The 55,093-nt window shown below is 47.8% G+C and overlaps 1 protein-coding gene across 1 annotated transcript; it reads right to left on the minus strand.

The window, feature by feature from the left end:
* Positions 1 to 1,792: 1,792 nt before the first annotated feature.
* ABCA5 (ATP binding cassette subfamily A member 5) lies at positions 1,793 to 33,564 on the minus strand. The gene is made up of 38 exons (XM_062506095.1): positions 33,460 to 33,564; positions 31,782 to 31,986; positions 31,176 to 31,334; positions 30,860 to 30,957; positions 28,856 to 29,085; positions 27,676 to 27,817; positions 26,805 to 26,993; positions 26,385 to 26,532; positions 25,514 to 25,682; positions 23,987 to 24,045; positions 22,451 to 22,561; positions 22,012 to 22,187; positions 21,515 to 21,634; positions 20,629 to 20,767; positions 20,349 to 20,439; positions 18,294 to 18,433; positions 15,522 to 15,641; positions 13,709 to 13,910; positions 13,297 to 13,466; positions 12,640 to 12,773; positions 11,643 to 11,780; positions 10,916 to 11,029; positions 10,507 to 10,677; positions 9,393 to 9,506; positions 8,995 to 9,132; positions 8,164 to 8,238; positions 7,598 to 7,689; positions 7,033 to 7,159; positions 6,829 to 6,946; positions 6,632 to 6,723; positions 6,285 to 6,460; positions 5,661 to 5,736; positions 5,487 to 5,581; positions 4,599 to 4,718; positions 4,264 to 4,413; positions 3,282 to 3,361; positions 3,017 to 3,072; positions 1,793 to 2,043 (listed from the first exon to the last, which is right to left on the minus strand). The coding sequence occupies exons 1-38, from the start codon at positions 33,562 to 33,564 to the stop codon at positions 1,936 to 1,938; spliced, it is 4,947 nt and encodes a 1,648-aa protein (XP_062362079.1). The 3' UTR covers positions 1,793 to 1,935.
* Between the last annotated feature and the right edge of the window lie 21,529 nt (positions 33,565 to 55,093).

Consider the following 55,093-nt stretch of genomic DNA (forward strand, 5'->3'; position numbering starts at 1 on the left):
GCTGGATTGATGGGCAGGTGACACTTGGCTGAAAAACCATTGGCAAAAAGAGACCAAAGAAATGTGGGATTTGGGAAAAATGCACTCAACTTGTAAACACCTGCATGGGAAAGTGCCAAGAGAAATCTGAGTCCCAAATTGCTCCAAATAAAAGTTCAGAGCTCCCAGACAGCAGCAGAGCTGGGGCTAAATTAATAAAAAAAACTGTTTTTTGGGTTTTTTTGGTTTTTTTGGTTTTTTTTCCCCCTTTCTGACAGGGAAGTTTCTCCCCTGTCAGGCAGAGCTGCAGTTTGCTTTAATCCTGAACTTTTAATCCCTCATTTCCAGGGTTCCCTGGGGAGGCAAGTGGGATGTCCAGGGCTTTCTGTAGGGCTTGGGCTCAAATTTGAACTACAAACCCAAAGCTGTGCATTTCTATGCAACCTATGGGTACAAAAGAGGAAGTAAAATTCTGAATAAGGAGTTCACATCCATATATAAGAAACTAATGGAAACAGATTTTGGCTGAACACACTGATAAACCATTATCAGACATACCACACACATTATTGCCTGATAATCACTAACAGCAGGGACACATGACGCCAACTTTATCCATTTTTTTGAGTTTTCTCAAGAAAAACAAAGGTATTTTCAATCTTTAAAGTGAAGATACATAAATGGTATGACTTATGAAGCCAATGTCTCAATAGAAACACATTTCTGTATCTGTTCATTGCAGAGCAAAATGAGCTGGGAGCAATCTTTAATTTCCCCTTATAAAACTAAAAATGTGATGATAGCTTTGTGTAGAAAAAACCAAAAAAATAATATATTTTCAACATACATCTGTCATATCTCAGACTAAAGGACCACAGATTCTACTCTTCTTAGTGCTTCTGTGCAAACCAAAGGCACCTTTCTTATGGATGAGGCTGTGAACTGGGACAATTTTATTTGGGGTTTTACATAGGGGGGTGACAAACTGCCAGGCTGGGCCCTGTGTTACAGACTGCGACCACAACAACGAGGGACTGGGAAACACTGGAGCTCATGAATGCACTGGCAAGGAAAATGCAAACATCTCCAAAGCACTGTGTGTGAGAGCAGCTGGCTGGACACACGTTGTCACACCCAGGGAAAGAATCAGACTGCTCTGAACGGAGACAAGGCAGAGCCACCAGAATCTCTGCAAACCCCACGGCGACACAGCGGTGGCTTTGTCCTTTAAACCAGGCAGGGGAAGGAAGGAGCACATCCACTCTGTCCACCCCGCGTCCCCCAGCATGCAGGACACCCCCAGAGCAGCACAGGCTGCCAGGCTGCGGGGCAGAGGGCAGGGAGTGCCAGCTAGTGCCACTCTGGTCTGCAAATGGACAGTTCCAGGCTGGTGGGATGCCCAGCCAAGCTGGCGGTGCCCTGCAGGACCCCCCTTGCAGCAGGACGGTGACTCTGCAGTGGTCTTCCCCCTCTTGTAAGCAGGTGCATCTTCAAAGCAGAAGCAGGGAAGGCTCAGCTGGAGGAGGGGCAGGGATGGGTGTCCAGGACAGGCAGCAGTGCCCAGCCAAGGGCACGACCAGACCCTGCAAACCAGCAAACCAGCCCTTGGGGTACGGTGCTCCAGCAGAGCTGGCTCTGCCCAGACACTGGATTTTCCAAAGGGAGGCCCAACCTCTGGCCCAGCAGAGCCAAGGGAAGGCAGGTGGGAGCTCCTGCACCAGGCACCAGCAGCAGCAGGCTGTGCCCTCCTGCCCAGCACAAACCAGGAGCGGCGAGGGCAGGGAGGATTTGGGCTCAGCCAGAGGAGCGGCGGGATGCTCACGGCTCCTGTGGTGTTATTCCCCAGGCCAGGATGGTGGGGCACGCTCAGGGCTTCCAAACCCAGCTGTCCTTGCCCAGCCCGGCTGCAGGAGCAGAGACAGGATCGGCGCTGGCACCGACAGGAGCGCGGGGAGCTCAGAAAATGACTCTGTCCTCCTGTGTCCTCTCCCACCACAGGCTGCTGTTCAGGGTGCCAAAGCTGCTGTCCTCCTCCTCTTGCTCTTTAGCCAGCTCCACAAACACCTGCAAAACATGGAAAAGACCCCATGCTCCTTGTAGGAACCTCCTTGGTCACAAATACAACTCATGCTAAAATCCTCATGAGTACTCAATGTGTTGCTTCATCTCTGAGTAAGAAATTTTTAGTATTTTGAGGTTTTTCTCCTTACTCCTACCCTCCAACCCCTTTTCTCCAAGAGCACAATAGAAAGGAAGTTCAACACTGAAGGACATTAATTGTCAGCAATAATTAACCCACAATAAGCAATGACAAGTCTCAGCTACATCCTCCTTCCAGCTACAAACAGCAAATGCCTGTTCTTGGAATAAATCAGAGCAGCTTTTCCATTAATATCACACATTTGCTTTCTTCCAGTTACTGCAGCTGGCATCTTATTTTTAGAGGGGAAAACAGGAATAAAGAGGAGCTGGAGAGCTGGCAAATGTGATTCACTTTGCAAAAAGGGAGTTTACTTTCCCAAAAATGCCCCAACAGGCATCAGCAAAGCAGCCCCAGCAGCCTGAGAGCAGAGTCTGGGGGATGAGCTGCCTGCACAGGGCTCATCATCAGAGGGTCATGGAATGCTCTGGGTTGGAAGGGAGCTTAAAGCTGATCCCATCCCATCCCATCCCATCCCATCCCATCCCATCCCATCCCATCCCATCCCATCCCATCCCATCCCAAACCATCCCATCCCATCCCATCCCATCCCATCCCATCCCATCCCATCCCATCCCATCCCATCCCATCCCATCCCATCCCATCCCATCCCATCCCATCCCAGGGACACCTTCCACAGTCCCAGGCTGCTCCAAGCCCCATCCAACCCAGCCTTGGACACTTCCAGGGATCTAGGGGCAGCCACAGATGCTCTGGGAAATCCATCCCATCCCTCCCCTTCACAGGGAGGAATTCCTTCCAAATATCCCATCCATCCCTGCCTTCTGACACCTTCACCTGGCAGGGTTTACACTCACAAAACAGAGTTTAGCACACCTGTTCCAGTGTTGCTTGGGAAAAGCTGTAGTCCTCGATGTTGAAGGCGTGTTTTACTGGTTGAAAGAATCAGTAAGAGCAGATTTAGAGACACTTTCCTTACTCTTGATTTCACAAGAAATGGAGTTGGGGACAACATCAATAAAAGAAAATTAAATTAAATAAACTTGGAACAGAAACGGAGGAGCAACATCACATGGCAGAAGTGTCAGTAATGGGAGACAAAAGGATTTGTGTGTGTGATGTATGGCAAGTGCTTCATTACCTTCCTCCAGCTTGGAAAAAGAATGTGAAAGCGACTGTACATCTTCTTTAGGAATTTTATATGCCAAGATAGAAGCAAAACTGGAACAAAGAAGCAAAACAAATTTAGCTTCAAGCAAAATCACTCAAAAACATTAATGCCCCATGGAATGGAGTTAAACTCCTTTTCTGAAGGTGAATGCAGGCATTCTGACTGTCAGTATCACACAGGAGGAGGGGAATGATGCAGGTCCAGGTGCATCAGCTGAAACCTCCCGAGACTGTTGTAAGTTCACGCTCTTCCACTCACATCCAGTAATTTCTATTCTGCTTACTCATGGCAGATTTGCCTCCTGGAGCTCCCAGAGTCCCGAGGTTTTGGATTTCAGCTGAGCTGGGAGGTGCCAGCACGCCCTGGAAGTTTGCACGGGGAGCTGCTCTGCCCTGCACACCTGCAAGTGGACAGGGAACTCCCCTCCCTCCCATCTCCCAGCGGTGAGCAAGGGTCACAGCCATGATCCCTCAAGGATCACACTCCTCTGGATGCCTGCACTGCCCTTTGTGGAGTCTCTGCAGTCACTGAGCCAAACCCTTGGGTCCCTCCAGCACAAACTCAGAGCTGCTGCTGGAACAGCAGCCAGCCCACCCTCAGACTGAGACCCCAGAGAGCTCAGGCATTTCCAGGTAAGGGCAGTGAGTCAGAGACTCGGATTTCAGCCCTTTCCCGGGCCCTGACCCAGGAGGAAGCTGTCAGGCAGCAGCCATGCAGAAATCCAGTTCTGCTTCCTCCGTGCCAAACATCTGTGTGGGCTCCCGGGCCCTGCCCTGCCATCCCAGGCTCTGCTGCCTTCCACATCCCTTCCTTTTTTTTTTTTTTTCGTTCTTCATCTTTTTAAAGCTGTGTGTAAATATTACATTCATTCCTTCCCCAGTGCCGAGGATTTGCTGTGAAATCAGAGGGTTTTATTAACATCAGTATTTCCTGGGTGTGTGTCAAACCTCACCTTTCCTGGCGGTTGGCATTGGGGAAGATGTGCAAAATCTGGCTCTGCAGATACTCCACCTGCTGCACATCTGCTGCTTCCCTTAATTTCATTTCCAAGAAGTACCCTCTGCCAAACTTGCTCTTCAGGTGTTGGACAGTACCTATACACCTACAAATTACAGACGGAAAACACAAGTTGTACTCAAGAACAGCCTAACCTCCAACACATCCTTTTTGCTGGTAAGGATTCATTTCACTCCAAATTTAAGGTACCAAACTGATCTGTATTTTCAGAGAAATATCTCCCAGGTGCCAGCTGCCTGTGCCCCCTGTCCCAGGGGGCTCTGGTGGTACCTGAGCTGTCCTGACACCAGGATGGCCACACGGTCACAGACAGCATCTGCCTCCTCCATGTAGTGCGTGGTGAGGATTGCTGCTCTCTCCTTGTTCTTAAAGGCTGCTCGGATTGCCCGCCTGCAAAGCACAACCCAAACCACCCCTGAACAAAAGCATTTGGCAGGAAACAGCAAATCCTGCCTTAACAGGGAAGGAGGGCTGTGGTGGACCCTCTTATTTATGGATTACTGCTACTCCCACAGCAACAATTAACACCTGCATTTCCCAAAGACAGCTCAAATCTGTATTCCTTATATGAATTTAAGGATTTCTTTCAACTTTCAAGCCTGTAATTCCCAAGTTGTTCTGGGAGAGGACACAGCTGCGCTGCACCTGGCATGCAGGTTGGGCTGATACTCCTTTTCTTGTGAGACCCCACCTGCAGTCCTGTGTCCAGCTCTGGGGCTCCCAGCACAGAAGGAGCTGCTGGAGGGAGTCCAGAGGAGGCCACAGAGATGCTCCAAGTGCTGGAGCACTTCTGCTATGGATGCAGGCTGAGTGTTGGGGGTGTTCAATCCAAACAGGAGAGACCTCAGGGCCCCCTTCCAGTGCCTGAAGGGGCTCCAGGAGAGCTGGAGAGGGACTTGGGACAAGGGATGGAGGGACAGGACACAGGGAATGGCTTCCCACTGCCAGAGGGCAGGGCTGGATGGGATATGAAGCAGAATTCTTTCTGCTTTAGTGGAAGCTAACCCTGCCCACGGCAGAGGGGTGGGACTGGACGATCTGGTCCCTTCCAAGCCAACCCACTCTGTTATTCCCTGTCTGGGGCCCTCCCTGGTGTCAGCAGGGATAACTCAGCCCCCAGAGCAGGCTGATCCCCTGGAGCCCGTGGCCAGCACTCACCACATGTGCTGCTTGGCTTTGGGATCCATGCCGGTGGAGGGCTCGTCCAGCAGCGTGACCCGCGGGTTGCCCAGCATGCTGAGGGCAAAGCAGAGCTGGGGGAAGGCAGAGGGGCAGGGTGAGGACAGGCAGGGTGCTGGGGACCCCCAGAGTGACCCCTGAGCCCCCCCATACCTTGCGTTTCAGCCCCATTCCCAACTTCTTTGTCGTCTTCTGCAGGTGGTCCTTTAGATCCAGCACACTGGTGATGCTGGGGAGGGAAGGACCAGGTGGGAAAGGCTGGGAGGGGGCTGGTTTGGCTTCCCCCTCACCAGTTCCTTTTGGAGAGCTCAGTTACAAATATTTGTGTATCAAGTATAAAAAAGGCAGAGCAAAAAGCAGAATTGGAGCTTCCATACAAAACCACCTGTCCTGGAGGAACCTTGGTGACAACACAGAAACAGCTCCAAGGTCAGGACTGCCCATCCTTGCAGCTTCTACAAAGGTCACCGTTAGTACTCCAGGACCTTGAAAAAATAACTTTAAAAAGCATATATCAAATTTAAAAATCCCAATTGAATTTTGTGTGGGTGAACCTTCATCTCCTCACCTGCGAATTCACAACTGCAGAATTTCAACCAAGCTCAAAACCAAACTTCAATGGAAACAAAAACAGCAATACGAAAGGTGAGAAGGGAAAAATAACCCAGAGGGAAAAAAAAAAAAAAAGTCAAAATCCCTCCAGCAATAAGTCTGAAGATAAAAAAAGCTAAGGCAACTTCAGTTCAAGCACAAAGATTTCTGTAATGAACTACTCACCGCTTGATGACTTCTTTAACATCAGACTGGCTCATGCCTTTGATAGCACCATAAATCTCAAAGTGTTCCTGCAATGTGATATCTGGCCAGAGAGGATTTGTTTGAGGACAGTACCCCACGAATTTCACAGAGTCATCCTCACTGGTCAGCCCCAAGGAATCATCTCCCATCAGAACCTGCAAGGAAATTGCCCAGACTGTAATCCAGAATATTACAAATTTCCAAACTTTGTTGGTGTTTTTTCTTGCATGGTTTTAGCAAGATGCCCTCAGGAGTACTTGCAATAACAACAATAAAATTGAAATATGAGTTGAATTTTTTTGGTGTAACTGTAGGATGGAACATACCTGCCCACTGGTTGGCTCAATCTCTCCAACAAGCATGTTAATTAATGTGCTTTTCCCAGCTCCATTGGGCCCCAACAAACCCAGGATTTCTCCTGAAAAAAGGACAACACAAACATTGCCCACGAGATCAGATCAATGGTTCCAAGAGTTGTTTTTATAAATGAAACAGCTCAACAGCAAAGCAGCTCAACTCCAACCTTTCTTCACACAGAGGGAAACATGTTTGGTTGCCACTTTCTTTATTTTTCTCCCCAGAAGAAATTCCTTCCTTTCATCAAACTCCTTGTGCAGGCTGCTGACCAGGATTGCTGGCATCTGGCAGGGAAGAGGGAAAAGAGGCTGCAGATGCCAGGAGCTCTGGGAGCCTCCAGATGTGGGGGTTTGGGCACTCAAGGCTTTACCTCCTCACTCCTGGGGCTGCTCAGGATCTCTTTGACACGCAGCCTCTCTGCCTTCACATCCTCGTCCTCGTTCTCCTCGTGAGGCACATCTGGGAACTTCCAGGGCTTGGCTTTGCTAAAACATTTCCTAAAAGGGAGGGAAACAGCACGAGGCCTCTGCTCAGCTCTCAGCTGAGGTTGGCTCAGGGATTTGGGGCTCAAAGCCATTGGCAGATTCCTGCAGCTCAGCCTGGAGGTGCTCAGGGACTGTCACTGTGTCACCTCCCTGCTGAGGAGTGGGGCCACAGAATCTCTGTATGCAATGGGAATGGCAATTCCCTTGTTTTCACATAGGGAACATCCTTTTAAAATCCCTGACTTTGCAGTGATGTAACTTGAAAGGAAATAAACCTCCCCCCCCCCCCCCCCCCCCCATTTCTGCACCTCAGCGACAACTTCAGATGGGATGTAATGAAAGGTATTTTATTTCTTCCACTGCACACCCCAGTTTAACCACCAGAAGCACCTTCAAAGCCAGCTTCTTCGGACAAGGTGTTGGGGAAAAAAAACCATTCAAGAGACACACCTGAAGAAGGGATCTTCTCTCACCGTCCTCCCTCCGTTCTTCAGCTCGAAGCAGCGCAGCAGGAACAGCCACACCACACACTGCAGATAGGGCTGGGGCACACAAAAAGCACCCTGGTCACCAGCCAGGCTGGGGACCCTGGGGGAGACCCCACCAGAGTGATGAGGGACAAGGAGCTCCAGCTCTGCACCACCACACAAGAGTTGGTGTTGCCAAGAATATTAAATATATCATTAAGTGCTGCTCAGCGGGTCTGAGGATGCACAACCAAAGTGGGTTCAGATTTAAAAGCAATTATTTGGGGTTTTTGTCTCTGCTCTGGAGTTATTTCTCTGTCAGCAGGGTTTCTCATAATAATCAGAATTAGTACTGGCAGTGTTAAGCAGGCCACAGGGGCAGCAGATGTTGAGCTGGGGGGCACAGCAGCTTTCCTGACTCTGCATCAGAGCAAACCCTTCCTGACAGAGATGATGGGCAGAAGGGGATCCCAGCAGGCACCCCAGTTCTCTACAGAAAATCAGGAGTTTTCCTATTTATAAAATCAGAGAACCCAAAGCCATGCTCACAGCCAGAACTGCCACCAGCAGCCGGTCCCAGGGGTCGTGGTGTCCCCCACTCTCACTCTTGCCTTTCCATGAGACCTGGGAATCCAGGGAAAAGCATGGTCAGTCAATAATCACCCACCAGACACTCCATCTTCTGCACTGTGCTTTCATCTCATTCAGGATGAGGTGCTTAAGCACTTCCTGAGCTCTGCAGAGACTCTCCAAAAAAAAAAAATAAAAAATCCAACAACTCCATCCAAACCCTGCGGCTGCTCCTGCTTTCAAGCCACCCCCTCCCAGTTGATCCAGGTGCCATCACTGGGTTGGCTCACTGAGTGGTGGTCCTTGGAGTATCACAGAATCATGGAATGGTTTGGATTGGAAGAGACCTCAAAGCCCATCTCACTCCATCCCCTGTTGCTCCAAGCCCTGTCCAGCCTGGCCTTGGACACTTCCAGGGATCCAGGGACAGCCACAGCTTCTCTGGGTACCCTGTGCCAGGACCTGCCCAGCCTCCTATCCAGGAATTCCTTCCCAAAATCCAATCTAACCCTACTCTCTATCAGCTTGGGAGCCATCCCCCCTTGTCCTGTCACTCCATCCCTTGTCAGAAGTCCCTCTCCACCTTTCCTGTAGGCTTCCTCCACTCAGAGAAAGGCAATTTCATGGAAAACCTGCTGCTTTCCCCATTTTAAAACCAAGCCACTTTGCCTAATAGGAACAAGGTGATTTTTTTCCCCTAGCAGTTGTTATTCTTGAGGTGTTAAGTGGCTGCAGAGGACACACTAAAGACACCCACCCAACCCCAGCCATCTCCAAGGGCTCTGGAAAGGATCCCTGGAGTGCCCTTACCTTTATAAAACAGATCAGGCAGCCAATAAGGGGATAAATAGGAATGAAGATAGAGAAGACATAATGCAGGACGGTGGTTACCAGGTAATGGTCCAGGAAAAAGGACACTTCAGTGACAACTGTGCAGAGCAAGGCTGTCTGTACCAAAGAAAAGGGGGGGAAAAAAGTCCATTTTCATCCCCTTCAGACTCTCTAAGCATAAGTTAATGAATTTAAGGCACTTTTTCTTAAAGCTTTTATCACTCGGGATATGGCAGTGAGTGAGACATTGGTAAAAGTTTCCCATTTCCTGTGCAGTAGGGGACACACAGTTCAAACAAATAACTGGGATTTTTTTGCTGTAGCTTTGGAGATCCCCAGTCTTCCCACTCATCCCAGCTCCAGGCCAAGTCACTCACCACTGAAAATATAAATGACCAAAATTCCTTCGTGTTCTGGACTTTTTTGAAGGTGAAGGAGACCACGTAGGTGAAGAGCACGACTGAGGGGACATAACCAATCAGGCAAAAAATCTGCAGGGACAGGAAAGGTTTCTCAGGAAATTTGCAGCAGAATTTTTTTTTGCATTAAGGATCAACTGGAATTACCTCAGTCTGATACAGAACTCTGGATTCATCTTTGTCACTTCATTTAATGTATTTTGCTGCCTTGGTGCATAGAGAATATATTATTAAAGACACAAATTAAAGAATGTGTGGAGAGGCAAAAACTCTCCCCCTACAGTGTCCTTTAAATTATTTTCCTTTTTTTTTTTTTTTTTTTTTTTTTAATAACACAGGCTCCCATAAATGCTGACTTCAAGATTCTGGCAAATACTCAGAATTCCACCATAGCATTTTTGTAGAAATTCAACCAAGGGTAGAAACCCAGCCCTGCAGCCACATCCCAAACTTGATTAACTCTGGAAAAGCAGCTGGGAATTCCTCTCAATTCCAGCCAGTATCACAGGGAAGCCTGCTCTGAATATCAAAGACTTGTGGTGTCCTCCATGCAATCCCATCTGCAATTCCCTGCAGAGATGGGCTCTGCTCAAAGTCACTGTGCCCTTGGCACAGCAGCATGTTGGAGCAAACAGCAATTCTCAATCTCAGCACAGAGCATAAAGCAGGCTGAGACAGCAGGGAGAAAGGAGAATTGCCTTGGAAAATCCTGGTGTTTGAGGTGTGAGTCCACCCCGTGACCGAGCAGACCGTGGCACCAAGGGCCACTCCTTCAACACCTCCAGGGACAGACTCCAGCACCTCCCTGGGCAGCCCCTTCCAGTGCCAGCCACCCTTTCTGTGAATAAATTCCTCCTGTGCCCAACCTTAACCTCCCCTGGCGCTGCTTTATTTCGTTCCAGTCCTGAATGAAACTCCCAACTTTGAGCCATTTTCCCCATGAAAAATACTCTTTGTGCCAGCAGCGTTTTCCCTGTGCATCCATGGGAAAAATTCAGCTGAATCAAGTAAGGAAAATGGAAGACTTGTAAGAAAACAAGGTAACCCTCCTGTGACCCCAGCCCAGACTCACCACAGCCAGGAACTTGCCCACGTAGAAATAAACTCCGTAGTGGAAGGCGAAGAGGCTGCCGATCATCAGGGTGAGGATGAAGAAGAACAGAGGCAGATCCACCACAGCCTGGCCAGTCCAGTAAGCTGAGGGATAGAGCCCTGCAATCTTCAGCTGGGTGTAAGCCTTGATCTGCAACAGGGCAAGGGAACACAGCGTTAATCACATTTGAATTCAAATTAACCTTATGCGAATCCGCGCCTGCGTTAGGCTGTTATTGCCAAGCTTAGCTTTGCACAGAAAAGCTTTTCCCAAACCTGCTTCACCCCAGTGCTGCCCACATCATTGTTTAAACCCCTCTTGGGATCTTCCCCCACATCCCAGGATTTTTAACCCCCTGTGCATCTCTGCACGGACACCTGGGTGTTACCTTGTGGTTCTCTGCGTTGTCCATGGCGAAGTAGGGTGGCATTCCAGTGATGATGATCCCCAGTAACACGGCTTCAAAATAGATCTCCAGCCTGAAAATTGTGTCTGGAAGATCCTGGGATAGAAATCACATTTATTCAATGCCAGGTTGTGACCAAAAGAATGCTGCATTAGGAGTTGGAACACGGCTGTGAATGCTGAAATAAAAAGTCTGTGGATGTCAAGATCACCTGAGCTGCAGCAGGAAGAAAAACACCTGTGGATGTTGTGGGAGTATTTATATGAGGAATAAATAATAACTGAAGAACTTTCGGAGTATTTATCTCCTGCAGCAGGTCCTCTCCTCTCCCAAAGGCCCCTCCAGACCAAACACTGCAGGCAACCTCCAACAAACTTAAAATGAATTACTTCACAGGATCATGGAATGGCTTGGGCTGGAAAGAACCGTAGGGATCATCTCATTCCAACCCCCAACTCCTTCCCGGGGTTGCTCCAAGCCCCACCCAACCTTAAATTCCTGACACAAGATCCTCTTTCCAAGCCCCTTCCTTCCTCCCCTTCCACAATCTGCAGAGCAAAACGAACCTTTCACATCTCCTAAACCCCACAGAGAGTCCCAAGCAGCTTTTCCCTTGATTTGTGGAGTGTTTCTGCACTGCCCCTCCCTCCCAGGGATGCTTTGCCCTCCCCCCCCAGTGTCCCAGGGTGATTTTTTGGGAGCTGCTCACCTGAATCAAGGGGTTGCTCCAGATCTGGATGCTCTCAGTCACGTTCAAACTGCGCAGGAGGAGGTTGCTGACAATATTCATCAAAACTGGCAGGGAATGCACCATGGTGCTGTTGAATATGATGTTGAAAACATAATTCTAGGAAGAAAAATACGTGCTGAATTAATCCTTCTGCCCTGAGAGGGCTCTCCTTAATTCAACCTGAACACTGGGATAAATCTTTGCATAACCAAGTGCTCTGCAGGAAGCTCTGGGCTGCTCAGGGTGCTCGTCACACACAGCCTGATTCAGGAAAACTCCTGCTCTCAGAGGAGAAGTTCCTGGGAATAAATTCCCAGCATGTTTCACAGAGCAGTGACACTCTGACAAATGGCACTCCAGACAATTACAGTCTGGGAAACAAAACACACAAGGAGCTGCTCTGGGATGATCCTGCTAATGGATTTCAAAGCAGACAGGCAAAGATGTGCAGCAGCTGAGGGCTGCACTGTCACACTGATGGCAGAGTGTCAGGGAATGAAAATGGGAACAAGAGCTTAGAGCTGGCACACTGTAAAGCAGTTCCCTTGCTGGGGATTAAATATGATCCCAAAGTTCAGCTCTTCCTGTTACTGTAAACACCTACAGCCCAGGAAACTGATTTTTCTTTACACATGAGAGAACCATGGAATTATACTTCTGTCAAACTGCAATTCAGTCAGTACAAATTAAAAAAAAAAAAACAACATAAAAATTTCCTCTGCCAGGTGTCCTGTGAAGTAGAATATTTCTCCTGGCTTTCTGTGTCGTTGTGGGGAAGAAAAGGGGATGGAATTTTGATTGGCTTACTGTAATAATAATTATGCTATCAATTATTGCTAATATTCCCACTCTGCCCTCTTTTCAGCATCTGGTATAAGCATTATTATACGATATTATTTGATAATAATCTTTTCAGGTGGGAATTCCACAAGCCAGCCCCAGCAGCTGGGCACAGCCCAGGCAGTGTGTGCCTTACCTGCCTGGACTCAAGGGCAAACACGTTCAGAGCTGCACTGTGAGGTGCCACTGAGACATAATCACTGTCATTGAACATCTCCCAGAGGATGTTCATGCTCCCCAGGGAGTGCACAATGTCACTGATATCCGACTCTGGGGACAGAAAACAACACGGAATCATTTAAGCTGTGAAAGACCTTCAGGATCAGCAAATCCAGCCACTCCCTGCCCCTAAGGCATGTCCCTGAGTGCCACATCTCCCTGTCCTTCAAACCCCTCCTCAGCAGCAGCCTGGAGGATTTTATATAGAATTATCAATGCACAGCTCAAACAGGTGCTGGTTTCTACTGCCTGGGTTCCTGCTGGGCACTTTAAAAGCATCCTCAGTTGAAAGAAAAAGGAAATTTCCCAGATGTTTTACAGCAGGATTTTAATGTTGATTTATCTCAATGTTTGTGGCCACTTCTTTCACCTGAATCATCTTCTGACACAGCAAGAACAAAATCATGGAGGTAGGAGAAGGATCTCCAAACCAAACTCCGTGGCACTAACTGACAATTTACCACCCCTGGGCACTTGGAAACTCTTCATCTGGGTTAATTCCAAGGAAAAAGTTCATTCCCAAGCCCAAGAATGGGGAGGAGGAGAGAAGTGGAGACAGGAGCTGCTGCCCTACCTGTGGAGTTCTGCAGCAGGAGCCGACTCCTGTACTTGTGATAGTTCTCCCCAGGCTTCAGCAAGTACAGATCTGGGGAGAGCCTGATAGCAGCTACAGCATTTTTGATGATGTGGTGTATGAAAAACAACAAAATCTGAACTACAAGGAAAATGAGGAAAAGCAACAACCTGAAAGAAATAAAAGATTGAGGTTTATTACAATTCAGTGAAAGACAACCCCATTTTCTCTGCACGCTGTTAAAAAAACCAAACACCTCCCTCACCCCCCAAAAACCTATTTATTAACAGAAATTACAGCTCCACACTTGCTAGTTAAAAAATGCAACTATGGGGAAAAATGAAGGACAGGATGTGCTTTCTCTGGGGTCACTCAGACAGGGTTGGGGACTCTCAGAAGCCCCAGGACTCACATAACTCTGACACATTTGTTCTCCCGTTTCAGACTGAGGAAGTGCACTTTGGCTATGGTGGAAACCTGCTTCTTCCACAGGGCTGAGCTGCTCATGGCTGGTGCCTTGGCCTCAGACAGCACCAGCAGGCTCTGCTCCATGTCATCCAGGGATTTGGTATCCATCTCATCCTGCGCTTGCTGCGAGTGGAACACGCTGTAATCTGAGAGAGGGCAGAGAGAACACCAGGGATTGGTGCTCTGACAGAGCTGGGGGCTGGGAAGGGGAGAGCAGGTGGAGCCAGGGGCCAGAGACTCCTTGATCTTCCTGTTGTAGAGGTCACCTCACCATCCCATCCCATCCCATCCCATCCCATCCCATCCCATCCCATCCCATCCCATCCCATCCCATCCCATCCCATCCCATCCCATCCCATCCCATCCCATCCCATTATCCCATCCCATCCCATTATCCCATCCCATCCCATTATCCCATCCCAATCCCTCAGTTTAACCCCAAGGTCAGTGACACTGATCCAGCCCAACCACACACGTGGCAGATAATTAAAGCTGAGACAGCAGAAATAAAGGAGCATTTCCTTGGGAAATCCTGGTGTTTGAAATCACAGATCCAACTAGGCTGGAAAAGAGCTTTGAGTCCAGTCTGTGACCATGGCACCAAGGGCCACCTCCATTCCATGAACACCTCCAGGGACAGAGACTCCAGCACCTCCCTGGGCAGCCCCTTCCAGTCCCAATCACCCTGGGCATCGATGATCCAAAAGTTTGCCACCAAAAGGTGCAGGCTTGCCCCAGCTTCATACCCTTGGCCTATGAGTGCATCTGCATTACTCAGCACCTGCAGATTCTGCTCTTAAATCCTCTTAAACCGACACAGGAACCCTGTGCAGCAGGGCAGTCAGTCTCACTAGGGAGTAATCTCCATAATGTCACTACAGAGTCCATACATCTACTCCTACTAATAATTCTGGATCACACAGAAAGCTCTAGAACAATTAAAACAGCTCAAACCATTCAAAACTGACATTAAAAAAAACCCAAACAACTAACTCATTCTGGAGTAGCATTAAGCAGTCCCAGCTTTTCATTTGGACTGAAAGTTAATTTAAAGTGAGACAAGCTGAGCTGTTTCAGCCCTAAGTGCAGCTACTGTTCACACAAAAGGCTGAAAATTAATTTTATCCCACACATTTATAATTTCTTGAAATCAAACTCCATTAGGAAAGTAAAGGGCATTTTAAAAGGCAAGTAAACTGTAAAGCAAAGCTGGCTGGATGAAAAATTAATAAGTTAAAAAGCTTTGTCCCTGGATGCTCCCAGAATCACTCCCCACCCAATTCACTGCCTTCTCCTGGTTTCCAGGCTGAATTTTAACATCCTGGAATGTTGTGAGAACCCAAGGGTCCCCAGATTCTGGAGCAGGACCCTGTGAGGGACATTTTTCTTGTTCCCTCCTCCTGGCAGTGACAATTCCACAGGAACTGAGACCAAACCAAAGCTGAGGGGTGGTGGAAACCTGGTCACTGAGAATTTTTTTACTTTCTTTTTGGGTTAAAAGTAAAAATAATTTTGGTGGCTTTTCTTAATTGGACAGTTGGTCCTTAAAAGGCCTCGTAGAAGAGAGAGAGATGTCTCCATTTTTAACTTGTTAGCTTGAAGTACTGCAGAACTCCCAGTCTGTGGGACTGTAATATAGATAAGAATTAATAAACAAGAAATACCATCCTGAGCTTTTAATCCTGACCCTGGCAGAAAAAATGAAGATTAAAACACAACACAGAGGAGCCAAGGGAACCAGCCCTGGTCCTTCCCACCTGCTTGATCAATCTCTGCCTCCACCTCCAGCTTCAGGTACACGTCCTCCAGCGTGGTCATGGACACACCATAGGTGATGACCCCCAGGTGGGAATGGGTGTCCAGGTCAGAGAACAAACCTAGGGACAGAGGCAGCTCTGAAACTCTGCTCCAGCACTGCCAAGAACCCTTCAGGCACATCACATACATCCCCAAAAACCTTCCTGCTTGGTGGCAACAAGCAGGGATGTGGGAATAGCAAATAAATCAGAAGGCACAGGTTGTGGTTTGAGAACCAAGGTGGGGTAGGCTCCTTTTAGCACTAAATTTCAGTGTCTGTGCTCAGGAAATGTGGTTTTGCTGAAGTCGTGGTGCTTCTGAAAACTGTCTCAGCATCCTGAAGCTCCTGGGCCCAAAGTTTCCTCAGGGCAGGTTCAAGGTGAACTCTCCTGGAAAAATCACACCCACGACAAATTGTCTAAATCCCTGCCCAGGCACAAAGATCTCAGAAATAAAACCACTGAGTCATTTTAGTTCTGTAAAAATACCTCTCTATATATATATATTAAAAAGAATTCCCAGATGTTTAAGGCCAGGTTAAGCAGGCAGAAGATGCTGGACAGGGCACAGAGCGTGAAGCTCAGAGGGAGAACTTAACAGCACCTTGGGGTGAAAAATATTATTGGGTTTTTGTCAATCCTATGAAATAAGGACTTAAAAAAAAAAGGAACTTCAGAGCCAAGGTGAGGCTGAAGGGAAATTCAGATGTATCAAATGGGGGGAGCACTTGGATTATTTGACAATGCTCCTCAGCCCTCCACAATTTCCCCTGTCCCAGCTGCGTTCCCAACCTTGGCTTCTTCCTGAAATAGTTTGGGGGAATTGATTCAATCTCAGCCTTTTTGCAGAAATGCACCCAGTGCCAAGGCACATAAATCATTAACTCCAATGCAGCAGGAAAAAAAAAAAAAAATAAACATTTATGGAATACCAGCTGCACGTTCCCATCAATGCTGATGCTCCCTTGGCTTCCCACATGGTGCAAAGGGCACGGGGTTTATTCCATTTATTCCTGGGATGCCAGCAAGGAGCCCTGCCCAATTATCCTCAGATAATTGCTGCCACCTAGTGAAACCCTCCCCTCTGCTCCCTCCACGCAACTCCAAGGCAGTGACACGATGCTATTTGCAGTTCCCAAGAGTCTGTAGGGTTTTTGTGGGATTTCTGTAGGATTTGGGACTTTCCTGCTCCCTTCTGCAGGTCAGCCCTGCTCTTTGGAACGCTCTGGAAGGGGATGGTGACCGTGCAGGACGAGGGGATGCTCAGGTGGAAGGGTCTCCTCATCACAGAGCCACGTCCCCAGCCCTTCTGCTGGGTACCCACAACCCTCACCCCTCACTGCGGGATGTGACAAACCCCCCCCCCAAGACTCACCACCCCCCCAAAAATTAACAAATCCATAAAACCATAAAGGCACAATTGGCATTTTAGCAAAAAACATCAGGCTCAAGCCACGCTTCGTAAACATTCCCTGATGCAGTCACTGATCCCTGCAACACAACACCCCATAAATCCCTGCAGAACACCACAAGTAGATACAATACCCCACAAATGACTAGAAAACCCCACAAATCCCCACAAAACCCCACAGATACCTGCAAACTTGTCCCCAAACCCCACAAATCCCTATAAAACCCCACGAATCCCTACAAAACCCCACAAATAACTACAAAACCCCACAAATCCTTACAAAACCCCACAAACACCTGCAAAACCCCACAAACACCTACAAAACCCCACAAATCCCTACAAAACCCCACAAATTCCTACAAAACCCCACGAATCCCTACAAAACCCCACAAATCCCTACAAAACCCCACAAATAACTACAAAACCCCACAAACACCTACAGAACCCCACAAACACCCACAAAACCCCACGAATCCTTACAAAACCCCACAAACACCTACAAAACCCCACAAATCCCTACAGAACCCCATAAATCCCCACAAAAACCCACAAATCCCTACAAAACCCCACAAACACCTACAAAACCCCACAAATCCTTACAAAACCCCACGAATCCCTACAAAACCCCACAAACACCCACAAAACCCCACGAATCCCTACAAAACCCCACAAACACCTACAAAACCCCACAAATCCCTAAAAAAACCCACAAACACCTACAAAACCCCACAAATCCCTACAGAACCCCACAAATCCCCACAAAACCCCACTAATCCCTACAAAACCCCACAAATCCCTACAAAACCCCACAAATCCCTACAAAACCCCACAAACACCCACAAAACCCCACGAATCCCTGCAAAACCCCACAAATCCCTACAAAACCCCACAAACACCCACAAAACCCCACGAATCCTTACAAAACCCCACTAATCCCTACAAAACCCCACAAACACCTACAAAACCCCACGAATCCCTACAAAACCCCACAAACACCCACAAAACCCCACGAATCCCTACAAAACCCCACAAACACCTACAAAACCCCACAAACACCCACAAAACCCCACGAATCCTTACAAAACCCCACTAATCCCTACAAAACCCCACAAACACCTACAAAAACCCACAAATCCCTACAAAACCCCACAAACACCCACAAAACCCCACAAATCCTTACAAAACCCCACGAATCCCTACAAAACCCCACAAACACCCACAAAACCCCACGAATCCTTACAAAACCCCACAACTAACTCTAAAAACACACGAATCCCAGAAACCACCCCCGTCCCCCCCATAAAAAAAAAAACCCTAAAAACCTGCAAACTTGTCCATGTCGCGGAGGGGGAGGCTGTAGACGAGCTGCTCGCCGCTCTCCTGGAGCAGGCTGGCTGCAGGGATGTGCTGCCTGATCACAGACGTGGTGGCCTCCGTGTTGCAGTAGGCATCGATGTGCATGCTGAAAAAACCCAGCAGCATTTGGGGTTGGAGGTGTGACAGCACCAGCACGGCCCTAAATATTCAGCCGTACCCTTCAAAGGGTTAAAAGGATTTTTTTTTTCGGGGGTGTCGCGATGGTTTTGGGTTAATTTATGGGTTTTTTTTTTGTTTTGTTTTGTTTTTTTTTTAAAGAGTTGTCGAATTTTTTTTTTTCTTTTTATGTTGGAACAAAATGAATTAAGGGTTAGGTTTGAGAAGTGATGGTTTATTAAGTCGTTGAGAAAGTGAAATATGTGTTTTTGTGAATGTGGGTGTTGAAAATTAGTAAGTTTAAGTAAAATGTACTGCATAAAGTAGTAGTAATGGTAATGGCAATAGTAATAGTAATAGTAATAGTAATAGTAATAGTAATAGTAATAGTAATACTGATACTGATACTAATACTGATACTAATGCCAATACCAATACTAATAGCAATAGCAATAGTAACACAAATAGTAACACTAATACTGATAACAATAGTAACACTAATACTAATACTAATACTAATACTAACACAAATAGTAACACAAATAATAACACTAATACTGATAATAACACTAATACTAATACTAATAGCAACACAAATAGTAACACTGATACTGATAGTAATACTAATACTAATAGTAATAAGAATAACAATAGCAATAGCAACACAAATAGTAACACAAATAGTAAAACTAATACTGATAATAATAGTAACATTAACACTAACACTAACACTAATACTCTAATACTAATACTAATACTTATACCAATACCAATACTGATACTAATACCAATACCAGTAGCAATACTAATAGCAATAGCAACACAAATAGTAACACAATAACACTAATACTGATAATAACAGTAACACTAATACTAATAGTAACACAAATAGTAACACTGATATTGATACTAATGCTAATACTAACACTAACAGTAATAGTAATAACAATAGCAATAGCAATAGGAACACAAATAGTAACACAAATACTAATACTAATAGTAATAGCAATAGCAACACAAATAGTAAAACTAATATGGATAATAATAGTAACACTAACACTAACACTAATACTAATACTAAGTAATAGTAACAGTAACAGTAATAGCAACACAAATAGTAAGACAAATAGCAACACAAATACTGATAATAGTAACACTAATACTAATAGTAACACTAATTAGTAACACTAATACTAATAGTAACACAAATAGTAACACTAATACTAATACTAATAGTAACACAAATAGTAACACTAATTAGTAACACTAATGCTAATACTAAGACTAACAGTAATAGTAATACTAATAGTAATACCAATAGTAATACTAACAGTAATACTAATGCTAATTAAATACTAATTTATAAAAAATGCTTTTATAATAATATAATAATAAGTTATGCTATAAAAATATATAAATGTATGTCATTTTTATATATTAAAATATATAAAATATAAAGATATAAATGAATTACATATAGGTAATAAAATATAGGAGTAAATTATATCTAGAAATTAGATAATTATAATACCTATAATAATTATACATTTATGAATAATGGAATTTTATGAAAATACTAATCAAATTACTAAATACTAAATATTAAATTAAAATAAAAACTTTAATAATAATGAATTGATATATAGACATACATAAGTGAATTATATATAAAAACACACAGCTATAATAATTCCAATAACGAACCATGTAAATAACGAAATTATATATAAATACTAATCAAATTACGAGATAAATACTAATAAATCAATTAATAAATACAATTTTAACCAAAAAATCTCCAATTAATAAACCAAAAGCACTAGATCTCTTAGGGGTTCCAGCAGAGGAGAGTAAGGCCAGAGAGGGGAGGTGGCCCCTAAGGACCAGAACGGTGCCAGAGCTACCTCAGGCGATATCCAATGCCCCACTTGCTCTTGAGGAACAGAGAAGAGCCCAGGCACTTGAGCATCCCTTGGGAAATCACAGCTTTACGATCTGGAAAGGAAAGCAGGGTCCCTCTGGAGCACAAAATGCAGGATTTCCTCCCAGATCCCACTGTGGATCCCACAGCGAGGGGAGGGATGGGATAATGGGATAATGGGATGGGATAATGGGATGGGATGGGATAATGGGATGGGATGGGACAATGGGATGGGATGGGACAATGGGATGGGATGGGCTCACCAGCCAGGATGTCAGCCTCGTCCATGAAGTGGGTGCTGAACACAGTCACACGTTTGGCTTTCCTGCTCCTCAGCAGGTTCCACACGATGTGGCGGGAGCAGGGATCCATCCCTGCCGTGGGCTCGTCCAGCAGCAAAACCTGCGGGCAAAACCAGCAGGGCTCTCCAGAGCTCTGAGCTCAGCAATCCTTCCCCAGCACAGCCAGAAGGGTTTGTCTGAAACCTGCCAGTTACTGCTCTGAAACAGGGGACGTCCCAGACTAACAAGCTTTGGTCACTGTGCTTTGAATAAATCCATCTCCTCTTGTGGAAAATGGAAAAATCCTGTAAGAAATTTATGCCACAGCCTGTTTTATACTGGTTCCAACAGAATTATGTGGTCGAATCACAACTTAGCCATGGATTCACTCTTTCTGCTAAGGGTTAAAGGCACACACCTGCTTTTAAAACCCCCAGGAACTGTCACACACATCATTTTTAACCACAGATCTCAAAGCAGTCCCCATCCTCACAGAACAGAAATGACAGAGCTGGAACACAAAAGAGCTCTCTGGCTCTGTTCCTGCTCCCAGCTCCTGGATGGCTTTGGAAGAAAAGCATCCAACAATTTCACTGCTGGGGGATAAATGTTACCTGCCAGAAATTACACACAAAACTTTGCCACATGATTTATTTGCCAGAGATCAAATCCAAAGCTGCTGCTGTTACCTGAGCCTCAAGAACAAAGGTTGAGAGATTAAAATGATTGTAATTAAACCATAAATGAAGAAAAAAAGGCTCTTAAAGGAACAGTTTCTGCATTTTGCGCATTACTTGGTTTTGACGAGAGAGACCAAGCCTTCCATGGATCAGCAACACCAAGGTGAGAATAATTCAATTCCTCTCACCTTGGGGTTCCCAAGAACAGCAACTCCCACTGACAGCCTCCTCTTCTGCCCCCCACTCAATTTTTTGGCTTGATTGTCCCTGATGGGCTGCATCTCCAAATCCAGCAACACCTTCTGCACCTTGAAAACGCCAAGAAACACATTTATTGTTTTTTAAAAAAACAAACTATAAATTTTTTTTTTATTTAAACCAGACTGTCAACAATTAACATTCAAATTAACTGCTGCTGGTTCCCAGTGTGTTCTGTATCTGAACTGCACAACCTATACACAAAGTTTAATGGTGTCTGTAACTGGACCTAAATGCCAGCTTTAAAACATTTCATGGGCATTTTCATCTTAGGAAAACCCAAAAGTTTATCCTTGCCTAAATATCTGCTGTACCTCTTCGTGCACTGCACCATGAAGCAATATTTCCCTGTAAAAGCAAAACCCTGCAAGGATATTTTGATTTAAAAATGTACACGTAACACAACAGCCGTGGCCAGGTGAGTTACCTCTTGTATCAAATCGTTCTGGGGGATGCCCTTGATGGCAGCAAAGATGGAGAGGTTCTCCTCCACAGTTAAAATGTCAAAGTGGATGTCAGACTGGGGGCACACCCCTGCGATCTGCCTCACCTCCAGCATCTCATCAATCTCAGACACTCTGTGCCCATAGACTGAGACAAACCCTGCAAGAAATTAACATCAAATCATGGAATGGATTGAGTTGGAGCGGGCCTTAAAACTCATCTCATTCCCAACCCCTGCCATGGGCTGGAAAATCTCCACTGGAAATGGAATCAGCAGAGAAAAGTTTACAGCCTGGCGTGGACAGGATTTACAGGTGGGCTCTTTCGGGTTTTATCCAAAGAAAAATGTGGTGTATGCTGGAATAACCACTAAGGTTGTCAGGGCTGGTCTGGAAGCAGGGCTCCCCCAGCCCTGCACTCACCATCTGTGGGAGGGCACAGCCCGCAGAGGATGTTCATCAGCGTCGTCTTCCCGGTGCCACTGTGCCCCAGCAGTGCTGTGATCTGCCCCTCGTAGATGTCAAAGGACAAATCTGCTCCCAGGGCACAGCAAAAGGAGGTGTCAGGGTGGGAACCTGGCTCCCTCAGCCAGCTCCTGCCCCAGCCTCAACCCAAATGTTTAACCCAAATGTTCAACCCAAATGCCCAACCCAAATGCCCAACCCAAATGTTCAATCCAAATGCCCAACCCAAATGTTCAACCCAAATGCCCAACCCAAATGCCCAACCCAAATGTTCAACCCAAATGTTCAACCCAAATGCCCAACCCAAATGTTCAATCCAAATGCCCAACCCAAATGTTCAACCCAAATGCCCAACCCAAATGCCCAACCCAAATGCCCAACCCAAATGTTCAACCCAAATGTTCAACCCAAATGCCCAACCCAAATGTTCAACCCAAATGCCCAACCCAAATGCCCAACCCAAATGTTCAACCCAAATGTTCAACCCAAATGTTCAACCCAAATGTTCAACCCAAATGCCCAACCCAAATGTTCAACCCAAATGTTCAACCCAAATGCCCAACCCAAATGCCCAACCCAAATGTTCAATCCAAATGCCCAACCCAAATGTTCAACCCAAATGCCCAACCCAAATGCCCAACCCAAATGTTCAACCCAAATGCCCAACCCAAATGCCCAACGCAAATGTTTAACCCAAATGTTCAATCCAAATGCCCAACCCAAATGCCCAAATGTTCAACCCAAATGTTCAATCCAAATGCCCAACCCAAATGCCCAACTCAAATGCCCAACCCAAATGTTTAACCCAAATGTTCAATCCAAATGCCCAACCCAAATGCCCAACCCAAATGTTCAACCCAAATGTTCAACCCAAATGTTCAACCCAAATGTTCAACCCAAATGTTCAACCCAAATGCCCAACCCAAATGTTCATCCCAAATGCCCAACCCAAATGTTCAATCCAAATGCCCAACCCAAATGTTCAACCCAAGTGCCCAACCCAAATGCCCAATCCAAATGTTCAACCCAAATGCCCAACCCAAATGTTCATCCCAAATGCCCAACCCAAATGTTCACATGTAGGGTTGCATTCCCACTCTGCCTGGTTTCATTCACACTCTCCTACCCCAGGCCAGGCCGGGATGGTCCCACACCCACTGGGGGTGGCCACCTTTCAGAGGCACCCAGGGAAAGGAGGTGACAGCACCAGGGAGGAGGGGCAGGGGAGATGACATCACTGCACGGGCAGAGGAGGAATTGGGGGTGATGCCAGCAGGCACTCCTTAGGGATGAAGGGCTCATTTTGGGGTGCTAGTTTAGACACCACTGTGTGACAGAGGACACGCACAAGCACATCTGGCATTCGTGCTCCAGGGCCCCACCCCTCCAAAAGAAACCAAAACCAGCCTGAACCAAAACACAAAAGATCACTGAGCAACTCAGCTACTGCTCCTCTGCATCCCATGAGCAGCTAAAAAGCTGAAATGTTCTTACTTCTGAGAGCCTCCACGGTTTCCCCCTTTTTCCTGAATGTTTTCTGAACACAGCTGATCCTGAAAGAAGACACGTCATGGCATCAACTATTTCAGCACCTTGACATGGCATTTTGAGTCATCAACACTCAGCAACAACCACAGCAAGACAAGCAGATGTGGCACCAGATGTGTTAAAAACCCATCGAGGCAAGTCAGGAGATTGGACAGGTTCTCCCAAAACTTGGCCCATCTCCATCCTGGCACCAGAAAGTTTTTCCTGGTCACCTTCTAAGGTATTCCCTGTGGTGATAAGTTGAATTATTTCAAATCTCAGTCTCTTTCACATGGTGCAACAATGCACTAGAGGCTTCCCAAGAGAGGAAAGGGAACTTCTCCCCAGCTACCCCCCAGCAGTTGCACAACACAAAAGGAGACTCCACAGACATGAGATGGAAAAGAGGTGCTAGCAGAATGGACTCCAAAGATGTCAATCCTGACAGCTCTTGATCAAAATCAGGTAAAAGAAAGCAGAGAGATAAATAAAAACCATCCTTTCCAGCCCTGCCATTCTTTCAAATGAAAAGAACAGCCAGTTTATCTGGAGGCACCAAATCAAGGATGGATTTTGGAAAATGAGCATGGTAAGTGGATTATGGAGGGTGAGTAATGGGGAAGGGAGTGAGTAGGAAAGAAAATAAAACTTGCACATGGAAAGATGACAAGACTGTGTGAAAATGCTGGAGCTGGTGGAGGGATGATGTCGAAAGAATCCTGAATGAATAATGCAACAACAGCCCATGTTCCCATGGGACATCAGGATTAAAACTGGGCTCCTGAACCTGTGGCAGATGCCCAAAGAGACGTGGGTGGGGTGGACAACACAAAACTCATGCTGCTCACTAAACTCAAATATTTGAGATTAGTGAAGCCAGCCAGGAGTGAAGATGCAGAGTTCCCCATTTCCCATGAGGACACACCCCGGGAAATGATGGGAACAAGGGCTAAAAGGAAGCCATTGAAAACAGCTCAGAAAGCCCAAAAAGCACACGAGAGCAGGACAAGAGGTGACACAAAGCACAGCACAAAAGGTGACAGTGTGGACAACATTTCCCTGGTTTTTTTTCACCCTCTTGTATGTGACAGATGGGCAAAACCACCATGAAATTCCCCTCTGGTCCAGGAGAACACCACAGTCTTGCCACCAACCCAGAATTCTGTTTTTTCCCCTCAAATGTGCACTCCCAGGAGCTGAACCCTCCCAGCAGTGTTCCAACATCTGCAACTGCTTATGGCCCCAGTGAGAAACAGAGGGACTGGAAGAGCAGCAGGGCCGGACAGGGGAACTCAGCCCACACCAAACCTTCTCCCCAAGGCCAGGGATTTCTCCTTGGATCCAGAGCCCTGAGGATGGGGATTCGCTGTGTGGGGGGCTCTGGCAGTCCAGGTGCTGTTTGAACCCAAGGAGTGGAGAGACAAGGTTGGTTCTCAACCTGCCCTGAAAACTCCAGGTGAGCTGCTCACCCCCAAGCAGGGCAGGGGCTCTTACCTGATGGCTTCCTTGCCCTGGAATTCTGAAGGCACAGGTTCCACAATCTCACTGAAGCTCAAGCTGCCATTGACACTGCTCTCATAGAGCTCCTTGTAGTTTTTCCTGTGCTTTGACCAAAATGAAGGTTTCATGAAGAAAAAGGGCGTGCGGCGCAGGCCAAACTCCCCTGGGGGACAGCACAAAAAGCAATTAATGAATTAATTCCTCAGCACCGGCCACAAACATCCCTCAGCTTTGGGCTTTCAGCTCCTCCTGTAGCCAGCCCACACCTCTGCTCCTGAGGAATTCCACCAGCCAAATTCCTGCTCCAGCCACGATTCCCCATCCCCACTGCTGGCAGGCTCCACTTCTGCTGAGTATTTAAATAAATGTGCAAATCTTCTACCCCAGAGAAATCCCCAGTGCTGAGTGAGCAGTGACTGAGAAACGTGGCAGGGAGAAAAAAGAGAGGGACTGGAGGTGAACAGAGCTGAAGGGTTTAACCAGGCTTTCATCTTGAGATTAACAACTTGATTCTGTGTTTTAGGTTCGACTGCTTCCGTCACAGGGAGAGAACCGAAAGAGGCAGAGCAGTCCTTGATTTCCAGCCCTCCAAGAGGAAATTGTAAAGGCTTCTTAGATAACTCAGGAAGGAAGTTTTTCCTCTAGAAACAGGGGGAAATGAAGCTTTTTAAGGCCAGGCCAAAACCCCTCCTCACACCTCACAGTTTTAATAGAATATAAATTATTTCAGATAAAAAAGTGTAAAATTCTGTGTGAAAACAGCATCACCTCCTTTCTCCACAGAATTTAGGGGAGGGCTGCCAGCCTGGGGGACTCAGGATTTCAGGATGATCCTCTCACAGCCCAGTTTTTGTCAGGAACTTACCTGGGATCACCTGGTCAAGGTAGACAGCTACAAGCAGGTAAAAGATGCTGTCCAGCACCAAGAGAATCAGAGAGATACAGAGAGGGTAAGGACCAGCATTGATGTTTGCAAATGTTGCTCCATCCTCATAATCCTCCAGATGCATGACCTGCAGGGAGAGATGTCACACACCAAAAAGGCAAAACAGCACAGTGCAAAACATGGCAAAAACCCCCCAAGATAATGAGAAAGGGACTGAGATCACAATGGACACAAAGAATAGCAGCTGCTTTACAGTGCTGGATATTAAACTGCTATGAAATAAAGCATCTTCTCCACCATCACCAGCTTATTAAAAATAAAATATCTACTTAAAAACCCCATCAAGGGCTGTTTGCAAATGATCCTTGGCTGCTGCTGGAGGGGCAGGTGGGGATTTACCTGTGCAACACCAATCAAGAAGCTGCACTGGCACAAAGGGCTGAGGATCCACACGAAGGATTTGGGGAAATCCTCCAGCAGGACAATGTTGAGGCCCACAAAGCCAAAAACCAGAGTTGCCAGGAACTCCACTATCCCCACGTGCTTGGACTTCTTAAACAGAGGTGTCAGCATCAGGGCAAAGAAAACCTGAGGGCAGGGGGAAAACAGACAGGAAGGGACTGTAGTAGTAATAATAATAATAATAATAATAATAATAATAATAATAATAATAATAATAATATAGAAATTGTGCAGAAAAACTAACACAGCTGCCTCTGACAATCATATTATTTTCCTGTTGTAGTCACTACAGCATTCACCCACACAAAATCATGGAATCATTTTCAGCTGGAAAAGACTTTCAAGATCGAGTCCAACTGTTCCTCTTATGAACTAAGACAAGCAACTGGACACATAAATATATTTATAATGTATTGTTTTATAATTCTATGACAGTTTATTATGGTTTCAGCATCACACTCTGTAGCAAGAGCTTTGAAGAGGACCCAGACTGCAGAATGGTTCTGAGGAGGGTTTGTAAACCTGATGATTATTTTTTTATTATTATTTATTTATGATTATTATAAACTCAGACATTTCAGGAGGGAAAAGCATGTCTCATGGTGATGGGTGACACCTGTACAACATCCTACAAATAGGAGAAAACCCAAGGAAGGGCAGCTCAGATTCCCAACGCTGCTCAACCCTACAGGAACAACATTTCCCCCAAATATTCTGGCAGAGAGAACAAGACCAGGTGGGAAGGGAAAAAAACCATCAAACCCCCATGGATGGGATAGCTGAATTGATCAGGGCTAGGAATACTCACTGAGGAGACTCCATAGAGGAAAAAAAGGAGGAAGATGACAAAGGCACTGCTCTGGGGGAAGAGGGACGAGGCCGTGGCGATCACTGCCATGAGGATGGACATGACAAAAATCAGGCTCACGTAGAGCAGCACCCAGGACAGCCTAGGGAGAAAAGGGGGGAAAAACCAGAAAAAAATGAATGAATCCCCAGCCACACAAACAGCAAAACCCACCCCTCTTTAATATTCCAGACAGCTGCACCAAAGGGAAAGCACGCAACAAAACCCAAGTAATCTTTGATTATTGGGAACATCTCTGGGATGGCTCTGGGCACACACAGAGCCAGGGCAGCTGAAGATGCACAATCAGGTGGTTCACCATTACTTTTTGCATAATTAATTCCCTGGTGTAGGCAAAAGAGGGTAACAGAGGCGTAGGTTTCAATAATTCAAGAAATTCCGTTTAAAATTTAATGCAGGGTGCTGGGCAGGGTAATAAAATCCTGCTCTGTAGGAAAACACGAGCTGAGAGTCTGAGAACAACTCTGACCTCAGCAAACAGGGGTGGTTTGTGTCCAGGTAACAAAAAATTACACATTACCTCTGAAACAACTGAAAATAAAAATGATCCCAACCACCCCAGGTGGCTGTTTCAGTGCAGATGAGAAAACCCTGCCAGAAAGGGTCAAACAAAACCTGGTTTTATCTCCTCAGCTATCAACGATTTCAAATTAACACACCATTTGGAAGAAAAAGAAAATATCCTATTGCCCAGGCTAATTTTCATCAGGGTGAGGAAACAATTGAAAAACAGCTGCTGAGACTGCTCTGGCACGTTCAAATGATAGAGTTGGATTAATTTAATTATGTGCCAGGCTGCAGGTTACCTGTTGAGCTTCCAGGAAAGGAGGTAGTGAGCCAAAAATGTTTAAAAACTTCCCACAAAAACCTCACACATGATGAGGTTTAATCCCTTGAAGTCTGATGTAGCTTTAATGAATAACTGCAGCAGGATTACTTATTAAAATATTCATATTTTCATGGCACTGGTTTCTCTGTTTGATTGTACAGAGTATCTCAGATTTTGGTTGTTTTCAGTTTAAGACTGAGGGTGGGATAGAAGAGGTTAACTAGAAATATTTTTAAAAAATATTTATTTTTTTCTTTTATAAGCAACAGGCTATACCAAACACTCCCATACCAGAAGGCAGTGTCATGGAGTCCCAAAATTTTCAAGAATTCCTTCAGCTTCCTCTCCTTTTCTGCCACGATGTGAATTGCCAAATAATACCCAAAGGGGGAGAACGCAATCACCAGGTAAATTAAAATGATTGCACGAGGGAAATTATCAATTTCCACCACTGCAGCCTCTCCCATGACCATGGCTCTGGTCAGATCCAGCTGTTCCCAAACAGAATGATTTGTTTTCAGCTGGAAGGAAGAGGAAAAAGAGTTATTTTGACATTTCCCCTGATTTTTCAGCCCCACCTCAACCACTCCACCCTGGCTGGCAGGGTGAGATCTGGAGAACCCAAAACCTTCCTGACCCCAAATCCCAGCCAAAAGCAGGGACAGTGGAAAACACCTGTATTTCCTGGGGATAAAATCAGAACATTTCTGTCACTAAAAAAATGGAATTTGCTGTCACCACGAGCAGAGTGAGGAGAGGGAAAATTGGGAAAAATTGCTGAGCAATAGTGACACCAAAATAAGGCAAATTCTGCATTCCCCTGCTTGGAGTGGCATTTTGGGGTGAGCATTTGTGTTCTGAGGAGGGGCGTGCTGGATGTTTGGGATGCAAATGGAGACAAAAAATCCTATTAATCCAACCCAACGGGATTGGGGAAATCCTGGGAAAAAAAAACAAAAAAAAAACAGCTGGGATGTGACACAGCATCTCCCAGGATGTCCAGACAGAGGAAACGAGCTGGGCAGCCCCAGGGTGTGCCCTTCCTTGGGGCACGGTGGGGTTTGGTGGGGTTTGATGGGATTTGGTGGGATTTGGTGGGGTTTGGTGGGATTTTGGGGGCTTTGATGGGATTTTGTGGGGTTTGGTGGGGTTTTGTGGGATTTGATGGGGTTTGATGGGGTTTGGTGGGATTTGATGTGATTTGATGGGGTTTGATGGGGTTTGGTGGGGGTTTTATGGGATTTGGTGGGATTTTGGGGGGTGTGATGGGATTTGGTGGGGTTTGGTGGGATTTGATGTGATTTGATGGGGTTTGATGGGGTTTTGTGGAGTCTGATGGGGCTTGATGGGGTTTGGTGGGGTTTGATGGGATTTTGTGGGATTTGGTATGGTTTGGTGGGATTTGGTGGGATTTGATGTGATTTGATGGGGTTTGATGGGGTTTTGTGGAGTCTGATGGGGTTTGATGGGGTTTGGTGGGGTTTGATGGGATTTTGTGGGATTTGGTATGGTTTGGTGGGGTTTGGTGGGATTTTGGGGGGTTTGGTGGGATTTGGTGGGATTTTGGGGGATTTGGTGGGGTTTGATGGGGTTTTGTGGAGTCTGATGGGGTTTGATGGGGTTTGGTGGGGTTTGATGGGATTTTGTGGGATTTGGTATGGTTTGGTGGGGTTTGGTGGGATTTTGGGGGGTTTGGTGGGATTTGGTGGGATTTTGGGGGATTTGGTGGGGTTTGATGGGGTTTTGTGGAGTTTGATGGGGTTTGATGGGGTTTGGTGGGGTTTTATGGGATTTGATGTGATTTGATGGGGTTTGATGGGGTTTGGTGGGGGTTTTATGGGATTTGGTGGGATTTTGGGGGGTTTGGTGGGATTTGATGTGATTTGGTGGGGTTTGATGGGGTTTGCTGGGGGGTTTATGGGATTTTGGGGGGTTTGAAGGGATTTTGAGGGGTTTGATGGTGTTTTGTGGGGTTTGGTGGGGTTTTTTGGGGGTTTGATGGGGTTTGCTGGGGTTTGTTGGGGGTTTGATGGGATTTTGGGGGGGTTGAGGGGATTTTGCGGGATTCGATGGTGTTTGGTGGGGTTTGGTGGGATTTGGTGGGGTTTGATGGGATTTGTTTTGGTTTGGTGGGATTTTCTTTGGGGTTTGATGGGGTTTGATGGGATTTGTTGGGGTTTGGTGGGATTTGTTGGGGTTTGGTGGGATTTGTTGGGGTTTGGTGGGACTTTTTGGCGTTTGATGGGATTTGTTGGGGTTTGGTGGGATTTGTTGGGATATTTTGGGGTTTTTGACCTGGATGATGGCAGCATCAATGCAGGCCTGCAGTGCTGTGAACCCTGAGCTCCAGTAGGTCACTGACTCACAGCTCTTCCGCAGGCTGGAGCACGTGGCTGCAGGGAAAATTGGGAATTATCACCTTCAGGATCCCTCCCAAACCAGTCCATTCCACAATTCCACCTTACAATCCCAAAAAACTGACTTCCAGCTGCCCTGCTCCACGCCAACAACCCCCACAAACCAATACACAACAATATGCATCAGCAGGCACAAAAAAACCCAAAAAACAACCAAAAAAAATTTAAAAATGGGATTATTTTCCATCTTGTACCTCTGGATTCTGTATAGATGGAGGACATGGCAATGGAGTCGTGGAACCTCAGCTGGTAGGACATGGAATCCTTGAACACCACCCCCACAAAGTTGGAGGGTTTGAGAAAACTTGCCTCTTCCAGCTCCTCCTCACTCAAATATTCCTCAGTGATGAGGCCTGGGAGTATTAATTTAAAAATTACTCGTTTTTTAATTCATTCCCTGGTACAGCTCTGAAAGAAAAATGCAGCAAAACCAGCAAAAAAACAAAACAAACAAACAAAAAAAACCCCAAAAATAAAGCCAACAAAAAACCCCTCAAAACCAGAAAAAAAAAACCAAAAAAACCCCAAAACCAACAAAAAAACCACCCTCAAAACCAGCAAAAAAACCTTAAAATTAATAAACAAAACCCCAAAATCAACAACAACAAAAATACAAAACCAGCAAAAAAACCCCAACAAAAACAAAAAAAAAACCCACCAAGACTAACAAGAAAAAACCCAAAACCAACCAAAAAATCCCAACAGCTTCACATTCATTCCTGTGAAAAATAAAGAGATTTTTTTCTATTACAGCATGAGATATGAGGGGAGAAATAAAAAAGGATTTAAGGTGTGAATACCATCCTCAAAGTTATCAAAAGCCACTTTCTTCATGATTTCCCGAGCCATGGTTGTGGGTGGGGTGTAGCCAATGACAAAATTCACCAGCACTGAGGTGTCCAGAGGACCCAAATCTGTGTTGGCCACCTCATCATATTTCCTGTGAGGGTGCATCATGCTCATCAGGATCAGCCAGAACAGGAAAAACAGTGGGAAAAGCACCTCCTGCACAAAAAAAATGGAATATTTCAAATTTTGGTATTTTAAAGGGTCGTAAAAAGTCATTGTGTGCTCATCAGGATCAGCTAGAATAGGGAAAATAGTGGGAAAAGCACCTCCTGCACAAAAAAAATGGAATATTTCAAATTTTGGTATTTTAAAGGGTCGTAAAAAGTCATTGTGTGTTCATCAGGATCAGCCAGAACAGGGAAAATAGTGGAGAAAGCATCTCCTGCACAAAAAAAAAAATAAAAATATTCATGTTGCTGCACCAAAAAAAAGAAACATTTCAAAAAAACCTCATCAGGATCAGCCAGAATAGGAAAAGCAGTGGGGAAAGCATCTCCTGCACAAAAAAAAAAAACAAAAAAAACCAAACATTTATATTTTAAATCACTGCCATAGAAAAATCATTCCCAGGGTTTGGCAGCTCAAAGGAGGGGCTGGGTGCAGGTTCTGGGCTGCAAAATTCCCTGAATTTTTTTGGTGCTGCAGTGATTTTGATGCCAAATCCTGCCCTGGTGCTGGAGCAGGGTTTTTATCAGATATTAGGAACTTTTGAAAACCATTGGATATAATATGTCATTAATACATAATAAATATATAATATATAATATATAATATATAATATATAAAATATAATATATAAGATATAATATATAAGATATAAGATATAAGATATAATATAAAATATAAAATATATAACATATAACATATAATATATAATATATAATATAGAATATAGAATATAGAATATAGAAGATATAATATATAACATATAACATATAATAGATAACACATAATAGATAATAGATAATATAGAATATAGAATGTATAATATGATATGTAGTATATAATATAGACATAATATATTATTATATTAATATGTATAATATATACTACAGCATACATATAATATTAATGACAATACCAATATAATTCACTGCTAATAAATAATTTCTTAATTAATAAACAATTTAACCATATAATTAGAATGTTAATGACTATACTACCTAATGTAATTTACTAGGATATTCATTAATATAATATTTTAAATGTATTACGTATATAACAACTAATATTAATATATGATGATATATACAATTATAGTTTTATTATAAAATTATAATTTAATATTCAGGTCTGTTATCTGGATTAAACCTTTCACACCAGAATATTTTTTTTTAAACAAAGGATCACAAAACACCTTCTGAAAAAGCCTATTTCACCCCAAAATTCAGAGCAGACCCTAATGCTTCACAAACTTTAAAACAAAATAAAACGTTATTTTCTAATAATTATTCTATGTATTATATTTTTATATACTTTTATTATATTTTTATATAATTTTATATAATTTAAAGTTTTTATTGATTTTTATAGATGTATTATATTTTATTTATTATCTTTTATTTAGTATAACAATAATTCCTCTGCTTCAGGAGTCACTGAGACAGGATGTGCTGGATCCCCCCTCACCTGGACGCTGCTTTTCTTAGTCCTACACTTAATGAGACAATTCTTGAACAAGAGAGCTCGGGTTTGCCTCCACACTCCTGCTTCTCTTGGAGCAGCTGGTGCCATCTTTCAGGACTAGTTTGGGAAGAAGAAAAGAAATTATAAATTTTTATTAAATGACAAAACAATTTCCAAAGCTGAGGCCAGGCAGTTGCAGCGTTGGGAGCCTTTTATTTTTATATTTTCACAGAAAGGGCTCACTAGCTGCTTTTCATGTTTTAATGTGTTCTGGTACACATCTTATGTGCCTGTCACCCAGAGAAACAAACTGGGAGTGAGAGAAACTGGGAGTGAGAGAAACTGGGAATTGGGAATGAAGAGAAACTGGGAGTGAGAGAAACTGGGAATGAGAGAAACTGGGAGTGAGAGAAACTGGGAGTGAGAGAAACTGGGAGTGAGAGAAACTGGGAGTGAGAGAAACTGGGGAATGAGAGAAACTGGGAATGAGAGAAACTGGGGAATGAGAGAAACTGGGAATGAGAGAAACTGGGAATTGGGAATGAAGAGAAACTGGGAGTGAGAGAAACTGGGGAATGAGAGAAACTGGGAATGAGAGAAACTGGGGAATGAGAGAAACTGGGGAATGAGAGAAACTGGGAATGAGAGAAACTGGGAATTGGGAATGAAGAGAAATTGGGAGTGAGAGAAACTGGGAATGAGAGAAACTGGGAGTGAGAGAAACTGGGAATGAGAGAAACTGGGAGTGAGAGAAACTGGGGAGTGAGAGAAACTGGGAGTGAGAGAAACTGGGAATTGGGAATGAAGAGAAACTGGGAGTGAGAGAAACTGGGAGTGAGAGAAACTGGGAGTGAGAGAAACTGGGAATTGGGAATGAAGAGAAATTGGGAATGAGAGAAACTGGGGAATGAGAGAAACTGGGGAATGAGAGAAACTGGGGAATGAGAGAAACTGGGAATTGGGAATGAAGAGAAATTGGGAGTGACAGAAACTGGGAATGAGAGAAACTGGGAGTGAGAGAAACTGAGAATTGGGAACGAAGAGAAACTGGGAATGAGAGAAACTGGCAATGAGAGAAACAGGGAAGTAGGAGTGAGAGAAACTGGGAGTGAGAGAAAAATTGGGAATGAGAAAAATTGGGAATGAGAGAAACTGGGAATGAGAGTAATTGGGAATGAGAGAAATTGGGAATGAGAGAAATGGGGAATGAGAGAAATGGGGAATGAGAGAAACTGGGAGTGAGAGAAAAGGGAAATTAGGAGTGAGAGAAACTGGAAGTGAGAGAAAAATTGGGAATGAGAGAAACTGGGAATGAGAGAAATTGGGAATGAGAGAAACTGGCAATTGGGAATGAGAGAATTTGGGAATCCAACAGGGAATTTGGGCCGAAGATGCCTCGGGACGCCTCGGAGCCAGCCCAGGGCAGGACCAGCTCTAGTCCAGCTCACCAGCCCTGACTCAAGCCGGCTTTATTTGCATTTTTCTCCACTGGGATGCCAGCGGCAGCTACTGCTGCGGGAGCAGAATTCCGGGCTGGCTGGAGGAGCTGAGGGCAGGCAGCCAGAGCAGGGAGAGCAGCGCCAGCTGCCCGGGGCGAGCTGTGCAACTGGGCATGAGTAACCCCCTTCCCTGCTGGAGCAGGGCCAGCACCCCGGCATTCTCCTCCAGCCCACGCCAACCTGCCCGGCGCTCCAGGAGAGCGGCACGCGGCCTTTGGCACGGGAGGAATACACGGAATGAAACGGGGAATCTCTGGAGGGTACCTGGGGAGGGAGGGAGGGAGGGTGGCGGGGGTTGGAAGGGTTCTTCTCTCCTGGGTTTTGCCACCCTCGTTGCTGCCTGAGGTTGGGAGTCACGGGTCAGTCTCCATCTCCCTCTGCTTCCTCAGCTGGGAACGTTGGAACATTTCACCTGGGCAGGTGAAACAAGATCACGAGCTGCTCAGTGGGGACAGGTGACGCAAACCCCACCTTCAGCAACACCTACACACCCCAGTGAAAAACTGAGTTATTGCTCAGCCCTTCAGCCAAAACCCAGTGGAGAACGGAGGGATTTATCCACATTCCAGGCTTTGCAGCTGCCAACACTCATTCCAGAGGCAGGCTGATGTTCCTGGTGTACAGCTCTGGGTTCTCAGTTATCTGTCAGACACCACATGGCTCAAACTTCCTGTCCTGGCTGGATTTCAATGGGGAAATCTGTTTTTGGAGCACAGACATCACCTCAGTAACAGGACACAGGAAGTTCCTCAGATGTCAGCACCACTATAAATAACACAAATACTTTATACACAGAGCCTGTCTGAGCATGGGAGGGATGAGAGGAGGGAAAAGGGGCTCGAAGGAACCAAATCTCTGCTCCCAGGCTGGCTCTGGGGTCCTGTCTGGAGCAGTGACCCTGCAAGCACGAGGGATGTGGAACACAACTGCACATCACTGCAAGAGAAGCTCTGGGAAGGAATCCCACCTCCAGCCTGGAGTGCTGCCCTCACAGTGAGACTACTTTAAAAAATGAGGGTGAAATTAAAAATAATTTTTCAAAAATTTGCTTAAAGAAAAAAAAAAATCCAACCATAAAATGCTTCAACACCAAGCTATGATAGTAACCAAGCCCTGCAGGAAAAATGAGTACAACCCCTCTGGATATTTTCGGGCAAGAAACATTTCCCAGTGACAGCATAGTGTTTGAAAAATAATCAAAAGTGGCAGCTCTTGCCTACAGGTCATGAAAATCACTGTGCTTGTCCCCTTTGCTCACAGCACGCCCTGGAAGTGCCACTGCTTGCACATTCCAAGAGCACTCCCAGGAACAGAAACTCCACCGAGCTCCCTCCTCAAGGCCACTCAAGGGTCTAACCCAGCAGCCCCTCCCCTCCCCTCAGCCACAATATTTTAATTAAACCCCCAAAACTGGCAAAGATGATTTAACAAGGTTCAATCACCAGTGACAGTTACCGTTTCTCTAATTATTTTCTATCCACTTCTAAAACCCAAAATCCTCCCACATCTCCACTGGAACTCTGCCATGCTTTCATTTACATCACCCAGGCTGGAGGAAGGGTCATTTGAAGAGTGTTAATTAATTTTTCATATTACACCTGCCACCTCCACGTAAGCTACAGAAGGATGAAGGACACTGAAGAAGCATCACTTGAACGGTGAAAAACTGTATTTGGGGGAGAAAAAAAACAACCAAAATCCTCTTTGAAACTCCAGATGAGGGAAACGAACACAGAGGCCGAGCAGAAAAAGCTGCCAAGGCATTTTAATTGATTAATAGCAGACAAAATGAAGATACTTTCGACCTGTGAGAATCCTCCTCAATTTAGGTACTGTCTTGTGATTTCTGCTGACCTGGGATGTGGGTGACACACAAACGCTTGTGGGTACCTCAATCAAAACCATCCCAAGGGAATGGCTGGGTTTGGGTTTTAATTCCACATCTGAGACGCCAGTGCTTCTTAAATAATGCTCAGATGATTCTCGGGAAGCTTCCCCTCCCTTCCCCTGTAAAGGTCACATGGTGATTTAGTGCTGCACAGCACGTTTGCCTTGTCTTTCAAGCAAAAAAAAAAAATACCCCAAAACCCCAAAACCCAAAAGAGAACCAAACAAGAGGGGTGTCAGCCACAGCTAAATGAGCTGTGCCTCGAGGCAAAAACAACTCATCAGTGAACAACCCCATGGAGCAGCAAGAAAATAACATTATTGATTATTGATCTTGCTGCTACGAGCCAAGAGCCGAGGCGACACTTCAGCAAAACTCTGGTGTGCTCTTCACAGCGCTTCAATTATTTAAATTGAGAGTATAACAACACAACATAAATGCCTTAAGCTGTAATTTTTAAAAACAAGCTGAATTTTCTCCATTCTGTGAATTTTCTCCTTTCTGTGATTTTTTTTCCTTATCAGCCCCAAGGGAAACAAAGTCCTGCCCTCCCCGGGGATGCAAATCCCTTCCCTCCAAATTCATCCTGGTTTCTCTGTGGGGACAAGGAATGACACGGAGCAGAGCTGGGTCAGGCTGTCCCTGCACGGCTCCCTCAGCATCCTCAGCATCCCCGAACATCCTCCTGCATCCCTGAGCATCCTCTGAGCATCCTCAGCATCCCTGAGCATCTCCAACATCCCCGAGCATCCTCCTGCATCCCTGAGCATCCCCGAACATCCTCTGAGCATCCTCAGCATCCCTGAGCATCTTCTGAGCATCTCCAACATCCCCGAGCATCCTCCTGCATCCCTGAGCATCTGCAACAACCCTGAGCATCCCGGAGCATCGTCCTGCATCCCTGAGCATCCTCTGAGCATCCCTGAGCATCCTCCTGCATCCCTGAGCATCTCTAGCATCCTCTGAGCACAGTCCTGCATTCCCGAGTATCCTCGGAGCATCCCTGAGCAGATCCAGCATCCTCCCGCATCCCCACCGCGCCCCAGCCCCGGGGACCCCCGCGTGTGTCAGAGGGAGGACACTCCTGCTTTCCACACCTCCCTTTTCCCCCGCTCTAAATCCCTGGAAATGCGCTTTTCTCACCGTTTTGAGCCCAGCCCCGCCGACCCGGCTGCCCCGGCCATCGGCACTCGCGAGTAATGACGCGCACCCAGGTGCAGCCCAACTCCTCCTCTTCCTCCCCGCTCCTTCCCCTTCCCGTTCCCCCGATAGGAGCCGGGAGGGGCCGGGCCCGGCTCCTGCCACCGCCCCCCGGTACCGGGACCGCCCCTCTGCAGCGGGGCATGGCCGGCGGAGCCCCGAACCCCCGGTACCTCCCGGTGCCTCCCGAACCCCCCGGTACCGTCCGAACCCCCCGGTACTGCCCGAACCCCCCGGTACCTCCCGAACCCCCCGGTACCTCCCGACCCCCCGGTACCTCCCGAACCCCCCGGTACCGTCCGAACCCCCCGGTACCGTCCGAACCCCCGGTACCTCCCGAACCCCCGGTACCTCCCGGTGCCTCCCGAACCCCCCGGTACCGTCCGAACCCCCCGGTACTGCCCGAACCCCCCGGTACTGCCCGAACCCCCCGGTACCTCCCGAACCCCCCGGTACCGTCCGAACCCCCCGGTACCGTCCGAACCCCCCGGTACCTCCCGAACCCCCCGGTACTGCCCGAACCCCCCGGTACCTCCCGAACCCCCCGGTACCGTCCGAACCCCCCGGTACCTCCCGAACCCCCGGTACCGTCCGAACCCCCCGGTACCTCCCGAACCCCCCGGTACTGCCCGAACCCCCCGGTACCTCCCGAACCCCCCGGTACCTCCCGAACCCCCGGTACCTCCCGAACCCCCGGTACCGTCCGAACCCCCCGGTACCTCCCGACCCCCCCGGTACCCCCCGGTACTGCCCGAACCCCCGGTACCTCCCGGTGCCTCCCGAACCCCCCGGTACCTCCCGACCCCCCGGTACCTCCCGAACCCCCGGTACCGTCCGAACCCCCCGGTACCTCCCGACCCCCCCTGGTACCCCCCGGTACCGCCCGCTCCGCAGTGCTGGACTCGTCCCTGCAGGTGACCTTCCCCCTCCTCCCGGGGACATTCCCGGTCCGGGATCCCCTTTCCTTCCCCTCCTTAGGGCTCCATCCTGCGGTGACCCCGACCCCCCTTCCCAAGGACTCGCTCCTCCCAGGGATCCCATTCTCCTGGTGGGTCCGAGGATCTCCTCCTCCTCTCCCTCCTCCTCCCAGGAACCCCGTCCTCCAAGTGACCCCATTCCTTTCTCAGGACCCCATCCTGTAGGTGACCGTCCCTCCCGAGGACTCCGTTCTCTGGGTGATCCATGATCCCCCCTCCAGGGACTCCATCCTCCAGGTGCCCTCCTTCAAGGGACCCCTCCCCTTCCAAGGATTATCTCCTCCAAGTGACTCCATCCCTCCTGAGAACCCCTTCCCCAGGGACTCCATCCTCTGGGTGACCACCCCTCCCGAGGATCCCAGTTTCTGGATGATCTCCCCTCCCTCCCAGGGACCTCCATCCTCTGGCTGCTACCCTGTCAAGGGACCCCCCCCTTCCAAGAATTCTCTCCTCCAGGTGACCCCATCCCTCCTGAGGACACCGATCTCTGGGTGATCCCCCCTTCAAGGAACTCCCCCTTCCAAGGATTCTCTCTGACCCCATCCTGATGCCTCATCAGCCCTAAAATCACAAGCCAAACGACATGAAAATGAGGAAAAAAGCAGTTTACTGAAGTCCTCCAAGCAAGCTTATGGCGGGATGCACATGGGATACAGGGCTTCAACACTTAGGAGTTTAGCAAGAATCAGGAATCCCCAATTAGAAGTACAGTTAATGAAATAATTCCCCTCTTGGCTTGGCCCCCTGCTGAAGCCTCCCCCTTGCTTCCAGCCCCAAGTTATTTGTATCTAAATAAGTGGGAAAGTGAAATGGCTTTGGTTTGCTGAAGAAGCAAGATTAGAGCAGCATTAGAGCAGCATTCCAGGAAAGTGTTTGTCTGACAAAGCGCTGAAGTTAGCTAAGAAACAGAACCACACATATATGAAAAATATATAAAAAGTAAAAATCTTTGGGGCTCAATCCCTCCTGAGGACTTCACTCCCAGGGACCTCCATCCATCTTCCAGGTGACCCCCCCCTCCGTCCAAATAACCTCCCTTCCAAGGATTCTCTCCTCCTGGGATCCCATTTTCTGTGTGACATTCTCTTGAGGACCCCCCTATCCCAGGGATTCCATTCTCTCAGAGAGCCCCCTCCCAGGGCCCCCCATCTTCCAGGTAACCCCCTGCATTCCAAGGATTCCCTCCTCCTGGGGACCACACCTTCTGGAAGACCCCCCTCCCCCTTCCAGGGACACCCCTTCTTTTCTGCAGCCCCCATTCCCCAGGGACACCCCCCTTCCACCTCCCAGCACAACCTTGGTGAGGAGCAGAGAAAAGGAGCTGGAAATATGTGCTGGGGGCCTGCAGGTTTAAGGCTGGGTGGGAGCTGCCTCACTCCATCCACTGCTCCCGGCTCTTGCCTGCATCCACAATGTCACCAGGATTTTATTGCATTACCCAAATTATAATTAAAGCATTGAAAAAGCTGCCCTGAATACCAACCCTGAATTCCTGCTGTTTACAGATGGGTGCTGGTTCCTGCGATGCTTCCCATGGAGTTATTCCCCCTCTGGGATCCCTGTCACCCTCTGGGTGGCCCCGAGCCCCTGAGCAGCCTTTTGCTGCCTTTGGGATGTGATCAACCCCACTGAGATGTTTGTTCATCACCCTGCTCCCACTGCCGAGAGCGCAATCTGAGCACAGCCCGACGTGCTCCGATTTTCTAAGTACCTCCTGTGAGCTGCTGGGAGGGGCTGAGCTGAGCAGAAATCCTGAATCCTGCTGCAGGAATGCTGCATCCATGCTCAGGAAAACACCCAGCAGCTCCTGCTGCAGCACGGATTCACTGCTCAGATCCCTGCAGGGGTTGGGAGTTCCTCGTCTGGGTTGGTTTGTGCACGAACATCACGAACAGCAGCGACCCAGCTCTGTAACCACAGCATGGACTCCACATTTTTTTCTTGGAAAATGGAGATCAGGACGCTGTGTCCTCATCTGGAAAGAAGGATCTCGTAGCACAGTATTAAGTGAAAAGCACTGTTTGCACGAGGAGGTCCCAGCCATGCAGAAGCCTTTGCATCTGCTCCTTCACCCACAGCAGTGGTTGGGAATATCCAGGATTGAAGCCCCAGCCTGGTTCCAGGGCCCTCATTAGGTACAAGCCCCACAGCAGCACAAATCTCATGGAGACTTTATTTTTTTCCCCCTTTAGTTTCCACCTTAACCAAGAGTATTCGCTCAAAGGACTCTAATTAAATAATTGCCTAAAGAATACTCAGTAAATACAATGACATAACTGCAACTTCAATTTAAAAAAAAAAGAACCCAAAACTTTTTATCTTCATCCACCAAGCATTAAACACAATAAAAGCCGTCTGGGGCTGAATTCTTCTGGTCACTTTGTTGTGGTCTCTGTTTATACTTCAAAAGTTGTAACTGCTCATATTCGTGTTCCATTTCTTCCTGGCCTAGTGGAAGTTGGAACGAGATGGTCTCTGAGGTCCCCTCCTGATGCTGGTTTGGGATTTGCCTTTTTTCCTTTTCTGTGTTCTCTGTATTCTTCACAGATATATTTGTAACTCTGCAAATACCTATTGTACTAGTGGCTGCTTTTCCATGGCCTTTCTCTAGGAAGAAAAAAAAAAAAAGCAAAGCAAATTCCAGAGCTCCAAGCCCTGGGCGGTACAAGGTCCCAAAGCTATCCCGGGTTCTTCCTGGGAACCAAGGTTGAGAGCAGCTCCTGGAGATCCATTCTCATGGATAAATCCCAGCCAGTTCTCAGGGAGGACTCCAGAGAGCAGGGCTGACCTGGGGGGGTGAAATGCAGTCACCACTTGTCCTGCTAATTGGTGCTTTTTATCAATCCTGCTATTTTCCTAAAAGCTATAAATGTGTACTCATCCCTGTGGGAGTGGGCTTTTGTGGACATCTTTCCATAACTTCTCTTGAAGGCCTTCATTAAAGATCTGCTCTGACATTACCTCCTTACCAAAATTATCTCAATTTTCATTTCCAGATTGGAAAAAGGCAGCATCCATCCCAAACCACTCCATGAATCTGTGATTTGGGCTCTACTTGCAAAGTCTGTGACTCATTGGAGCTCAGGGTATTTTAGCCCAACAACTCCTCCTTGAGAGGTTCACTGTTACAACGCCCCAGGACAATTCATAGCAACAAAATGTGACACAGCAACATCTGGCTGTGTCATTTGGGAGGGAAACATCTCCTAAGATGCTCCTGGCAGGTGGGTGAGACAGAATCAGCACCAAACAGAATCAGCAGCTGAGAGTCAAACCCAGCCTGCACCACAGGGAGGGAACCTCCAGAGAGCCACTGAACTTAAGGCACTGCCCTGCTTTTCATCCTCAAAGCAGCACCTAATTAACTTCTACAGCAGCCCTGGGTGCTCTGGTGCCTCAGACATCATCTCTGTTTGTGGGTACAAAGAGCCAAAGGTGATGGAATTTGTTCCAGACCAGAAGGAGTCTGTGCTGAGGTGGAGGTGGGAGCTGTGTTTGCACCACAAACCTGTCCAGGTAACACTTCCAAGCAAAAGGGTTTAAAGACAAAGGGGAGAATTTAAATCTCTTTAAGGGGAGCAGGGATCTAAATATCTCTACCAGGCAGTGGCACCAAATGATGGCAACTTCCAGTGGCTCCAGGTGCAAGGAGACAGGTGAGGGAGTTGGGAGGAGCAGAGGGAAATTTTTCCAGTCCTCATCACTTTGGGCTGATGGACTCTGTGCATCACACCAGGAGTTCCAGGGTCACAGCAGCACATCCTCCCTGCAGGCTGGGCCATCTCTTCCCCTCTCTGCTTAAAGGATCAATTCTTTCATTGAAATTGAAAGTTGTGCCCAGGTGCTCACCTCAGGAACTCAGCAAACAGGATATTATGGAAGCACAGTTCAGTGCACTGCAGAGGGAACGCATTAATTCACCCAGAAAGGAAACGTGACTGGCTGAATTTCCTTTCTTTCATTTCTTTATTTCTGTGACTCAGCCTTTTAAAAGTAAAGAGAAAAGAAACAAAACAAACAAAAAACCAAAAAAACACAAAAAAAATAAAAACCTAAAACCGCAACCCCCCCCCCCCCAAACATTACAATCACAAAGGACCATTCCCAAAATCTTTGGTGCATCCCTGCTCATGCTGTGGAAAACGTTCTGTGGAGTAGAGAGCAGAGCAGGAGGGAGGTGCCTGCAGCAGGGCAGGCTGTGCTCCTGAAGGTAAATATGGGAGGTTCTGTGCTGTGCAGAGAGGACAGAACATGTTCACTGTGAAAACAACAAATAAATGGCCAGAAATGGAAAAATGAAACATTATGCTGGGATTTCAGGTTGATGGATGTGGCCCTTCCATCCCCTCTGCACCCACTGCTCTTCCCAGTCTGCAGAGCCCTTTCAGGGAGCCTGGGAATGCTGGAATGATTTTGTGCAGTGATGCAGAAGCTGCAGGTAAACAGCTGCTCTTTCACAGCTTCTTTTTTTATCAAAGCTTTTGCAGAGTCCTTTGGGAGCCAGAGGCCCATCACAGAAATTGGATTCAAATGCAGAGAAACCCAAATTATTTGACATTTTCCTTTGGACTTATTAACCAATTCAAGCCCTGTTCCTGCCTGTATCTTGTGACTGTTTAGATCTTTTTCTTGTGCACATAGCTGGCTCAGGCACTGGCTGAGATCTCCACGTTTACTGGAAGTGATGTGTTTGCATCAATAAACCTATGGAGAAGCACAAGGACGATGCATTTGCATCCTCTTCAGCCCAGATTCCCTGCCAGGGGAGCCCTTCAGCAGGAATTCAGAGCACCTCATTTAGAGGAAAGAGGCTGAAATAAACTGCAAAAGCCAAATTCCTGCAGCATTTACTGCTCCAAGGCTGCAGCTGCAAACTGCAAAGGGCTCTCAGCTGCTGTCAAAGCCACCAGCTCCTGGACACCAAAAATATCCTGATATTCACACCCAGGGCATGATTAACAAGTACAATTTATCCCTGGATTTAAAGGAAAGGGCTTAAAAACCAGCTGAGAATCGCAGCATTTTGCACCTCTGTAAGTGACTGTGCAAAATTCAGTTCTTTAGGAGCCAGGTTTGCTCACCCCATGCAGGACACACTGGTTGTACTCTGTGCCCTCACCCACCTTCTGGAACAACATCCAGCCTGGCTCAGCCTAAAATTTCATAAAAGAAATTTCAGTCTTGGCCTAAGACTTGGCACAGGGAGTCCCAGCCTGGAATAGATTTTTACGGGAAGTTTAAAAACTCAGTGAAAAAAACCTGAAGCTTTAAAGTGAAGCATCAAGAGAGTCTCAACAAGAGCCGTGCCAGCAGTTCAGTGCACGAGATATACATTGTGTGCATATAGAATGCCATAATTACAGCCAGATGGGTACAAACATAGATTCACTCTGGCCATGAGTAATACCTCATGACTGCAGAAAAAAGAACCCAAATGCCTATTTTAAATCAGCACAGTTTGAGGAGGGAAAAATGTGACCTATCCCTGATGGGGCTGTGACAGAAAAGAAATCATTTTTGTCAGCACCGCTGTCGTGTGTGGCACCATCCCCTGGTCCTGCAGCCACTTGCCTCACCTCCAGCTGTGTTCCCTTCCCAGTGGTTGTCCTGGATGCATTATTAAATGCATTTTCCTGCTTTAAAAAAGCTCCTGGCTGGCTCTGCACTGCAGCACACCCCAGATATCCATGCCAGCCAAAGGCAGAGATGGTTCCTGCTGCCATCCCAGTAGAAAGATGCCAGACAGAGGTGCCACCCGTCCTTGTTTAGCACTGGAGCTGCTCAGCCTCTTTCCACCATGCTTTAGAACATTTTTGCAGTGGATTCTTCCTCTTCTTTCCTCTCCCTGGCTGCTGGTGAGGCCTCTGCTTCTGTCCCTAAACATCCAGGTTTCTCCTTCCACACTGGGAATTTTCAGGCTGGCTGGGACCCCAGCATTGCATCCACATTCAAAAAAATCATTCTGCATCCCTGGGGATCCAGAGCAAGGAGCAGTTAAAGACTGAGCCCTTGACTGAGCTGTTGAAGGAACCTGCAGCTCATTTTGCTGAAAAAAAAAAAAGGATTGAATGAAGGAGTTGGGGACAAACATCTTACCTTTTGTACAGCCAGATTTATGGTTCTAAAACTTATTATTACTAAGCTGAAAGTATTTTTTTATTTACTGCCCTCTACCTCTTTTATGAGCTCTTTTATGGATCGTTTTATCCTCACAATTCCCCACCTCTTCAGCTAAAGAGAGATTTTACCAACATCCCACCCTGCCTGTGCTGGGGTTTGTTACCTCACAGTTTGTTTAACTTCTTGGAATTCCAGGTCCTCCTGGGCTTTTATCCATCTACTCAGGATCCAGGCTGAAAAAATGTGCTGTGAGTTAAAGGCTGCAAGAGGAGAGGCTGGAAAAGGAGGAGACCGAGGAAATTCAGACAAAAGGTAAGATGGGGCTGAACTCCCAGGGGCTGTGTTTGGCTTTAAATTCCTGCAGGCTGCAGTTCCCGGGGAACAAAGGAATGCAGGATATCAGCCTGAGCCCCTGAGGAGCAGATGGTGCCTGCTGCCATCGGGACAGCTCATTGTTTCTCACCTCCTCTCTCCCCCAGCCACATTCTCCTCCCCAGCATCTGCACCCTCTGTTTGCTTTGGTTTTTCTTCCAGCTCCTTCCCCAGACATCCCTTGGGAGGGTCCCTTTTCCCAGCTGGTCCCTCTTGTGCTGGAGAACTTCCTGCAGTTTATTCATCTTCTGTAGCAGAGACCCTGCCTTGTCATGGCCAGAGCCTTGAGGGTCATTATTCTGACTATTTTTAATTTCCAGCTTGTTCCTGTCCCTTCGGAGCATTAGGGAATGGTTGCATTCTCTTGTCCAGCTGTTCCCTGGGGACTGACTGCTACCTGAGCTAAAAAAATATGAGAAATTTCATGAGATTCTGTCCAGGGGATGGGATCACATTTGAAAATGTCATTGTCTCCTTGTCTCTCACAGGACAGTCCAAGTCAAACCTCTCTACACTCATCCCAAATTATCCTTCCTTCCCCACAGCTCCCATTCCCATGAAGGGAGCTGATGGCTGGGAGCAGAATAATCTAATAGCAAGGTAAACCAGCACCAAAGAAACTGAAATAGCCACTGGATTCTTCAGCACAAGAGCTGCTGGAGCCTGTCCCACCTCCTGCTCCATAAAGTTTGATCACCAAGCTCCTCTGCTTGATTTCTCCATTTGCAAAGTGCACTGTTTCTGGAAAAAAGAGGATTTCTGTCTGTCCCTGTCATCCAAAATACACAACAGCTTCAGAGCAAAACCTATGGCCCCTTCCAACCTCATGACATGCTGGGAAAATCCTGATTTAAGCCCCAAAACCTGGTCTTGGTGTTCAGGGATGCATCAGGAGGTACCACAAGTGTTCTGGATGCAGTTTTGTTCCTGTTTCCCACCATCTATGATTATAACAGCTGAAAATCCCATGTGAGCAGCATCTGAATTTTACAAAAAATTCCTGGTAAAGGGAGATAAACCAGGGGGAGCACTCCCCTCCCCAGTGAGAAACTGGAAACCTCAGACAAAGGTCCTGCAGGAGTGAAGCAGGAGAATTTGGGGATGCTGGAGCTCGCTGCTGTTTGTGGACAGAGCTCTGGGATTAATTTCTGGCCCAGGAGTGAGCGTTCACACAAACACTGACACTGAAGCCTCCAATTGTGTTTTCCCTGGACAAACCCAGCACATGACCCCCGAGCTCTCTGATCAAAGGCAGTGCTGGGAACAACCTCGTGTCTAAAACAAACAACATTTCGGGGCAAACCTTCTGTTTACAGACACAGAGAGGAGATTTTTCAGCAGTGAAACCACAGAAATTGTTTGTCCAATTTCACAGCAGCAAATTCGTTCCTTAGCAATGAAAGAGTGAGTTGGGAGGGGGAATAAATAAATCAGAATTCGTAGAAAATTCAATTTACTGCAGGCAGAAAGTACTAGGGAAGAAAGTTATGACCAGACCCAGATGTAAAAGTTTGAGCTCTTCAGTCAGCACTGCAGTAACTCTTTTTTCTTTTTCCCTTTTCCCTTTCCTCCCTTCCCAGCAGGGATGGGTCCCTGAGCCTGTCACTGGACAGGAGGAGCATAAATCCCACCTGGACAAAGGAGATCTGGTCACATTGTGTGCAGAATTTAGATTTTAATAAGAAAAGGCTCTGCGAAGAGAAAACTGGAAGGTGAAAGGCTGGGCACTGTGCTGGAGCAAAGGGGAACAATAAAGGTAGTAAAGTGTTTGATTTAGATATAAGGAAGAATTTTTTTTACAGTGAGGGTGGAGAGACAGAGAAGCTGTGGCTGCTGGAAGTGTCCAAGGTTGGACAGGGCTTGGAGCAGCCTGGGATGTGGGATGTGGCAGGAGTGGGACGAGGTGACCCTTAAAGCTCCCTGCCACCCCAAACCATTCCGATGGTCCTGCTCCCATCGTGTCACCCTCTGATGTCCCCTCTCGCCTCCAGGGCAGAGGAGAGCATCTCACAGGGGTGGGGAAGCTGCAGCCCTGGCACATGGGGACAACCCCCCAGTTTGGGGTGACCCTGCTGTGCCTCCCCCCTGCCCTGCCCGGTCTTGCTGCAACCTGCCAGGACTCGTCCTCCAGCCCAGCCTCCCACACCCTCCAGCCCTGCACACGAACCACTCATGGGATGGACAAGCCTCTGCAGGTCCCAGCTCAGCCTAAACCCGTGAAAATCGGGAGAAAATTCCCCAGAGCACTGTGCAAGGGTGCCCTAATCCTGGGGAAAGCGGTGGGACCCCAGATTCCTGCATGTCTTTGGGGAGAGGGAACAGGAAGAACATAAGAAAAGACAGTAAAAAGTGACATTGTGCTGTGCTGTCCGTGTTTGCAGTGACAGGGACATCGCAGTGCACCTGGTGGCACCTGGCAGCCAGCAAGGGACAGGACCAGCACTCCAGGAAATGATGGGGAAGAGGGATTCCATCCTCTAGGGAAAATAATGCCTTGAAACCGTGAGGGTGGATATAAGGGAAAGGTTCTTCTCCCGGAGGGTTGGGCATGGAAACAGGGAAACGGTCACAGCCTCAAACCTCCCAGAGCTCAAGAAATATTTGGATGCTCTCAGGGACATGATGGCATTTTTGGCGTGTCCTGTGTAGCATCAGGAGTTGGATTCCATGATCCTGGTGGGTCCCTTCCACCTCAGGATATTCCATGAAAACAGCTGGGTTTGGATATGGCCCAGTGGTTGATTTTCCAGCAGCTACCCGAAATCTTCATGGAAACCCAAAGGAGCATCCCTGAGCTGGCACCTGCCTGCAGGTTTGACCAACAGAAGTTTGTTAGGAACATAAAAGGCCAATTAAAAGCTGCAGCCTTGCAGCAGCACTTTGTGGGACAGGGTCTCTGGGTCCCACCACAATCCTGCTCCCTTTGTGTGAGTGAAGGGTTTGGCAGCATTTCCATGGCAAAGCAAAAATTTGGGGATTTATTCCTCGGCTGGAAGGATTTGCTTGAGCTGAGAGGAAGGACCACGACCAGCAGCATGTTTCCCTCAGACCTGAATCCCTCTGAACAGGAGGAATTATACACAGAGCCCTAATTGAGGGCTGCAGCTCCTCCAGACTTTGGCCCTTGCAGCTAAAAATGGCAAGGCTGTGCAAGTTCAGTGCCTGTAGCTAGCTGGGAAAATGAGGCACGGCACCAAAATCAGCTCTAATGCAAATTTCCAGTCCAAGGAATGAGTGGCAGCACTGCTTTTACTCCCATCTATTCCCTCCATGCAACATTTTCACTGGGTTTTATACCTTTGGCATCCATATTTTGCCAGGATGTAAAATATCCTCAGCGCTAATTTAATTGTAAATGGTTTTGAAGTGCACATTTCTTAGTGTTCAGTTATTTTTATTACATTTTATTTATTTTCTACTGGTGTTCCTATAAAGAAACATATAAATAATGGTAAATACTGCTTTGGGAAGGCCTAATTTTTACATTTCTTGGGTTTTTTTTCCCCAAAGTGGGGTTCCTACGTGGCAGAGGGGGTATCCATTTACCACTCCCCTGAGCTTCCCATGTCGATAGTGTCCCCATCTCAGGGAAATGTCACCAGATCCGGGCTATTGGCTCTTCCTGTGGGAAGTCTCCATGACCACCTCAGAACACCCCGTCTGACTTGGGATGAACTCACTCCATCTGATCTGCCTGCAAGGGGAAAAATGGAAAAACATGGATTCAGAACTTGCTGATGGCAGGAATACAGGCAAGGGCAGAGGGATGCAGGGATGGATGCAGGGATGCAGGAAGTGGAACAGGGATGCAGGTAGGGATGCAGACAGGGATGCAGGTTGGGATGCAGGTTGGGATGCAGACAGGGATGCAGGCAGGGATTCAGGCAGGGATGCAGGTTGGGATGCAGGCAGGGATGCAGGCTGGGATGCAGGAAGTGGAACAGGGATGCAGGAAGTGGAACAGGGATGCAGGAAGTGGAACAGGGATGCAGGCAGGGATGCAGGCAGGGATGCAGGCAGGGATTCAGGCAGGGATGCAGGCAGGGATGCAGGTTGGGATGCAGGAAGTGGAACAGGGATGCAGGAAGTGGAACAGGGATGCAGGCAGGGATGCAGACAGCGATGCAGACAGGGATGCAGGCTGGGATGCAGGCAGGGATGCAGGCAGGGATGCAGGCAGGGATGCAGGCAGGGATGCAGGTTGGGATGCAGACAGGGATGCAGACAGGGATGCAGGCAGGGATGCAGGCTGGGATGCAGTTTGGGATGGCAGCTGGCAGGGGCACAGGCAGAAGGGCAGGAGGGCACTCTGCTGGCAGTGGCACAGGCCTTTGGGGAAGGAACAGCGCGGAACCGTGCGATGTGATGTGACGTGATGTGCAATGCAACGTGATCCGACGCGATTTGAAGTGATCGGAAACGAACCGAGGTGATTTGAAGCCGTTTGAAGCGATTTTAAGCGATTTGAACCCATTCGAAACGCTCGACCCTCCGCGCGCTCGCCGCGCCCCCTGCCGGCGCTCGCCGGGGGTGGGGCCAGGCCGCAGGACTACACCTCCCATGAGGCGCTGCGGCGCCGCCGCGCGTGCGCAGCGCGGCTCCCTCCTCACCACCCCTCCCGGCCCCCCCTCCTTTCCCCCCCCCACCCCCCCTCCCCCCCCCCCGTGCAGCCGGAGGCCGGGGCGGCCGCCCCGGCCCATCATGTAGGTGCAGCAGCGCCGGCCCCGCGCCAGCCGCGCAGGGACTCCCCCCGGCCCGGCCTGGCCCGGCCCGGCCCGGCCCGGCGCGGCTCGACCCGAGCCCCGCGCCGCCCCAGGCGGGAACGCGCGCGCGGCGTCCCGGGGGGGGGGGGGGCGTGGGGGGGGGGGGGGGGAAGAGCGCGCGCCTCGCATCTTTTGTGTTGTTGGGCAACTCGCCCCTCGGCGGAGCCGCGCGGGGGGACGGGCTCTGTGTGCGCGCTCCCCGCGCCCCGACCTCCCCCCCAGCCAGGAGGGGGAACGATGTCTCAGCCCCGAGGTGAGAGCGGCGTGCACGCGCGGGTGGGTGCGCGCGCGCGCGCGTGTCTGTGTGTGTGTGTGTGTGTGTGTGCGCGCGCGTGCAACGGCCGCGCGTGCGCGTGCACGCTCGCGTGCAACTCGCGGGTGCAGCCGCAGCTCGCGTGCAGCCGCGCGCGCACGGGGCGCGCGTTCATGCACGGGTGGGGGTGCGGGTGCATGTGCATGCACGGGTGCACGCGCGGGAGCGGGTGCGTGTGCACGTGCAAGGGTGCGTGTGCACGTGCAGGGGTGCGTGTGCACGGGTGCGGGTGCACGCGCGGGTGCACGCCCTCCTTGCCCGGAGGTCGCCGGTGCCGCTCCCGGTGGCGGTGCCGGTGCCGCTCCCGGTGCCGGTGCCGCTCCCGGTGCCGGAGTCGCTGCTCCCGCTGGCGGAGCAGCAGCCGGGAGCCTCTCCCGGGATGAGCGAGCCCCTCGCCTGCCTTTGGCACGGCTGGGAACAAGGAGGGGGGGGGGGGGGGTTGTTGGAGGAGCAGCTGCAGCCGGGGCTCGGCGCGGGGTTAAAGCAAACTTTTAAACAAGTCCGCGAGGGAGATAGATGAAAGGTGAAACTGGAGTGGAGTTACCAGGAATTAAATATATACCTATGTTTCCATGGGAAAGTATTGTTCTGGTGCCAGCGCTGAGATCATTTTCCACCCCTCTCTCTCCCCCCCTTCCCACCCCCCCTTTAATATTTGGTAACTTTTGGTCAGAGGCAGCAGTGGGGTTTGTCACACCAGCACGCTCCGAGCGTGCAAAAAGGCTGGAATGGAGCGTTTGGGAAGTGCAGGAAGGCAGGAACTGGGGATTTGGGAGCTGCAGAAAGGCAGGAATGGAGCATTTGGGAACTGCAGGAACGGGAGCATTTAGGAGCTGCGGAAGGGCAGAAGTTGAGAATTTGGGAGTTGCAAAAGGGCAGGAATTATGCTTTTTGGAGCTGCAGGAATTTTGCATTTTGGAGCTGCAGAAAGGCAGGGATAGAGCATTTAAGAGTTGCAACACTGGAGCATTTTTGAGCTGCAGAAGTTAAGAATTTAGTTGCAAAAGGACAAAAATTGAGCACTTAGGAGCTGCAAAAGGGCAGGAATTTTGCATTTTGGAGCTGCAGGAACTGAGAATTTAGGAGTTGCAAAAGGGCAGGACTTGGGCATTTGAGAGCTGCAGTAACCGGGCATTTTCGAGCTGCAGAAAGGCAGAAATCGAGCATTTAAGAGCTGGAAGACTGGAGCATTTTGGAGCTGCAGAAGGTCAGAAGTTAAGAATTTAGTGGCAAAAGGGCAAAAATGAAGCATTTAGGAGGTGCAAAAGGGCAGGAATTGGGCAGTGTGTAGCTGCAGGAATTGGGCATTTTGGAGCTGCAGGAATTTTGCATTTAGGAGTTGGCAAAGGGCAGGAATTTTGCATTATGGAGCTGCAGAAGTTGAGAATTTAGGAGTTGCAAAAGGGCAGGAATTAGGCATTTTGGAGCTGCAGGAATTTTGCATTTAGGAGTTGCAAAAGGGCAGGAATTTTGCATTTAGGAGCTGCAGAAATTATGCATTTCGGAGCTGCAGAAGTTGAGAATTTAGGAGTTGCAAAGGGGCAGGAGCTGAGCCCTGAGGAGCAGCAGGAGGGGGTTTGGGAAGGGGACAGCAGTGATTTATTTCTGCCAGCCCTCACTCTTTGATTTTTAACTCACTCCTTATTCCGGAGTGGCTCTACCTTGTGCCCTTGCAAGGGGGAGGAGGTGGAGAATTTAATATTGCAAAAATGCTGCGGGAATGCAACAGCCCCTGCAAGAGCAGGCGGGGAGAGAGAGCTTTAGGGAGGAGTTGCTGCGGCCATTCATTGTGGAAATAGATGCCCATATGTCAGCGAGCGGCCACACAGATGCAGCTTTTTGGAGCTTTTTTTGAAGTGCTTGGGTTGGATGTTGCAGCTTGCAGCTGCATCCTGCAGCCCTCGCACATATTTGGGATTGGGGGGTGAGAGGCAGCTCGTGGTGCGGTGGGGGCAGCTCCCAGACTGGGTTTGGAGCTGCCTCGTGTTGTGGTTATTTATTTATTTATTCAAACTAAGCCGTCTGCGAAGCCTTCCACGATTAATCCGTGCAAGGGAGGACGTTGGGAAGGAGGTGCCTGCGCAGCTCTTGCCACACAGTTTTCCTTTGTGAAAGAAAAATGTAAAGTTGTTGTATAATTTATTCCTAATTTGGGTTTGCTGCAGTCATCTTTTCCAGCCGAGCAGGGAACTGTAAAAGTTTCCGATGCAAAGAGCCAAGGAAGTTTGATAATGCAGGATTGAACCCGGTGATCCCAGAGCCCTCTGCCCCTGGCAGGGGTGGCAGGGGGGTCCCCAAAAAGCCTGGGGGTGGCAAAGGCTGAGCGTGCAGAGGTGGTGACAGGCAGGGATCTGTGCTGGTGGCCCTGCAGGGGTGCTGAGTGTCCCCCACACTCCCCAGCACGGCCTTCTGCATCCTCCCCAGTACCAGGAAAAAGGGAAGATGGAAGTAGCCAACCCACAAAACATGATCTCAATGAATGGCATCATTCTTGACTCCCTTTCCCGTCCTCCTCGCTCTCTGCAGCACCAGTGCCTGCATTCCTTGCACAGATAACTTTTCCAAGTTCAGCTGTTCAGGCCAGCTTTTGCTCAGGAAGGGGTTTCAGCTCTGGGGTTTGCACCAGAGGTTCTTTGGGATAATCTGCATTTCGGGATCAGCTTTCATGTGTTGCACAGGAGGTTCCTCGGCAGCTCTGGAAAATACAGCCCAGAGCCCCAGCCAGCTGCTGAGCCCTCTCCTGGCTTTGAATCCTTTCCAGAGTTGTTGGGAGAATTTGCCAGAGATTAATCTATTTTTTTTTTTTTTTGATGCAGCGTGTCAGGGGAACATGTGAGCAGCAGAGTTGTTCTTATCCCTTGGAAGGAATCCCACCTAGTTCAGGGGGACCCTACCTGTGCTATGCAGAAAGATGGGGGGAGGGATCTGCTTCCTGCACAATCTCTGAAGGTTAAAACTCTCCCTGGAATTGAGAAACACCACTTTTCTTCTAGCCCTTTCTGTAGCAGGAATGAGCAGATGCTTCCAGCATTGTGCTCGTGGTTACCTGTCCCCTGATGGGCTCCCCGAGGCTCCATCCAAATACAAAATGCACCTGAAACCAAAGACACCCCTGCATTTCACCCTGTGCTTGTTCCTACTCTCATTCCCTCTTCTGAGCTACAGACTGGTATTTTTTTTTTTGTTGGATGTAAGAAGCCATAGCAAATCAGCTTTTCCTGAGCACAGCAGGTTCCTGCAGCCTGTTCCTCACCTTCAGAGATGAGGCTGCTCTGGCCAGGAGGGCCTTGATGGAAGCTCAGAAGTTGAATTGTTGCCCAAATCCAGCCCATTTGGCTGTCATGACTGATAGGATATTATTTTGGAAAAGGAGAGGGGAAAGAAAAAGCGGAAGTCCATATTCACATTGAGGCTGTAAATCCAGACTCTGGTGACAGCAGATATATTCAAGTCTCCCAAATTCCTTGCAACGTGGGAATTATTCCCTGGCAAAGCCCACATAGGAGAAAACACCTGCAAATATGCAGATTTCTCCGTTGAAATCAGAGAAAAGAAGGGGGAGCAGTACTCGTGAGAGCACTGATTCATAAATACATTGAAATGATATTTAAACTAAGTATTGCTGCCTGTTGATCTCACACCTAAGCCTCAGACTCTGTTGTTTCAAATACAATTTTCAGTGCTCCACCTGCAAAGGGAAGCTGAGATTATGAGCAGCACATCCCACGTGATGCTGGCTGAGCATGCACCCTATGGACTTTGACCGAAGGCCCTGCACCTACTCCAAATTTCACAGTTTTATGGGAAACACTCTTGTTCTCCCCAGCCAGAAGTCTCAGTGGAGCAGCTGTAAAGCTGAAATGTTCGTTGGTGGTGGTTTTTTTTTGGATTTTTTGTTTGTTTTGTTTTTTTTTTCCAGCCCTAGGTAGGTGGCAGGTTGTTGCTGGTGTAAGATTAACCTGCAAGCAGCTCCTGTGGGTTGTGCAATGTGCATTTTGCCTCATCAGCACCACCTCAGCTTCTCCCCACTCACACAGTCCCATGACACAGCCGCTTGGCAAGGGCACAGCGAGCAAAGCCGTGGCATGGTCAGCCAGGTGCAAGCCTAGCAAAGCCTGGACTAGCAGCAAATTTCAGCTCGAGTTGTTGATTTTTTTAATTTTTTTTTTTTTTTAAGGGTGCCTTGTTGAATTAGTTTATGTGCAATGCTGGAGGTGCCTGTGTGCCTGCTTTGAGTTAAGAGTGGGTAAATGTTTATAAAGATATAAAATCCTCATGCAATGCCAGGCTGGAGGAATTACCCAGCTTGGGAAGGGGAAAACGTGGTTGGGACAGAAAGTGTTTGGCTGGAGATGAACCAAAGCCCTGCTGTGCCCAGGTGTGCCAGTGGAGCTGAGACACCTGGGTGAGCCCCTGCACTGTCCCCATGTCCCAACAGGTCCCAGCATGTCCCAGCACCACTGCTCAGGGCAGCAGCTCCCTGGTGCTACCCAGGCTCTTGGTAG

Source organism: Cinclus cinclus, chromosome 20, assembly GCF_963662255.1.
Source record: "Cinclus cinclus chromosome 20, bCinCin1.1, whole genome shotgun sequence".
NCBI classification, from domain to species: Eukaryota; Metazoa; Chordata; class Aves; order Passeriformes; family Cinclidae; genus Cinclus; species Cinclus cinclus.

Excerpts from the sequence above, each read along its gene's own strand:
- ABCA5 (XM_062506095.1), bottom strand. The coding sequence starts at position 33,564 with ATGGCACCAGCTGCTCCAAGAGAAGCAGGAGTGTGGAGGCAAACCCGA. Across the intron at positions 20,440-20,628 it reads CGAGGCTGACATCCTGGCTG|ATCGTAAAGCTGTGATTTCC; the intron begins GTGAGCCCATCC and ends TTTCCTTTCCAG. Across the intron at positions 8,239-8,994 it reads GCCTGATCTGTTTTATAAAG|GTCTCATGGAAAGGCAAGAG; the intron begins GTAAGGGCACTC and ends CTGGATTCCCAG.